This window comes from Lolium rigidum, chromosome 6 (assembly GCF_022539505.1).
Source record: "Lolium rigidum isolate FL_2022 chromosome 6, APGP_CSIRO_Lrig_0.1, whole genome shotgun sequence".
Classification (NCBI taxonomy): Eukaryota; Viridiplantae; Streptophyta; class Magnoliopsida; order Poales; family Poaceae; genus Lolium; species Lolium rigidum.
The window spans coordinates 108,705,987-108,778,075 of NC_061513.1; the positions used below are offsets into that span (position 1 = coordinate 108,705,987).

The 72,089-nt window shown below is 43.8% G+C and overlaps 4 protein-coding genes across 4 annotated transcripts; all 4 read right to left on the reverse strand.

Annotated features, from left to right (window-relative positions):
- Positions 1-20,802: 20,802 nt before the first annotated feature.
- On the reverse strand, positions 20,803-25,103 carry LOC124666993 (dynamin-related protein 5A). Its single transcript, XM_047204329.1, has 8 exons — positions 24,729-25,103; positions 24,398-24,589; positions 24,086-24,292; positions 23,532-23,960; positions 23,199-23,426; positions 22,927-23,122; positions 21,795-22,455; positions 20,803-21,267 (listed from the first exon to the last, which is right to left on the reverse strand). The coding sequence occupies exons 1-8, from the start codon at positions 25,101-25,103 to the stop codon at positions 21,081-21,083; spliced, it is 2,475 nt and encodes an 824-aa protein (XP_047060285.1). The 3' UTR covers positions 20,803-21,080.
- Positions 25,104-26,151: 1,048 nt separating this feature from the next.
- LOC124659911 (homeobox protein HAZ1-like) lies at positions 26,152-30,703 on the reverse strand. Its single transcript, XM_047197723.1, has 8 exons — positions 29,976-30,703; positions 29,485-29,650; positions 29,270-29,393; positions 29,072-29,184; positions 28,404-28,958; positions 27,390-27,641; positions 27,190-27,279; positions 26,152-27,063 (listed from the first exon to the last, which is right to left on the reverse strand). The coding sequence occupies exons 1-8, from the start codon at positions 30,536-30,538 to the stop codon at positions 26,431-26,433; spliced, it is 2,496 nt and encodes an 831-aa protein (XP_047053679.1). The 5' UTR covers positions 30,539-30,703; the 3' UTR covers positions 26,152-26,430.
- A 7,525-nt stretch (positions 30,704-38,228) lies between these two features.
- On the reverse strand, positions 38,229-38,945 carry LOC124660202 (early nodulin-like protein 1). The gene is made up of 2 exons (XM_047197996.1): positions 38,780-38,945; positions 38,229-38,659 (listed from the first exon to the last, which is right to left on the reverse strand). Exons 1-2 carry the CDS (start codon positions 38,943-38,945, stop codon positions 38,229-38,231), a joined length of 597 nt encoding a protein of 198 aa, XP_047053952.1.
- Positions 38,946-48,709: 9,764 nt separating this feature from the next.
- Positions 48,710-49,867, reverse strand: LOC124663090. The gene has a single exon (XM_047200837.1). The coding sequence runs from the start codon at positions 49,865-49,867 to the stop codon at positions 48,743-48,745; it is 1,125 nt and encodes a 374-aa protein (XP_047056793.1). The 3' UTR covers positions 48,710-48,742.
- Positions 49,868-72,089: the final 22,222 nt, after the last annotated feature.

Sequence of the window (72,089 nt, forward strand, 5' to 3'; positions counted from 1 at the left end):
AAATAACAATGATTTCCTATGCACACCTATTGCTCCACCTGCTACTACAGCAGAATTCTTTGAAATTAAACCTGCTTTACTTAATCTTGTCATGAGAGAGCAATTTTCTCGGTGTTAGTTCCGATGATGCTTGCTGCCCATCTCAATAATTTTGTTGAACTATGTGAAATGCAAAAATATAGAGATGTAGATGGTGACATTATAAAATTAAAATTGTTCCCTTTCTCATTAAGAGGAAGAGCTAAAGATTGGTTGCTATCTCTGCCTAAGAATAGTATTGATTCATGGACTAAATGCAAGGATGCTTTTATTGGTAGATATTATCCCCCTGCTAAAATTATATCTTTGAGGAGTAGCATAATGAATTTTAAACAATTGGATAATGAACATGTTGCTCAAGCTTGGGAAAGAATGAAATCTCTGGTTAAAAATTGCCCAACCCATGGATCGACTACTTGGATGATCATCCAAACCTTCTATGCGAGGACTAAATTTTTCTTCGCGGAATTTATTGGATTCAGCTGCTGGAGGTACCTTTATGTCCATCACTCTTGGTGAAGCAACAAAGCTTCTTGATAATATGATGGTTAATTACTCCGAATGGCACACGGAAAGAGCTCCACAAGGTAAGAAGGTAAATTCCGTTGAAGAATCCTCTTCCTTGAATGATAAAGTTGATGCTATTATGTCTATGCTTGCGAATGATAGGACTAATGTTGATCCTAATAATGTTCCATTAGCTTCATTGGTTGCCCAAGAAGAACATGTTGATGTAAACTTCATTAAAAATAATAATTTCAACAACAATGCTTATCGGAACAATTCTAGTAATAACTATAGGCCATATCCTTATAATAATGGTAACGGTTATGCTAATTCTTATGGGAATTCTTACAACAATAATAGGAATACACCCCCTGGACTTGAGGCTATGCTTAAAGAATTTATTAGTACACAAACTGCCTTTAACAAATCTGTTGAGGAAAAGCTCAATAAAATTGATATTCTTGTTTCTAGAGTTGATAGTCTTGCCTCTGATGTTGATCTTTTGAAATCGAAAGTTTTGCCTAATATGGATATTGAAAATAAAATTGTTACTACAGAAAATGCCATCCAAGTTAGAATTAATGAGAATATAAGATTAATGGCTGAACTACGTGCTAGGTGGGATAGAGAAGAAAATGAAAAACTGGCTAAAAAGGAAAATGTAGCTAAAGTTTGGACTATTACCACCACTAGCAATGCTAATGACTCATATGTTGCTGCACCTCCTACTATCAATGGTAAAATAATTGGTGTTAGCAATGCTTCTACTCCTAGTGCAAAGCGCGCAAAATTACCTGAAACTGCTAAAACTGCTGAAACTGCTTGTGATAAAACTGCTGAAATTTTTTCCAACCTTGGGGATGATAATCCCATTGCTTTAGATTGTAATGATTTAGATTTTGATGATTGCCACATCTCTGAAGTTATAAAGTTCTTGCAAAAACTTGCTAAGAGTCCCAATGCTAGTGCTATAAATTTGGCTTTCACAAAACATATTACAAATGCTCTCATAAAAGCTAGAGAAGAGAAACTAAAACTTGAAACTTCTATTCCTAGAAAGCTAGAGGATGGTTGGGAGCCCATCATTAAAATGAGAGTCAAAGATTTTGATTGTAATGCCTTATGTGATCTTGGTGCAAGTATTTCTGTTATGCCTAAAAAAGTCTATGATATGCTTGACTTGCCACCATTGAAAAGCTGTTATTTGGATGTTAATCTCGTCGATAATGCTAAAAAGAAACCTTTGGGGAGAGTTGATAATGTTCATATTATGGTTAACAATAACCTTATCCCCGTTGATTTTGTTGTCTTGGATATTGAATGCAATGCATCTTGCCCCATTATATTGGGAAGACCTTTTCTCCGAACCGTTGGTGCTACTATTGATATGAAGGAAGGTAATATTAAATATCAATGTCCTCTCAAGAAAGGTATGGAACACTTCCCTAGAAAGAGAATGAAGGTACCTTATGATTCTATCATTAGAACAAATTATGATGTTGATGCTTCGTCTCTTGATGTTACTTGATACACACTTTCGCGCCTAGCCGAAGGCGTTAAAGAAAAGCGCTTATGGGAGACAACCCATGTTTTTACTCCAGTATTTTTGTTTTATATTTGTGTCTTGGAAGTTTTTTACTACTGTAGCAACCTCTCCTTATCTTAGTTTTAAATTTTGTTGTGCCAAGTAAAGTCTTTGATAGAAAAGTAAGTACTAGATTTGGATTACTGCGCAGTTCCAGATTTCTTTGCTGTCACGAATCTGGGTCTATCTCCCTGTAGGTAGCTCAGAAAATTACGCCAATTTACGAGCATGATCCTCAGATATGTACGAAACTTTCATTCAATTTGAGCATTTTCGTTTGAGCAAGTCTGGTGGCCTAATAAAATCCATATTTACGGACTGTTCTGTTTTGACAGATTCTGTCTTTTATTTCGCATTGCCTCTTTTGCTATGTTGGATGAATTACTTTGATCCATTAATGTCCAGTAGCTTTATGCAATGTCCAGAAGTGTTAAGAATGATTGTGTCACCTCTGAACATGTGAATTTTTATTATGCACTAACCCTCTAATGAGTTGTTTCGAGTTTGGTGTGGAGGAAGTTTTCAAGGATCAAGAGAGGAGTATGATGCAATATGATCAAGGAGAGTGAAAGCTCTAAGCTTGGGGATGCCCCGGTGGTTCACCCCTGCATATTATAAGAAGACTCAAGCGTCTAAGCTTGGGGATGCCCAAGGCATCCCCTTCTTCATCGACAACATTATCGGGTTCCTCCCCGAAACTATATTTTTATTCCGTCACATCTTATGCACTTTGCTTGGAGCGTCGGTTTGTTTTTGCTTTTTGTTTTGTTTGAATAAAATGGATCCTAGCATTCACTTTGTGGGAGAGAGACACGCTCCGCTGTTGCATATGGACAAATATGTCCTTAGGCTCTACTCATAGTATTCATGGCGAAGTTTCATCTTCGTTAAATTGTTATATGGTTGGAACTGGAAAATGATACATGTAGTAACTCTAAAATGTCTTGGATAATTTGATACTTGGCAATTGTTGTGCTCATGTTTAAGCTCTTGCATCATATACTTTGCATCCATTAATGAAGAAATACTTAGAGCTTGTTAATTTGTTTGCATATTTGGTTTCTCTAGAGTCTAGATAACATCTAGTATTGAGTTTTGAACAAAAAGGAAGACGGTATGGAGTCTTATAATGTTTACCATATGACTTTTATGTGAGTTTTGCTGTACCGTTCATCCTTGTGTTTGTTTCAAATAACCTTGCTAGCCTAAACCTTGTATCGAGAGGGAATACTTCTCATGCATCCAAAATCCTTGAGCCAACCACTATGCCATTTGTGTCCACCATACCTACCTACTACATGGTATTTATCCGCCATTCCAAAGTAAATTGCTTGAGTGCTACCTTTAAAATTCCATCATTCACCTTTGCAATATATAGCTCATGGGACAAATAGCTTAAAAACTATTGTAGTATTGAATATGTACTTATGCACTTTATCTCTTATTAAGTTGCTTGTTGAGCGATAACCATGTTTCGGGGACGCCATCAACTATTCTTTGTTGGATATCATGTGAGTTGCTATGCATGTCCGTCTTGTCTCGAAGCAAGAGAGATCTACCACCTTTATGGTTGGAGCATGCATATTGTTAGAGAAGAACTTTGGGCCGCTAACTAAAGCCATGATTCATGGTGGAAGTTTCAGTTTGGACATATATCCTCAATCTCATATGAGAATAATAATTGTTGCCATATGCTTATGCATTAAAGAGGAGTCCATTATCTGTTGTCCATGTTGTCCCGGTATGGATGTCTAAGTTGAGAATAATCAAAAGCGAGAAATCCAAAATGCGAGCTTTCTCCTTAGACCTTTGTACGGGCGGCATGGAGGTACCCCATTGTGACACTTGGTCAAAACATGTGCATTGCAAAGATCCGGTAGTCCAAGTTAATTAGGACAAGGTGCGGGCACTATTAGTATACTATGCATGAGACTTGCAACTTGTAAGATATAACTTTCATAACTCATATGCTTTATTACTACCGTTGACAAAATTGTTTCATGTTTTCAAAATAAAAGCTCTAGCACAAATATAGCAATCGATGCTTTCCTCTTTGAAGGACCATTCTCTTTACCTTTATGTTGAGTCAGTTCACCTATTTCTCTCCACCTCAAGAAGCAAACACTTGTGTGAACTGTGCATTGATTCTTAAATACTTGCATATTGTACTTGTTATATTACTCTATGTTGACAATTATCCATGAGATATACATGTTACAAGTTGAAAGCAACCGCTGAAACTTAATCTTTCTTTGTGTTGCTTCAATACCTTTACTTTGATTTATTGCTTTATGAGTTAACTCTTATGCAAGACTTATTAATGCTTGTCTTGAAGTACTATTCAAGAAAAGTCTTTGCTTTATGATTCACTTGTTTACTCATGTCATTACCATTGTTTTGATCGCTGCATTCACTACATATGTTTACAAATAGTATGATCAAGGTTATGATGGCATATCACTTCAGAAATTATCTTTGTTATCGTTTTACCTGCTCGGGACGAGCAGAACTAAGCTTGGGGATGCTTGATACGTCTCCGACGTATCGATAATTTCTTATGTTCTATGCCATATTATTGATCATACCTACATGTTTTATGCACACTTTATGTCATATTCGTGCATTTTCTGGAACTAACCTATTAACAAGATGCCGAAGTGCCAGTTCCGTTTTCTCGCTGTTTTTGGTTTCGAAATCCTAGTAACGAAATATTCTCGGAATTGGACGAAACGAAGACCCAGGGGCCTATTTTTCCACGGAGCTTCCAGAAGACCGAAGAACACACGAAGTGGGGCCACGAGGTGGCGACACCACGTGGCGGCGCGGCCCAGGGGGGGCCCGCATCGCCCTATGGTGTGGCCCCCTCGTCTGGCCCCCGACTCTGCCCTTCCGCCTACTTAAAGCCTCCGTCGCGAAACCCCGATGCGAAAAACCACGATACGGAAAACCTTACCGAGACGCCGCCGCCGCCGATCCCATCTCGGGGATTCGGAGATCTCCTCCGGCACCCTGCCGGAGAGGGGATTCATCTCCCGGAGGACTCTACACCGCCATGGTCGCCTCCGGAGTGATGAGTGAGTAGTTCACCCCTGGACTATGGGTCCATAGCAGTAGCTAGATGGTTGTCTTCTCCTCATTGTGCTTCATTGTTGGATCTTGTGAGCTGCCTAACATGATCAAGATCATCTATCCGTAATTCTATATGTTGTGTTTGTCGGGATCCGATGGATAGAGAATACCATGTCATGTTAATTATCAAGTTATTACACATGTGTTGTTTATGATCTTGCATGCTCTCCGTTTCTAGTAGAGGCTCGGCCAAGTTTTTACTTTTAACTCCAAGAGGGAGTACTTATGCTCGATAGTGGGTTCATGCCCGCATTGACACCGGGGAGTGACGAAACCCCTAAGGTTGTGTTGTGTCTGTTGCCACTAGGGATAAAACATTGGCGCTATGTCCGAGGATGTAGTTGTTGATTACATTACGCACCATACTTAATGCAATTGTCCGTTGCTTTGCAACTTAATACTCGGAAGGGGTTCGGATGATAACCTCGAAGGTGGACTTTTTAGGCATAGATGCGGTTGGATGGCGGTCTATGTACTTTGTCGTAATGCCCAATTAAATCTCACTATACTTATCATGTCATGTATGTGCATTGTTATGCCCTCTCTATTTGTCAATTGCCCGACTGTAATTTGTTCACCCAACATGCTTTTATCTTATGGGAGAGACACCTCTAGTGAACTGTGGACCCCGGTCCATTCTTTTAATACTGAAATACAATTCTGCTGCAATACTTGTTTTTACTATTTTCTCTGCAAACAATCATCTTCCACACAATACGGTTAATCCTTTGTTACAGCAAGCCGGTGAGATTGACAACCTCACTGTTTCGTTGGGGCAAAGTACTTTGGTTGTGTTATGCAGGTTCCACGTTGGCGCCGGAATCTCCGGTGTTGCGCCGCACTACATCCCGCCGCCATCAACCTTCAACGTGCTTCTTGGCTCCTCCTGGTTCGATAAACCTTGGTTTCTTTCTGAGGGAAAACTTGCTGCTGTGCGCATCATACCTTCCTCTTGGGGTTGCCCAACGAACGTGTGAAATACACGCCATCAATCAGCATCCCCAAGCTTAGTTCTGCTCGTCCCGAGCAGGTAAACGATAACAAAGATAATTTCTGGAGTGACATGCCATCATAACCTTGATCATACTATTGTAAACATATGTAATGAATGCAACGATCAAAACAATGGTAATGACATGAGTAAACAAATGAATCATAAAGCAAAGAATTTTCATGAATAGTACTTCAAGACAAGCATCAATAAGTCTTGCATAAGAGTTAACTCATAAAGCAATAAATCAAAGTAAAGGTATTGAAGCAACACAAAAGAAGATTAAGTTTCAGCGGTTGCTTTCAACTTATAACATGTATATCCCATGGATAATTGTCAACATAGAGTAATATAACAAATGCAATATGCAAGTATGTAAGAATCAATGCACAGTTCACACAAGTGTTTGCTTCTTGAGGTGGAGAGAAATAGGTGAACTGACTCAACATAAAAGTAAAAGAAAGGTCCTTCGCAGAGGAAAAGCATCGATTGCTATATTTGTGCTTTTATTTTGAAAACAAGAAACAACTTTGTCAACGGTAGTAATAAAGCACATGTATTATGTAAATTATATCTTACCAAGTTGCAAGCCTCATGCATAGTATACTAATAGTGCCCGCACCTTGTCCTAATTAGCTTGGACTACCGGATCATCGCAATACACATGTTTTAACCAAGTGTCACAATGGGGCACCTCCATGCCGCCTGTACAAAGGTCTAAGGAGAAAGCTCGCATTTTGGATTTCTCGCTTTTGATTATTCTCAACTTAGACATCCATACCGGGACAACATGGACAACGAGATAATGGACTCCTCTTTAATGCATAAGCATGTGGCAACAATTAGTATTCTCATATGAGATTGAGGATATATGTCCAAAACTGAAACTTCCACCATGATTCATGGCTTTAGTTAGCGGCCCAATGTTCTTCTCTAACAATATGCATGCTCCAACCATTAAGGTGGTAGATCTCTCTTACTTCGGACAAGACGGACATGCATAGCAACTCACATGATATTCAACAAAGAGTAGTTGATGGCGTCCCCGGGAACATGGTTATCGCACAACAAACAACTTAATAAGAGATAAAGTGCATAAGTACATATTCAATACCACAATAGTTTTTAAGCTATTTGTCCCATGAGCTATATATTGCAAAGGTAAAGAATGGAAATTTTAAAGGTAGCACTCAAGCAATTTACTTTGGAATGGCGGAGAAATATCATGTAGTAGGTAGGTATGGTGGACACAAATGGCATAGTGGTTGGCTCAAGGATTTTGGATGCATGAGAAGTATTCCCTCTCGATACAAGGTTTAGGCTAGCAAGGTTATTTGAAACAAACACAAGGATGAACCGGTGCAGCAAAACTCACATAAAAGACATATTGTAAACATTATAAGACTCTACACCGTCTTCCTTGTTGTTCAAAACTCAATACTAGATATTATCTAGACTTTAGAGAGACCAAATATGCAAACCAAATTTAGCAAGCTCTAGGTGTTTCTTCATTAATGGGTGCAAAGTATATGATGCAAGAGCTTAAACATGAGCACAACAATTGCCAAGTATCACATTATCCAAGACATTTTACCAATTACTACATGTAGCATTTTCCGTTTCCAACCATATAACAATTAACGAAGCAGTTTCAACCTTCGCCATGAACATTAAAAGCTAAGAACACATGTGTTCATACGAACCAGCGGAGCGTGTCTCTCTCCCACACAAGCATTTATTCAAACAAAAACAAAAACAAAAACAAACCGATGCTCCAAGCAAAGCACATAAGATGTGACGGAATAAAAATATAGTTTCAGGGGAGGAACCTGATAATGTTGTCGATGAAGAAGGGGATGCCTTGGGCATCCCCAAGCTTAGACGCTTGAGTCTTCTTAAAATATGCAGGGGTGAACCACCGGGGCATCCCTAAACTTAGAGCTTTCACTCTCCTTGATCATATTGCATCATACTCCTCTCTTGATCCTTGAAAACTTCCTCCACACCAAACTCGAAACAACTCATTAGAGGGTTAGTGTACAATAAAAATTAACATGTTCAGAGGTGACACAATCATTTTTAACACTTCTGGACATTGCATAAAGCTACTGGACATTAATGGAACAAAGAAATTCATCCACCATAGCAAAAGAGGCAATGCGAAATAAAAGGCAGAATCTGTCAAAACAGAACAGTCCGTAAAGATGGATTTTATTGAGGCACCAGACTTGCTCAAATGAAAATGCCAAAATTGAATGAAAGTTGCGTACATATCTGAGGATCACGAACGTAAATTGGCTTAATTTTCTGAGCTACCTACAGGGAGGCAGGTCGAAATTCGTGACAAAGAAAGAAATCAGTAATCTGCGCAGTAATCCAAATCTAGTATGAACCTTACTATCAAAGACTTTACTTGGCACAACAATGCAATAAAACTAAGATAAGGAGAGGTTGATACAGTAGTAACAACTTCCAAGACTCAAATACAAAATAAAAGTACTGTAGCAAAATAAACACATGGGTTATCTCCCAAGAAGTTCTTTCTTTATAGCCGTTAAGATGGGCTCAGCAGTTTTAATGATGCACTCGCAAGAAATAGTATTTGAAGCAAAAGAGAGCATCAAGAGGCAAATTCAAAACACATTTAAGCCTAACATGCTTCCTATGAAAAGGAATCTTGTAAATAAACAAGTTCATGAAGAGCAAAGTAACAAGCATAGGAAGATAAAACAAGTGTAGCTTCGAAAATTTCAGCACATAGAGAGGCATTTTAGTAACATGAAAAGTTCTACAACCATATTTTCCTCTCTCATAATAACTTTCAGTACCATCATGAGCAAACTCAACAATATAACTATCACATAAAGCATTCTTATCGTGAGTCTCATGCATAAAATTATTACTCTCCACATAGGCATAATCAATTTTATTAGTTGTAGTGGGAGCAAATTCAACAAAGTAGCTATCATTATTATTCTCATCATCAAATATAGGAGGCATATTGTAATCATAATCAAATTTATACTCCATAATAGGCGGCACTAAAAGACCACTATCATTATAATCATCGTAAATAGGAGGCAAAGTATCATCAAAGAAGATTTTCTCCTCAATGCTTGGGGGACTAAAAATATCATGCTCATCAAAACCAGCTTCCCCAAGCTTAGAATTTTCCATATCATTAGCAACAATGGTATTCAAAGTATTCATGCTAATATGTTCCATGGGTTTTTTAATTTTCGCATCAAACCATCCATGTCTTAAATCAGGAAATAGAATAAGAAGCTCATTGGTGTCCATTATGCCAAATTAGTGTAAACAAGAAACAAAAAGATGCAATTGCAGGATCTAAAGGAAATAGCTTCGAGCACACACACAACGGCAACAGAAAAGTACTTTACCTGAGACCGGAGTATGAGAGCCTTTTACCTTTCCTCACCGGCAACGGCGCCAGAAAATAGCTTGATGTCTACGGGTGCTTCTATTCTTGTAGACAGTGTTGGGCCTCCAAGAGCGAGAGGTTTGTAGAACAACAGACAAGTTTCCCTTAAGTGGATCACCCAAGGTTTATCGAACTCAGGGAGGAAGAGGTCAAAGATATCCCTCTCATGCAACCCCGCAACCACAAAGCAAGAAGTCTCTTGTGTCCCCAACACACCTAATAGGTGCACTAGTTCGGCGAAGAGATAGTGAAATACAGGTGGTATAAATAAGTATGAGCAAGTGGCAACGGCACCAGTAAAAGTGCTTTGCCCGAGACAGTAAACAAGCAGTAGTAACGCAGCAGTAGTAACGCAGTAAAATAGTAAACAAGCAGCGATAGCAGTATTTAGGAACAAGGCCTAGGGATTAGACTTTCACTAGTGGACACTCTCAACTTTGATCACATAACAGAATAGATAAATGCATACTCTACATTCTCTTGTTGGATGATGGACACCACTAATTGCGTAGGATTACACGAACCCTCAATGCCGGAGTTAACAAGCTCCACAATATTCAATGTTCATATTTAAATAACCGTAGAGTGCATGATAGATCAACACAACTAAACCAAGTACTAACATAGCATGCACACTGTCACCTTCACACTATGTAGGAGGAATAGATCACATCAATACCATCATAGCAATAGCTAACTTCATAATCTACAAGAGATCATAATCATAGCCTACGCCAAGTACTAACACGGATGCACACACTGTCACCATTACACCGTGCAGGAGGAATAAACTACTTTAATAATATCACTAGAGTAGCACACAGATAAATTGTGATACAAAACACATTGCAATCATAAAGAGATATAAATAAGCACTTCACTATGCCATTCATAACAGTGAATAAGTATTCTCGTGAAATATAGCCTAAGAGACACACACGGTGCACACACTCGTCACCTTTACACACGTGGGACAAGGAGTCTCCTGGAGATCACATAAGTAAAACCCACTTGACTAGCATAATGACATCTAGATTACAAGCATCATCATATGAATCTCAATCATGTAAGGCAGCTCATGAGATTATTGTATTGAAGTACATAGGAGAGAGATGAACCAAATAGCTACCGGTACAGCCCCGAGCCTCGATGGAGAACTACTCCCTCCTCATGGGAGACAAGCAGCGTTGATGAAGATGGCGGTGGTGTCGATGGAGGAGCCTTCCGGGGCACTTCCCCGTCCCGGCGGCGTGTCGGAACGAGACTCCCGTCCCCCAGATCTTGGCTTCGCGATGGCGGCGGCTCTGGAAGGTTTCTCGTACCGTGGCTTTTTCGTATCGAGGTTTTAGGTCCAGGGGCTTTATATAGGCGAAGAGGCGGCGTCGGGAAGGCGACGAGGCGGTGACACACTAGGGGGGCGCGCCCCCCCTAGGCCGCGCCGCCCTATCATCTGGGGGCCCAGTGGCCCCCCTCTGGCGACTCTCGGGTGTTCTGGAAGCTTCGTGGAAAAATAGGATTCTGGGCCTTGATTTCGTCCGATTCCGAGAATATTTCCTTACTAGGATTTCTGGAACCAAAAACAGCAGAAAATAGGAACTGGCCCTTCGGCATCTCGTCAATAGGTTAGTTCCGGAAAACGCATAATAATGACATAAAGTATGCATAAAACATGTAGATATCATCAATAATGTGGCATGGAACATAAGAAATTATTGATACGTCGGATACGTATCAACGGGTCGTTGGCCCGATCTTTCACGATGCACCTCCTTGATCCATAGGATCCGATAAGTCTCCCAATCACGTGTGCGATACACGTAACCTGAAGATGGGGAACGCCAATCCGGCGAGCAACTCGACGAAGAACGCCGAACCTCTTGCGGGATAGACACGCCAAGCTCGATAACCCTCGACAGTTCGTGGACCTTCTCGCACGCACGATCACCCTTGATAGACTCAAGAACTATCACGCCTTTATTGATAGATAACTGGACGAACGTCCAAGACACCGTCACGCATGCCGATCCCATAGGAACGGTGATAGTATGAACTCAAAGTTCTACATATTCTGATTTAAATCTAGTCTCCCCCTAACCCTAGCCGCACCACCTCCTTATATGAGGGGGAAGGTGGCCGGCCAGCCCCTATTGGGCTGGGGCGCCCCACTATGGGCCTAACCTAGTTGGGTTGGACAAGCCCAAACCCAACAGACACAGTAATAACCCTAATTGGCCCACCACATGACCTGGCTACATTATTCCTTAATAATAATACTACGATACAATACTGGTACAACCTTAGACTTAATCATCGTATCAAGGGCTGTTCTAGTGTACCAGGCTGCCTGGATGTCCTCATCAGGTTTGGGAAAAGATAAGAATTACATGTTTCTGTTGCCAATGAGCGCATGAATCATTTAATTTTAGCAGGTCTCACCCTGAACTGACTACCCTCTCGAAAGGTTTGTGTGGGGCTTAGTTAAATGTGCATTAGAAGTTGACTCCTCACATGTGTCCTTACTTATGGTGGATAGCTAGTTGAAAATTTACATGGATGGGACTTAACGACAGCGAAAATTCTTTTAACAACTTTTTTTGACACATATAAATTGAGAAACTTCGTTTATGTTTATGTTAACAACCTTTTGAATGACCCCACACATAGGTGATTTTCCAAATTTTCTATTGATGCATTCTACTGTTATGTAAAAATGGACTGACATTTTGTTGAAAGCGGTTATATTTTTCTTTTATCCAAATATGTGTAAATAGTCTCTTTATTAATTAATACAACACTATGGGGTTTTTGTTCTGGACTTTGTAATAAAAATCAGTACATCTAGGCATTGACAAGATGAAAACTAGTGATCAATAATCTGTTCAACATAACAAAAGATTGGGTTCATGTTATATCAAAAGTTCCTCTTGAAAGATCGGGATACGACGACTAGAGGGGGTGTTTCTGTTGTGATCGGATACGTCAACCACCTAGAGCTTCAATCATATTCATGGAACTCTAACTCCTTGGAATCTTTTTTTAGGACAACTCCTTGGAATCAATTCTTCACCAGATGAGGCGCTAGATTCATTACATGTTCCATTCAGGCCGCAACCTTGCTTCAAACAACCACATGTTAAAGGTAGAATGTGAATCTTTTCTAGAAGACTAATTACTCAAGACACTTCCAATGATTTGTTCCGGAAAATATTTTGAGTAATATTGAGCAAACAACAAGTTTCATGTTTAGCTTTGAAGATCCAACCCCCGCTTGGTGGTTGTCCCTATTTGACTCGAAGATATAAAAACACAATTATTATCTTCAACCTTTTTCAGCTTATGAGTACTCAAGCATGTCGGTTCCAATCCGTGCTTCAAGCGAGCATGTGCATTTAGATCTTCAACCCGTACTTGTTTCAACTCTTTTTAAGGGGTCGTCATCACCGTGGATAAACAAATTTTGGAGACTATTGTTTTGTGTGTTAACTCGATAAACATACTAGTCTCTTAACGGTATTTTTTCTACCTCCAACCCAAAGAAGCCACACCTTTCTTATTATCAGATGTTATCTACCACGGTCAAAACTATTATGCAGAGAAATAATAAAGAACAAGCCAAGTAAAATCTCACTATGGTAAATTATTCATTAAATACTGAGCAAATCCTAATTTGTACCCTCTATTTGCCAAAATTTCACACTAGTATCAACAACAAAAATTAAGCAACCCTACCTAGTGCTTATTTCCACTCTCATTGGTTAGTTTGTGCCAAATCAGACAAATGGACCAAGTTAATAGGTTAATTTCATTTGGTTGTCCTATTCCTCTTCTCTACTAATGTACATACTTTCTCAAAAAAAAAAATATAAGGCCACAAAAAATTAATAAATAACACGATTAATTATATTGAAATTCTCTCATGTTCAGGGCTAATTAAACATATTGTGTGTGGTACCTCTTTCTCTATGGATGCATGCAGCTTTCGTATTAATGAGCACCATCCCACAAGGTAGATATTTAATAAAGTTTCTTATTTAGTTTCACTGGTCTTATATAGATGCAAAATATAATTTTTAATATTAATTTTATTATAGTACATGAATAGAGGGGGTACTATCCAGTAATTACAGATCCTAGCCCGATGAGTGAGCAACATCCGTTAGGGTTAACAGTTCAATACTTACTGGCAAAGAAGATCCCCGAACGAAAAGGCATCATTGGATAAGTATCGAGTGATAAAAAATGAAACTTTTTGGTACCAAATCAATTAATATAAAATAAGACTTCTAAATATCAAATACCACTTCTAGGGCCTTTTTGATTCATACGATTCGTATAGGAATTGTGTAGGATTTAGATCCTATGAGAATTTTCCTAAACTAGTTGTTTGGTTCATATGACATACGGGAACTGATCCTATAGAAATCTTGAAGTGCAATTCATATAGGAATAAAACATTAGGTCATACCTCATGGAAAATTTCCTTTGACACAATCAAACACAACTCATCTTCATATATGATTCAACTAGCCATGACATCTCAATACTATGCTTTTTATATTTCTATGATTTTCCTATCCTATGAATCAAAGGAGCCCCTATAGTTTGAACATGTTCGTCTTCTTGGTTCTACTAGTGGGTCACTGGATTTTTATATAAAGTGAATGTTGTATGGCACGATTTTATCGGCTTCACGTTGAGATAAAACTTTAAAACGGTGATCTCATAATTTGTAAAAAGAAAGAAGCAAATTCATGATATGCTTGTGTAGGGCCAAGGAAAATGGACCGCCCATCTTCTGATTTTTATGACTAGATTCTTTCTTTTTTTTTTGAAAAAATCCACCTATGTATTGATAATTGTCCATAGTAATAGAAAGAACTAAAAACTAATAAAAATTATAAATAGATCCTTACACCAAATCGTGATTACTACATACACCGGAGAGGCGAAGGTGCTCTGGCATCCTCGCCACATCATCACTGGAACCGGACAAGGCTTGTAGTAGTAGAACTTGTTACAGTAGATAAATGAGAAATAATCATGCTAAAACTCCAAAGGGCAAGCACACGAACACGAAAACCGGCTTGATCCGAGGAAATCCGCGAGACACATTACAGCAGCGGTATGAAAGTGGGGGCGACAACACAGGTGAAGTGCAGAGTCCTACCTTTCAGGATGAAAACCCAAGGTCTGGCCTTAATTGGTTGTGCCTGGCAATGTCCTTGGTGGAGGCATTTGTTTTGAGAGCGGGGACTAGTCCGTAATTCGGGTGTTGTCTTGGCGGTGGATGTATTGCTGTTGTTAGGCCCGAGATACTGTAGCGAGACTTTTATTTCTTAGTCTTCTTTTCTTGTTTTTGGCTGTGTGCATCCGTAGTGCCATTAGGGTGGTGCGTTGTTGCAGAGGCTGGGTGTATTTGGTATCTTCTTGATATTAATATATTCCCTTTATCGAAAAAAAATCCAAAGATGTCATCCGTTCTAATTAGGCAGAAACGGCTGCACCGATGAAAGCAAAACGGGAGGAGCGCAACTCCCGGTTGATCCTTCGTCTTGGTTCTCCTTCTAAGTTTCGAGAAGGTACCACCGTTGAGAGCTAAAACCTCAAGGCCTAGGCGAAACCCTAGGCGCGCTTTAGCGTTTTGGTACTCGGCCTTGTCCGTTTTTGCCCTGCACCACGTGCTCTTTCTGGAAGGGCCCAAACCTCCAAAGATGCTTTGGAGCTAGAACAAGGATGCGGACATTGACCTGGACAAGCCCCGCCCCTGTGACTTCACAACCTGGCGCTTGTCTCGTCGACGTACGTACCTCCAAAATTCGTCGCACCTGCCGTGCGCGCGCATGGACTGGAATTTGGAGTCATCAGTTCAGTTGAGGCAATTAGAAGAGGCTGGTTTCTATTTTCCATTTCGAGTTTTTATCCAGACTATTCAACGCCATCACGACGAACTGTACGTGGTCGGGGAATCGTATTCACCAGTTCACGCGACCTGGTTCGACGTCCACCATGGAAAGAGGAAGGGGGAGCATCGAATTCCCGTTTCTCAACGGCCAGGAGAGACGCCATTGACTATTCTGGAACCCCACCAGCTTCGTGCGTGCAGCGAGTGGGCGCCTGATTCGGCGCACATGTAACGGACGCGCGCAGGTTGCATGCCACATAGATCACCGCTCACCGGACTAGAGATGCTCATGCTAGTGTTGGCCACAAAAGCATGATCAAGGTTTCCTCTTGGAGAATGAGCATGGTCAAGCAGACTTGTGGTCAAGGTTTACACAAGCAGAATGCTCTCGAATTTGTTTGATGATCTCCAGTTAACGCGTGCTATGCACAAAATCTCGGCGCACTCGGCCGGCGACGTCGCGCTTCGAAACTGTCGACAAACAGGATACGAGAGCGTCACGTCGCTGCCGGCGGCAGCGCGTAGCCACGGGATGCTGTGGCGCTGCCAGCCCGCCCGCCCGGCAACCAGCACCGAGGAGAAATGCCTGGGCAGGGATCCTCTTATGTCCTCCTGCCGTGTTGCCGGCTAGGCACGGCGCGCGCGGTCGCCGCCAATGGCCTTTCGCAGTCGCCGAGTTGATCATTGCCCCCTCCGCCAACTCAAACGCCGGTCAAACACTCCATCAGTCGCGCGCGCACCCGTCTGTTATCATCAGGGCACTCTTCTTGGTCTTGGAGTTCACCTCAGCCCCAAATCCATCCATACATATATATATGTAGACTACGATTCATTCCAATCATGCAGCTCCTTCGTCTTGGTGTGCCAGCTCTGCATATTCCACGTATTCAATGGCATGGCCGACGTTCCATGCGTTATGAGGGGACCTGAAGGTGCAAGCTTGCCGAATTTAACAGCTATTTCTTTGGGGTGTGGCTGTTTCTCAGTCGTCGAGTTCTCGGTCACATAATGCCACTAAATCTCAGTTACAACTCACATTCATGAACTGACAACTAGCACGAATCACGAAGTAAAATCTAACGGTACAGAATTTAACTAAGCACGAACTTAGTTCTCAGCTAGCTAAGAACTAGCAAAACTCATTTCTTTGCTACTCCAGCGAAGGGGCAACGAATTTCCTTATTTAGGGCATCTTCAACAAACATATTGATTTAGTCTGTCGCCATGGATAATTAGGACAGCAAGAAGGATGTAAACGGATTAATCTGTCCACGGCGAACAATTTGCAGCCCGGATTTGGGCTGCAATTGTGTCGCTAAGTACATGTCGCGGACAACGCGCGTGTCCTCCCAATGCAGGCTTGGACCAGCCTGGCAGCGTTTGCACCCGCTTCGCCTTGTGTGCGCCAGTGCTGGTGGGCGATGAGGTTGTGGCCTTCTTCACCGAGTTAATGGATCCGCTTCACCTTGAGCCAGTGTTGGAGGAACGTGCTTGCCTGCTGCGTCATCATCAATGCCTCAATGGTAAGACCCGAAATTGATGGCGCAGTGTGTGCCCTTGCTTTATAAGGTGTGCGGTAGCGCCTGTCTTTGCCACATTATTGCCACATGCTCTGCATCAACACAACAAAGAACCATCGCACCATGGGGAAGTCCTGGTCGTTCAGCAAGTTCCGGAACAACCTTGGGGCATGGTCCTCGCCCCGTCGCCGTAGGGAGAAGGACCAGTTGTACGTCCCTGTCGATTTTGCTCCGTAGTTGTATGGGAGGGGGCGCCCGCAGGTTGGCTTCTAAAGTTTCTTCAGGTGTCGGTGCCACGGGAGGGGCAAGCACGACGCGCTGAGATGCGCGCAGAGGGTTCATCCTCCTGCCTGATCTGCGGGACGATCTGGCATTCACGTTCGAATCCTATGATTTCTGCCGACCCAGGTACTTGGGTGATGTCGAGTACTTGAGCCACAACTACGCCCGTGGCCACGACGACAGCGCCCCCCCCCCCCATCTTCTCATTGGAGCTGAGGGAGGAGGCCCTCGAGATGACCATCACCCAGAGCAAGCTCAAGGATCTCGCCAAGTGGGACGGCTTTGCTGTCCAGATGGGAATCCGCGCTAGCGTAGGGAAGGTGCCTATCACGCCGCCGGTCGCCCCAGTGTGAGATCTGATTCACGCGCCACATCCATCGCCAACGGCTAGAACTCCTCCAGCACCATACTGGCCATGGCAGCGGGAGCCGCCGGCTGTGATCAACCTCGGCAATGAGGAATAGGTGGCAATGACGTAAACCCTAGTTAGCTGCGGTTTTAATTTATATGTATTCAAGTTTTTACATTTTTTCACTTATGTAAATTTCTTTTTATTCATATAAAATCTCATCGAAAAATAATTTATGTTGGGCCAATAGGTTGCTCCCGGCCCAAACGCGAGAGGGTCTACTTTATGTCCGTAGCCTGACTCAAACGGACAAAACGAGTACTTTTTATGGCGGTTCATATCTGCTTGTTGCATCCTGTATTTTTATGATAGTTTCATGTGTGACAGCTTGTCATTTCAACTCCGATGAGCATGAGCCCTTGTTTGCCCCCCTTGATTACATATGTAAAACCGACCGCCAAAATCGTACTTCTAGTTTATTTTGATTTGTGATATCTAAATTGAACTTTGATGTCTAAATTTAAATTCGAAGTAGAATTTTGATGGCATCCGGCTTGACACCTGAACTTTTTTTTTGCGGGTCGCTTGACACCTTAACTTTGATTGTACTGTCCTTTGCTCCACAAGTTAGTATTGTGCACACAGCTCACAAGTGGACGATTAATTTTGTCCGATCGATGGTGGTTGCGGTGAAAGCGTCATTAGCTCTGCCATTTCGTGTTTGGACCCATTAACTCTTCTTTGACCAGCAAAACTAAGGCATGCTTAGCTCTCGACCAATTCCACATCTTCTACTGACCATGACACACGGCCCGTCGTTCCGCAGTCTAGACCGCGCTCGCTGTCACATTTAGATCGCCCTACACGCTTCCCATGTTCAATTGTACTCCTAATCTTTCAGATAGAGAGATCTACCACACGACTGTGAACTCATTCCCTCACAAGTCACAACAGCCACGCAAACCTGTAGCGTACAGTCGTTTTCGTTCTTGATGAAGACCGGTGTACAGTAGTAGACTAACGCGCACAGGTCGTTGTTCCTTGATGACCTAGCTAGTGTCCCCAACATCAAGATGCAATCCAGCAGCTGATCTACTCACTCCCCTGGTCCTTCGGTTCCACGAGACCATGATTCCAGCTTCGCACAGACGCACAGCATTGCATCTACCAATTCTCCATCCACGGACCACACAAGTGGATGACGAGATGCCCATCAGCTGGTGCCTCCCAAGTGTTGGAGCAACTCCCCTTGTCTTCTAGCTACGCCCACTCTCTTTCACTCGATCCACTCCACTCCACGGCTGGAGAGTCCAAGGTGCAAATCGCAGAATCTAATACGGACTATGAGATATTAGCATAAAGGGAAAATTTGCCACAGGACATCGTTATTTTTTGAGCGTTCGTTGAAAGCACCATGACACGATTATGTCTGCAGAGTACCATTACTGATTATGTGGCACATTTGCCAGAACACACCACCTGGCTAAAAAGGGAAAGCTTTGCACTTTGTCTTTAAAACCAGTCACCACAAGAAAAAGTGCAAAACTTTCCTTTTTTAGGCTGGTGGTGTGTTCTGCCAAATGTGTCACAAAATTGTAATGGTACCTGGCAAAGACACAATCGAGCGGTGTGTTTCGGCACCACGATCAAAATAAGAGCCGAGGCGGTGAGGCCTAGGGTAGAGCATGGGCGGGCACCTGAATTGTTGTGTCCATTGCCTGAATGTACGGTAGAGGCTACACGAGTTACATGACTCGCGGACGGTTGGGAGGAAGAAACAAAGAAAACACGATCTTTTTTTGTAGAGCCACGAAGAAGAAGCCATTTGTTTTGGTGATGGCACAGACCGATGTCGTGCGAGACATTCCCTTGGAAACGTTACGCAAGGATTGTTTGTTTGGTGCCTCATGTGCTTGTTGTTTGGCCGATCTGCAACTTCCTAGTCATTCCGCCCATGAATAGATATCTCAACTTTGTCTAAATTTGCATATTTTAATAAAGTTGAGACATCTATTTTGTGGACAAAGGTAGTATATATAAACTGATTCAAAGAGTATATTTGAAAATGATGATGAAGGAAAAATGACGGACATAGATACATCCACGCACAAGCCAAGTTATTCTTCCTCCGTTCCATACTAATTGACGCTGATTTTGTACAACTCTCTGCACTAAATCAGCGTCAATTATTATGTCATGGAGGGAGTATTAATTATAAATCAACCAAGCAGTTGCGTGCTTGAGATTCACAAGTTGCCGAGCCTTTTAACCGAGCCAACTAGGGATGTCATTGTTACCAAAGGGAACCAGAATACACTCTACATGTTTGGTGTTTGGCCGCTCTGCAACTTGCTACTACATGAATTGATTCAAACAGTTCATTTGAAAAAGGATGATGCGAGGAGAAATGACGGACGTAGAGTACATCCATGAACAAACCAAGTTATTAATTAGTATATAAATCAACAAAAAGCAGTCGCGTGCTTGAGACTCACAAATCACCGAACTTTTCAACCGAGGCAACTAGGCATTTCACTGTTACCAAAGGGAACTAGAACACACTCTACATGTTTGTCGAAAATGAACAGCTAGAAAGCAACAGCGCCTAACACTCAATTATTACTCGAGATAATACTGGAACTATGGCAGAAAACATGCTTAAGGAAATCCAGTTGTAAATAAAGAGGAAAATGGGAAGCATGTAAGATAACTGGGAAAGAAAGCAGAAGATATCGCCTGATCTCAGCCATCATGCAGGTGGCAGTTGAAACTCTGACCAGAAAGATACAGGGAGGGTGTCATCAAACTACAACCAACAACAGCCTACTGTATTTATTAGGTGCACATCTGACTCGTGACCAAATCTGTTGAATTGGTTCAGTACTGCATTCATACGCAACTATCTCATAGTTAAACCTTAAAAGACAAGCAGTCCAACCAGACCACATGCTGAGTAAGAAAAATGGATATACGAATTGTGATGTATCTTAAAATAATATGAATATATGTTATGCAGGAGTTGTGCACAACTGGTGAGATTCGAGACCATCAAATAATTCACATTCAAATCATCTCCAAGTTGCAACTTTGTAACCGAGTTTATAAGCCCCAATATCTGACAGGGATAATATCAATGTTGAACAAATGCTAAGTGGTACACAACTTGTCAATAAGTAACTTTGACATACAGACAACAGAAAGAATAGCTTGCGATAAGGTACAGAAGCATGAGGGTTAAGGAGGATGTGCAACGGTAATAAAACAACAACATTGTAGGGATACCCCTGAAGCTCATGGATACATGCCGGTGGAAGAAGTACCAGAAGGATCTCAATTACAGAGTCCGCGAGATGTTCTTGAACTCATTCAAACAGGACAGCAAAATCTTTTGACGCTTCAACAGAGACTGGCGCTCGTTCTGGATGGAATCAACTGCGCCAGGAGACACGAACATGTCCATGAACTTGTCGTCATTTACAGCAAACAGCTCAAATCCAAGCGCTAGAAACAACCTTTCACGGCTGCCATGAATCAATAGAGCAAAAGATTAGGAAATAGTGAAAACATCGCACATACTGAGGAAGACCTGTTTGATGCCAACTAGCAAATCTGTAATTCAACATGCACTGGCAGCCAATGTACACCAAGTCCATATCTATCACTGAATTCAGATGGTTATTCTTGAGATCAAACTTAGTTATTTAGACTGCTCAGTGAGTTTGTCCTAATCTAGTTACAAACATTAAGAGAACAGGCAAGTTTTCAGTCTCTGACTAAGTGGATGCCATTAGTTGGTTAAAGACATCAATTACAAATTTGCATGCAAAGTACATGTAAATTTAGACTGCTCACTGAGTTTGTGCTAATCTAGTTACAAACATTAAAAGAACAGAGAAGTTTTTAGCCCCCGACTACTCAGTGGATCTGTGGATGTGATCAGTTGGTTGAAGACATCAATTACAATTTACATGTAGTGGTACACTTTCAGATTATACTAGCAGGAAAAGGAATGCATGTGTTATGAGTATAGTATAGCTGTAGAGCTTACCATGGTGTTAAGAATCCAGAGTTCAACGCAGAGGGAACATTCCTTTCAATCAGGACTTCACGCATTTTGGAAAAATATTGAGCAGATATTGAGCATATACTGGAATACGATGACCCTGATTTTGAGACCAGATCATCGGCACCAACAGTCACATTGTTATGGTGATTCCTATTTGCATATGCTGCCATCCTTGCATGTCTTTTCCTTGCACCCCCATCATTCATGTTTCCGTTGTCTTTCTTCTTACCACCATGCATATCACCTGGCAGATCAGGAGAAGGCGTCTCGGGAACTGTCAGCTGGCTTTCTCTCAGAATGTCCCTCGACTCATTTGCTTTAGCAGGTGGTGTCATATGCTGCTGATCTTTTGGTGGTAGATTCTCCTGGCCTTCCTCTAGTGCAGATCCACTGTCTGATAGGTCAAACGATGCAACTCCATTGAACTGGTTAAACCTGTGAAGGGTGTTTGCTACAGACCCAGCACCACCAAGAAAGTCGCTCTCGTAACAAATATGGGAGTAGGGGCTCGTAACTGAATCAAGGTGGTGGCGTACTATCTGTTTGCATTGCTTGGACAAATCCTTGACGAACTTATAATAGGAGCACCGTAAAGCAGCAAGGAAGCCAACATATCCATCCATATTTTCAACATTTTGATCTGCTAGGCAAAAGTGTGAAAGTATGAGAACAGTTCAGCAAATTGATCATGTACTCCACAGACTTGTTAGAGTATGCAATGGCTCTAGCTGTAATTCCAGTGAAATAATGAAAATACTAAGAGGATAAGATAAACTGATGCTATGGTATCTTAAAATCTAAATTCCTAAGTTCTTCAGAAAGTAAGATACACATATACAGTACAAAGAGAAGGTCATCAGTAAATGCCACACGAATGATTGACTGTTTAAATTTTGAATGGAGACAGTGATCAACACTGATAGCAAAAAGCCAAATATGTAGTACATGTGTGTAAAATTAAGGAATGCAGACACTTAATGGCCCACATTTCATTTGGGCAATGCTACTAACAGTTCCCTTGTGTCTTCAAAAAAGCTAAGAAAATATTAACTGGATTGCGAAATATGGCCACAAGCAAGATGAAACCCAGCACACACAAAAATCCAATGCTTACATTTTGAATCATCATTGCGGCTGCGCTCCATTGCAAGGTCGAAGAGGCTTTGCAGGACAAATGCAAGCCGATCACACGCAGTTTCTGTGAGAGGAGCAAGCCACGATCGTGCAGCTGCACGTGCTATCTCAGCGGCTGCCTCAGTCACCCCACTGCTCCCACCTCTTCCAGCATGGGCAAGTAATATGTTTGCAACCTAATGAGATCAATGTCAAAATTTCAGCTAACTTCCTTACAATTTTGTACCTACAAAGTTCCAAACTTAATTGTACCTTCTCCCTTGACACTTGCGGGCACTCCATCGAGTATGTTGCACAACGGAATTCATGCATTACCCTCTCAAAAGCTGCACCGCCATACAGCTTAAGAGTGGAGTTGGGAGGTTTTACAGGAACGCTGATGCCAGGCCAGCTGCCAAGACCACTGTGCATTTGTTCCTCTTCGGTAGTTTTCCCCCATAGCTCTGGGGCTGGATCAGCTGCTCCATCAAGTAATGCACGCTTTCATACAGAAGTGTGGTTCACGTTAGTTCTAGCACTACTATATTTCTCAACAGAATTAGAAGGAAATGTTATGCAAAGATAGATTGCGTCTTGTCAGCATACCAAATGAGTGCAAATAGAAGCAGCATGCAGCATAGCTGATCTCCTCAGCTGAGAGACATCAGAGGTAGCTTGCAGCTTGGAGTCCAGTCTGGATAGGTCCATCGAGACATCACTGCATCTCTGCTCTAGCAATGCCAGGGTGGCTGGAGCAGCTTCTTTGTACCTCTTCTGAAGCTCAGATTCCAGGTACTTCCTGAGGCGACTGAACCCGATGTACGGGCCATATTTCTCTTCATTGAAACCCCCTTTCACGCCATCACGCAAGTGCTTCAACACATCGATATCTACCTGACATATTTGCCGCCGGAACTCCTCATTGGAGACCGTTCCTCGGTCCTTCGGAAGAGCCACAAAGAACGGGTGGATGTTGTCACCAAGGTAACCGCTGGCACTCAAGTAGCTATCGACCTCCCATTTTTCAGTAAATTCCTAGAAATGAGTAAAACCAGCGACAATATCATGAGATACGGTGCCAATTCAGCTTTTAGAATTCACAATGAAGATGGTACTGAGCCTAATAACAATGTGCTGATTGTGCTGCAGGCATATTATACCTTGAGTCGGTTGTCGAACTTGGAGATGACTATCATGGTGCGCCTAAAACTGGGATCGATCTCCCTGATTGCATCCAGCCAGAGCGAGGAGCACCACTCGACGCTGCTCTGCTGGAGGAACAGGATGAGGCGGTGGGGCGGGCTGGCTAGCGTCTTCACCATCGACAGGATCTCCTGAGGCGTCCTCTCCGGCTCGCCTTTCTTAGACTACAGCAGACAGCAGTCACACACACAATTCCGTCACACAGCTGACTAAACGACTGCTACTACTCTGTGCTGAGATGTAGGAGTGAGGAATTCGCATGTGCGTACCTTAAGCACGAAGCCTGGGGTGTCGATGATGGTGAGGTTGGGGCAGTGGGCGTACTCGGCCCTCATGACGATGGGCTTGGCCGAGACGGCGGCCTGGATGGCCCGGAGGTGCGACTCGGTGCGCTGCTTGATGAGGTCGGCGATGGCCGAGGACAGGACCATCGGGTGGCCGTACTCCTCCGAGTCCTCCTCCTGCGACGCGTCGCACAAATCCACACTAGATTCAGCCGCTCGCTCGCGAGTCGCGATTACTAGAGGCGCTAGAACCCGATCTGGGCGAGGATGAAGGGGGGGAAACCCTAGGAGGAGGAGGAGAAGCGGGAGCACGCACCTGGAAGCGGCAGCGGGGCTCGAGGGCGGCGGGGTCGTGGACCATCTGGAGGACGAGGGGGCGGCGGGTGCCCATCTCGACCTCCCGGACGTTGAAGCGGAAGCCGAGGAGGGCCTCGAGGAGCGAGCTCTTGCCGTCCGACTGGCCCCCGATGGCCACTATCTCCGGAATCGGGAGCTTCTCCCCGAACGCCACCGCCGCCGCCTGCAGCCGGTTGTAGGCCTCGAACCGCGCCTTGGTGTCCGAGGTCGCGGCGGCGGCGGCGGCCGTGGCCGCGTCCGGGGCGGGGCCGGCGCGGCGCGCGGACGGGGACGGCGTGGCCTTGGGGTTCGGCGTCCTGCCCGCCGCCGGAGACAGGAGCGCGTTGGTCGCCATGGGTGGGGGCGGAGCCAGTGTGGTGGATTCGAATTTGAAATGCGTCCGCCGGAGAGGGAGAGCGGTGTGGGAAAAGGGTTACAGGACAGGAGTGCGAGCCGTTTGGGATTTGGGGATCCTGGTATTTATGCAAGAGATGGGCCGATGTCGCTCTGAGTTCTCTATTCTGGATCGCGCTGAGATTTCGGCCCGGCCCACACATGCAGCTTGTCGATGAAGGAACCACAAACCAAAATATGCTTCATCTCAAACAAAACAAAAAACCAAAATATGCCAGCTCTGACAAGTTCTTTTCCAAGACGCAAACAAAATGGCGGCCAGCTAATTTTGACAAACTAATTTAGTAATACACGCTATATTTGGCGTACAGGCTATATTTGGACAGCGATTGGTTACGCATTTCATCTCCCACTTCCTCGCTCCTAGGCTCCAGATTCAATTTTTCAGTAAGAACTGTAAATATCACGATTATGAAGATCACAAATCCCGAACAGAATGTCATTGACATCGTTTCTCACTTCATCACAGTACAAGAGGCAATACATCAAAGAGACGGTTCGCATCAGCTTCATAACATGTCTACCGATCAGGGTGATACAAGAACATGGCAAACAACAGTTGTAATGCCCCACTACAGTCTACGGGTTACCCGACTATTGTTAGAGCATCTCCAGTCGCGTCCCCCAAACGGCGTTTGGGGGACGGCGGACAAGAAATGGGGAAAATCACGTCCCAGTCGCGTCCCCCAAAGCTAAATAGCGCCTCATTTTGTGTCCGGCGTCAAAATGAGCGCCCACATGCATGCATGCAGCCCCTTGTCCCCACATGCTAGTCTCTTTCCCCACACTTTCTCTCACCTACTTTTCCCACATGGGGTGGTCCCCTCTATTAAAATGCATGCATCCGGACGCTGTTTGAGGGACGCGGCTAGAAAGGGCCTCTTTTTTGTACAGATTTTTTGTCTCTTTTTGTCCGGCGCGGTCCCAAACGTCCCCCAAATCATTTGTGCCGGACGCTTTTTGAGGGACGCGACTGGAGATGCTCTTACACTCAAAAGCCATGGTTGTGGCTTTAAGCCTTTAAGTACTTCCCGTTCGAGGTGTGCCCCATCAGAAATTCAGCACCGAAGCTTAGCAAGGCTCTATAAGAAACCGACGAACGTGAAAATATGACCCTGCTTCTTCAAAACAACATGCCTGTCGGTTGTCTTGACCGGGTGCCTATCCCGTCCGATCAGAAGCATTCTAGAGTTCAAACTTGTTGAGCAGAATACAAAACTTGAATTCCACCAAAGGATCAGGAAATAGTTGAAATAATTCTGGGAGCTTCACCTGCCCGTCTTCATCTTCCTCAGCTCCCTCAGTATTGCCTTCCTCCTTGCCTCGTCTACATGTTCTAGCCCAGGAATGCTTTTCTCAGCAGACCTACCTCTTGGGCTTCCCACTTTCCTTGGCCTGCCACGTCGCTTCTTTCCTACAGACACACCAGGTGAGCCGACACTGCTTGTGTCAGGAGTGAATTTCTGGTTCACAGAAGGTGTGAGAGGCACCGTCTGATTCAAGCCAACATCTTGTCTGGACGGTGTATTTTCTGCATTTCTCGAGTTACCATTATACTGGTCTCCTCTAGGCACACGATTTGGCGAGCCAACTTCTCTTGAGTTGGTAGTGCGGTTTTGGCTAACAGTGGGAGTCACACCCATCTGCTCAAAGCTGATATCTTGTCTGAATGAAGCATCTTCTTTCTTACCTTCACGAAGATTATCTTGTACCATCCTGTCCTCAGAAACATTACCATTTCCATCTACAGTTGGATCTTTCAATACCCTGCCATTGGGTTCTACCTGTCGATCTTCAGCCATTCTATCGTTATTCTCAGCAGTATGGTTTTCTGGATGCTTCTCCTTTTTGGAAGCAACAACTCTAGAGTAATGACGAGTGCTGGCAAACCATTTAGTCACCTGTCAACAGAAATTCTAGTGAGGCAGGATAAATATAGTGGCAACCTCAAGAGGAATACACCTTGACATTCAAATTGAGTGCAGCAAAAAATGCATGTTGGGAGGAAGAAAAGCGGTGGTCTGAACCTGATGGAGTGTCAGGCCTAGCTCTTGTGCGAGACTTTCTTTTGTTGAGCGACTAGGATAAGGATCTTTCTCGATATGCGCCTTAAGCTTCTGCAAGAGGAATGGAGTGCCAATGAAACATATAATATGCTAACAATTCAACTGGTTTAAATCTTCAGAACTGGTTAAACTGCAGAGGTACATGTTCAGTTATTCTATACCTGACGAACAATAGGACCATGTCCTTTACGGCCCATGCTACTGCTACCATTAGAGTGAAGCACTTCAGTGCGCTCTTCACTCCTTGGAGTATGTTCAACATTCCGCTGTCTGCCTCGTGCTCTTTTAGAAGAGCATGTTTTGGCAGGCCGATGTGACCCATCAAGTGAATCTGAATCACTGTCTTCTAAATTCTCTTTTCCAGACCACTCTTCTTCATCACTTGGATCAGAGGTTTCTTTTCCATAAGCCTCCTTTAGATTCCAACATGAAATGAATGGAAAGAAACCGAGTAAGATCCATGCATGCCAGATAGAACAGTAATTTCTTTGCTAATGTGGCTTTTCACAAACAACACACTGATTGCTTGGCTGGAAGTATGTAATTATGTATAGTTTCAATATAAGGCACAGAAAACATAGCTGAGCCAAAATGACCAGTGCTGCCGTGCATCATTCAGAATAAGGCAACAATCAGAGTCAAGATGCAGTAGGGTAACAATATATACTATTATATGCTCCATCTGTTCCAAAATATAAGGTATATAAGTTTTGTCAAAAGCCAAAAGTCTACAACAGTAACAGCCTTTTGTCCGAAGCAAGTTGGGGTAAGCTATTGAATACTATGAAAACATAATTCATGGTCGGTCTATTGATATTGATTTGGTATTCTTGATGTTGACATTTCTATACACTCGGTCAAACTTAGGAAACTTTGACTTATGACAAAATTATATTTGGAACGAAGGGAAAATCAGCTTATGATATTGTGTGACTAGGTTATCTATGCTCACCTAGGAATAAGATTACAAGATATTTTGCGTCTAAAATTGTTTGATCTTGTTTAATGAATACACTTCTCATATAGAATGGTTGTGTTATTTCCTGAGTACACATGGTCATGATTCTTCTTGCCAACGGCATGACAAAAACAAACAGAAAAAAGACTTTAAAGTAGGAATTCGAGTATGAGAAACACACATTTATGACATGGAGAAATGCAAGGAGAAGACATACATCATAAAGCGTTTTGTAATCCAAACGTCCAACTTGTCGCCTACTTGAAGCCGGCAGCACCAAGTCTTGCTCTAGCTCTGCCTCCATAATTTCCACTCCATCAGTCTGATCTGAAAATGGGGGTGCCGGAACTTCATCCTTGCCACAAGATTTAGAAATTTCAGCACAGAAATCATCTGAATCAGATGTGAAGTCCGACTCCTCTGAGTTTGTTTTAGTCTTTTGGTCCTCGCTGGAATCTGGACCTTCTGGATCAAAGTCATCATCCTCCGAGTCCTCAGAAGGCAACCCAAGATCATCCACTGTAGTTTTCTTCTTTGATTTAGAGCTTTTCTTCGTCGAAGGTTCAGAATCATCAGACGATGTCATAAAATCCAAGTCATCAGAATCTGATCCTTCATCCCCATCCTCTGCAGAAGACTTGTTTTCATCTACCATGTTGCCTTCAGCTAAAGTAGGGTCATAATCATTGTCCTCTGAATCATCCGATGGAAGATCAGCTGAACCAATTTGCTTTGCACCATTCGCAAGCGAAGCTGACTCAGGGAAAACTTTCTGCAGAGAAAAAAATGTAGTCCCATTCAAGAATATAATTCAGTCTCGTTTATCTCGAGAGTGATACAAGACTGTCATTACTTGCTATAACAGGGTAGTTTGTAGGTTTTTACCTCCCATGAGTCATGAATATCAAGTGTGCTCCCTTGGAGTTCATTTAGTACATCTATACAATCTAACTTGCAATTACATGCAGGGCAAAGCCATCCTTCATCCTCCGGAGGAACTAGTAACAAATGCGACTAAATACATGAGCAAGGTAGGGAATAATGCTTTCTATATTAAGAATGTGAAAGGGAATAAAATATTACAGTCTTCTGCTAGTAAAGGAGGGTTTAAACACTTCTGGTGGAACCCTCTATCACAGGCTCCATCGCAAAGAATGATATCATTTTTCAATGTAACATGCTTCGAACCACATATAGCACAGAAAATCTGCAAGATGAAACAGAATATCTCAGCATTAAAGTGACAGCCATGAGAGTATAAAGATGAGACATGTCAAGATTAAAATAAGAAGGCCTACATCTTCACTAGATATTTCTCCCTCGGAATCAAATAAAGATTCATCGATCTTCCCCTCAGACAGTAGAGAATCCATATTACGAAAAGCTTCCCGAATTCGTAACTTGCATCGCAAGATTTCCGCCTTGGCTCGTTCAAGCTCCTTCTCAGGTCTTATTTTTTCCGAACTACATATGCATGTATTAGAAAACCCAGCATAAGAGGGTGTACATGTTAGAAATGCATAGAAAGAATCAAAGACATACATAAATACCAACTTCAATGCATAAATCAGAATGAACAACACATTACATGACTTTCTTATGCACACCGCATCCCCCTGTGATAAAAACCAAATTGAAATTTTTTTATTCACGCAGTATCCTGGCTAATGCTTTCAGAAATTTTCCCAATTAAATTGATCCTTCTAAGATGTACAACAACCAGGTTCCAACAAACAAAGAACTGAGTCTTCAAAAGGAGTGTGAAATATAGTGATTTGGAGAGACTGACCTTTGACCTTTCCATCCTTCACTAGCATAAGCTTGAATCAAACTTTGTTCATAGTTCATCCGATTCAAAACGTATCTAACTCGCTGACGAATTTTGATGCACTGATTCTCATTCTTGGGACTTTCTGCACTCGAGGGCCTGCCTCTTTTCCTTTTCTTGGCAGTTGGCTGAACAGCAGTATTATCATTTACTGGCTCATTGGGTGCCTTACTGTTCTTCTTTGAAGTAGAGCGAAGCGCCCTGGCACCACTACGTGCAGATTTCAGCGGCTTTACTGGCTTCTTAGGTGTTTTCCTCTTTTTTTCTGGGGTAGAACGAAGCACCCTGGCACTACTATGTGCAGATCTCAAGGGACTGACTGGCTCATTAGGTGTCTTACTCTCAGTTTTTGAGGTAGACCGAAGCACCCTGGCACTACTATGTGCAGATCTCAAGGGATAACTTTTACTTTCTGTACTTTGGGACCCTTTCCTTCCTCTTTTCCCCTTGCTAGGAGCAGAGGTTGAATCATTTGGAACTCTGCCATTGTCGTGAGGAAGACCAAGAACAGGTGTTTTATCCATATAAACGATAACCACAGATGGACCTCCGCTGTAAAAACTGCTAGGCCAGTCCTGGACTCCTGGGAGACTCGGGAAGTCTTGGACAACTGTTTTTTAGAGGGAGAGATAACCAAGTAAGCTTTTCCAGCCAACTGTGTCGGGGCCTGCAGCAATGAAAAAACACAAAAACTATTATTAACTGCACAAGAAAAATGTTAAAACCAATTGTTTCGCATGTATCTACTAAGCCTTGCTTCGGATGGACATGTTGTTCCTCTCATAGTTCACAGTAACTGTAGCTAATACTTATTTGGTCAAAAGAGGCAAGAAAGAGGGCAAGGGAATGCAGGAGCGAATAAAAAAGAGCATGCAATACACATTCTTATGTGTCATATCGTCAGGATTTGGAGAACGTGATTACAAAAAAGAGGAAACAGTTCTGGTTGTAATGTAAGACGGCATCTGAGAGACTATATAAAGCTATGAGGGTAGCCTGACACAAGCAATTGAAAGCATGGTGGAAGAAATTAGAGTCGCTTGATGGTCAGAAGCAAGGTTGATCTTTGGTACTCCCTCCGTCTATAAATAGATGTCTTAACTTTGTTAAAATTTAAATGTACCTAGACCCATTTTAGTATCTAGATACATTCAAACTTGTCCTAAGTTGAGACATCCATTTATAAACGGAGGTTAGTACTATACTAGTACTCTTGTATTACCGAAAGAGTCCAAGAGTCCTAATATGTGTGATGGGGGTTGTGTCAGAGACAAAATCTCTTGTACTTCTCAGGCCGCACGCACTCAACAAATCTGCGGCCTGCTTCGCCAAAATTGCTCCCTTGCCATGATTGGTTCGTCTCTATTCTTTTGCTTCTTTGGGTATGCTCGGTTCTAGCCCAAGCTTGCCCTACCAAAGTGGGCTACAAATTGGCAACTATCCAAACAAAGACCAAATTTGTTGTCATGAGCAAAATTTTTGGTAAGGTGAGTTTTGCCGACCATCCAAAACATACCAAGAACGCATACTTAATCTCTACTTCGTTCCTGGTACCGCGCAGCTTAGGTCATATATCTCACAATATCACGTCGGATTGAGGAGCTACCGTTCATAAGATGAGGTATCAGCGAGTATAATGCGGAAAATGTAATTTGAGATTGCAGGTAAACCAGTACATCCTAATGCGACTGCTCACAAAATTAGGCAGATCCCAAGCACCCCCCCCCCCCCCCACACACACACACAACAATCCAGATCTCAAGCTTTGTAGACCACCTCCTTTCACGCAAAGCATCTTAATAAAATTGTGTAGTGCAGTAACGGCAACTGTTATCAATTCGCATTGAAGAAAACTAGCTCGAAAGCAACCAGAATACTCTGTTTCGCCCTTAATAATCCCCGTGTTTCGCACATAATAATCGCATGTGCACAAACAGATAGCGGTGAAGTCAGCGGGGAGAGCACTTGCGGCGGGCCGCCGGGGGGCAGGAATGCGACCCGGCGGTGGAGGCGCGCGGCCGGGAGCGCCGGCCCCGCGGAGCAAATCGGTGCGCATCGAGCCATCGCGCGACGGGATTACGGAGGAATGATCCTCCCTAGCTCCCACGGGGACGGGACGGCAAGGAACGGTACGGCAGTCTTGGTTACCCAAGGCTGGTGACCGGATGCTGCCGGCCGGCGGTGGGAGGAGGGGGGCAACGCGCAGGTCGGACCCGGAGGAGAGCGAACGGGGCGGCGGAGATGGAGGAGGAGGAGAGGCAGCAGGTGGTGGTGGTGGGGGGACTGACCTCGCCGCGGCCGCGGCGCCGCGCGCCTTCCAGGAGATTTCGCAGCAGCCACGGACAATCCTCCCGCGAGCGTCGCCAGGTACCCGAAGGGCTGACGCCGCGTGCGCGTGTTAGGGCTTGTTTATGGACTCTCCGGGAAAGCGGTCGCTGGGCCGCGGTGGGCCGGGAGGCGATGGAACGCTCGAGGAATCCAGGGCCGTGGATCGCAATGAGGCTTAACTCTCATCTGCTAAAAAGTGGCCCACAAAAATCTGCTAAAAAGTGATGAAATTATCATCCGCTCAAAACAAAATGTGAAGTGTGTGAACCCATCTATGCGTGGAGTTTTTAATACTTCCTCCGATTGGTATTACTCAACTTTATCTTGATTTATATGTATCTAGTTAAGTTTGTAGATAAAGTGGTGTTGGAAGATGGATCGTATCTAGACAAAGTGGAGTCAATTAGTTTAGATCGGAATGAGTAGAAATAATATTTTACAGATTAGGTTAGGATTTAATAGCCATCTTATTCTTAGCCTTCGCCTCAATGGATATGTCATCGTTTACAATAGTGATCTTTAGCTCTTCCTTCGACAACATGATCTTCTTCCTGACGTTAATGGTGATGTTAAAAGATTACAATTCTCTAGGCATGGGTCTTCAAATCTTGTTTCGACAGATCAATTGTTGGATCTTTGTAATGCTACTGCTCATCAAAATAACTCGGTATAGAGATAACCAAGGTAGGTGGAGATGAAGATGTATTCTCGTGTTCCCTTACACGAAGTAAGGTACACCACATTGGATAGATGCGGGTTACCACAAAGACAAAGGTATCCCGAATGTTACAAAGGCTCACCCTCTTCTCCGAGCCAATTCCACGAAGGAAAAAAATGTCATTTTCTTATGGCTAGCGTTTCCTCCACTCCAAAGATGGCAAGCTCCATGACCTCCACGAAGGAGAAACCCGGGCCTCTTCACAATCTCCCACAAAGAGGCCACTCGAGCACCAACCGCCAAGCCAACTAGGAGGTCACCCTCCAAGAGTAACAAGCTCACGGTCTCTCACTCGAACTAACCGTAATGGAGAGCTTAACATTATGCAAGGATGCAAAGTAAGAACAACAAGAAAAGTGCTCAAATACTTCTCTCTCAAATCCCACCAAAGCAATAAATGCTATAAAGGAATTACAGAGGAAGAACAATGGTGGAGGTCAAACAATGACTAAAATCTAGATCCAAGGGGTTCCCCTCACTTAGAGGATGATTTGTTACATGGGGATTGTAGATCTGAATCTCCTCTTCAAAAGTCCTCAAAAGGATGCAAAAATCATAGGAAGGGACAACGAGGAAGCAAGCTTAAGAGGGTCAACAATGGAGGTCAGTTTCGTGCCTAAGAACCCTAAAAAACTGTTGGGGAAGATTCCATTTTTATAGGAAACCCAAATATGACCGTTTGGGGCAATCCCGACCAAATTCGTCGACAAGGCCGGTCAAACTGGCTCCCACGCTGGAATACCCATTGACACCCACCGGAGCCTGACCGAACCGCTCATAGAACACATTCTAGTACGGTCTAGTCCCATGGCCAGAAAACCAGATGGGAAAACCCAAATCTGGGAGCAGAGCCGGTGAGACCGGATTGCCCACTGACTGAAAAACTAGCAAAAGAAAACGGTGATAACTTTTGCGTCCAGACTCCAATTTTAGCAAACTTAGTATTTTTGAAAAGCTAAGAACAAGATATATCTAATAGAGACTATAAAAACCAAGTAGGAGGAAGAGGTTAGATGCCAAACTGGGGAGATGTGAAACTTCCCAAAACGAAGAACCGATAAAACCTCTAAATTCGAAAACGCAATATAGAAGATCCATGCAAATTCCATTTTTGATGAACTTGAGCTTATTGGAAAGCTAGCAACAAGCACAAGAACCTCACACATAGAAACATCAAGAAGCAACAAGAATAAGGGGATGCAAATTATGCAAAGGATTGAGCTCCCTAAGACGACGTGATCAAGTTACCAAACCGAAAGTCCCTCTTGATAGTCCGGCTATCTATCCTATAACCCGGTCTCTCAACAACCACCTTGAGACCGGTAAAGTAGAACCTATAAAAGCCATACCTTTTTCCTTGTGCATGTCACTTGATTTTTATGACAACACGTTAAGCTTCATTCAAGTTGGAATGCTTCACTTGATCATTGTTGCCTCGTGAAAACTCATAATTTGCTCCCCAATACACCACAATGGGATAGCTTCATTAAGGCACATCTTCACATGTCCATTATCACCAACTGGACGACAAGCTTCGAGCATATGATCCTCTCAAGATGCTTATCTTTAACTTGTCCTTCTCAACCTTGATGATGATCATCACTTGATATCATCCTCTCATTGACTATATGAAATATTTACTTTTGATGCATGCCCACTAAAATATGTATATTGTGTTAGTTCATGAAGAATAATTGACAAAGCTTTCCATACCACCAAATCCCAAGTGGTACATTATTTATGCTTTTCATGTGTTGACCAACTTGAATCCAATCTTCACTCTTTGTCTTGATCAACCTTTATCTCCGCATGCTCTATCATAATATATATCTTGAGGTACATAAAGAATCTTCATTTGATTGCATGCTCTAAACCTTGATCAACCATATCACATCAACTATGTTCTATAGTGTGTGGCTCCAGATGACCCTATCATAGATGTCTTTTCTTTTATTCACTATGGCATGTTTTGCTTTTTATTTTTTCTACCATCCTTCTTTGGCGTGTGCCATCCCACTCTTTCCCAACAACCCTAGATTGTGGTTACCAAACTTTATTCAACTTTTTTCCTCTCTTTTTTTCTCAAATTTTATAGCACATATTATATGTGCATGCCAATACTCTGTTTATTCTTGTGTTGCTAGCCTAAAGGCTGGTTGCATCATTAAGTCCATGGAAAGACCTACCATAACTACTTTCCCGTGAAATGTGAGCAATACAGAACATTTTATTTGAATATTTGGAGTGACAATGACAATTTACTTGGAATGGTATGGAAATACCATAAATAGGAAGACATAGTGACCATGTCCATTGATTAGGATTTGGATTTTGGTGCGGTTGGACTTGATCGACCATACATGTTGGGATCATAGTTGGAGTATACTAGTTGCATTTGAATCTGGAAATTTAGACATAGGTGCGTTATCACATCCACTTGCGTCCAAACTTGACCTATTGCCCTGATTAATGTGATATTTCAAATCATCTCCAAAACATACGCCTCCAAACTTGACCCTATTGCGATAAGCCCGAACCAAACGGCGTTTATCAAGGGCAGACTGCAATCTCTATCAATGGAGAGGTGGGGCCGTTTTTCGGAACAAGAGAGGGGTTTGACAGGGAGATCCTCTCTCTCCCCTCCTCTTCAACTTTATTGGCGAAGCGCTCTCTGGGATCCTTTCGGCCGCGGCGTCGGCAGGTCACATTCATGGGTTAGTGCCACACCTCCTGCCAGGAGGGATTACCCACCTCCAGTACGAGGATGATACACTCATCCTCATCCAGGGATCAGATGAGGATATTGTGAACCTTAAGTTTCTCCTTATGTGCTTTGAAGATATGTCAGGGCTCAAAATCAATTACCACAAAAGCGAGGTGTTTGTGCTCGGACAGCGAAACAGCGAACGAACTTCCATTGCCAACAAACTTAACTGCAAGCTCGGGAGTTTTCCTTTCACCTACCCGGGATTGCCTATATCTGATAGGAAGTTGACACTCGATCAATGGATGTTCTTGGTACGGAAACTTGCGGCCAAGATTGAATCGTGGTTGGGAAGATTGATGTCTTCACGGGGACGACTCATTCTTTCCAATGAATGTTTAGATAACTTGCCAATCTTTGCGATGGGACTGTTCCTCCTCCATGATGGGATTCATGCGAGGTTTGACTCTCATCGATCCAAGTTCTACTGGGAAGGTGCGTGACCAAAGAGGAAATACCACCTGGTTAATTGGCCAACGGTTTGTAGACCCAAAGAAGTTGGGGGTTTTGGGCTGCTGAATACAAAGAAAATGAACCTGGCCCTGCTTCTGAAATGGATCTGGAGACTTTACCAAGAGGAAGATACTACCTGGGCTCGCTCGTATTATTCGCGCAAAGTATGCGGACGCCTCAGACCTATTTTCGGGATCAGGTCAAGGGGGGTCCCCATTTTGGAAAAGCTTGCATAAGATCAAGCACTTATTTAAGGTGTGAGCCAAGCACGAGGTGCGAGATAGTGTTAGAACCAACTTCTGGATGGACTGGTGGTTTGGTAGGGGACCCCTCATGGATTCCTTCCCTATGTTGTTTGCGGCCATCTGCGACAATCAAGCTTTTTTTGTGGCTGATGCGTTACAACAACATTCCCTTCAAGTACGCTTTCGACGATCACTCGACCAGGAGGGCCTGCGTGAGTGGAGAGAGCTTGAGGAGACGATGGCTTAGGTGCTTCTCAGGACAGGGCAAGACAAGGTGTCTTGGCACCTGGAAATATCTGGAAGTTACTCAGTAAAATCAATGTATGCTAAAATTTCACATGGCATGACGGTGGCTCACAGTAAGGATATGTGAAAAGCCAAAGTCCCTCTGAAAATCAAGATTTTCTCTTGGCAGTTAGCTCTCCACAAATTGCCCTCGGGACAACAGATTTTGACTAGACATGGTCCTTTCAATGGCCTTTGTGTCCTGTGTGGTACCTCGGAGGATGCCAGCCACATTTTCTTATCATGCTCTTTGGCTATGTTTGCTTGGTCGTGACTCGCCAGCTGTTAGGGTGCAACTGGTGACCCGCTAACTTTGCACAATTCCATGCCATTCTGTCAAATTTCTCGGGGTATACGCGGCGGTTGTTGTGGGTGTTGTTCTTGGCACAATCCTTCACTCTTAAGCCTCCATTTAGTTATAAAAAGCGCCTTCTACTTGCACTCATGGGTGCTCAACTTGGGCGCGGTGGAACACGCGCAACAAGCTTGTTATTGAAAAGAAAACTATTTCTAACCCAGCTGACATTATTTACAAAACTATCATATTTTTGCAGCTGTGGAGCCTAAAGTTCAAGTCAAGAGAAAAGGAGGGGCTAAGTTGGATGGCACGCGAGCTAAGGGAGCTGCTGAAGCCGGCAGCAACGTGAAGAAGTAGCTGTCGTGACTTGGTGCCGGGTCTGAGTGCGCGGCGAAGCCGACAATCTATCTATGTGTTTCCTTGCGTTTTGGCTCTGTTATTACCTTGTTATGTTAAACTATGCTCTACTCCTAGTGTCTAGCAAAGCTGTATACCCAGCAGTGTGTAATCTAAATTCTATACCGTATAGCTTTATTAATTTAAAGTCAGGCAAAGTATTGGCTCTTATCTAAAAACATCCACTTGCGCTTTCTCTAGTAACAATCACTTGAAAAAAAAAGAACGATCACATCGATCCTTGATACTCCCTCCCGTTTTTTATTTACCTCGCATTCTGGAACTAGTCAAAGTCAATCTTTGTAAATTTTAACTAAATATTATGAAAAGATCAATATCTACAATATAAAATCTATGGCATTAAAATTGTTAGAAATTATATTTCGTAGTACTATATTTATTTGGTATTATAGTATAAATTATGTTGTCATAAATGGTTTAGCATTTCTGGTGTTATTGTAGCAAATCCAATCTCAAGAAAAGGATTCAGAAGTCCTGTTGTCAACTAAATAGTCATGAAAAAGGCTTCAGTATCCATTCATGTGTACTTGCTCCTAAGTATAACATCATCGTTTTATTCTGTGTACGAATCATAGCTCTCCGTACTGAAGTATACTGACTTGCACCGGCAGTCTATCACACAACACGAGTAATCGGTAGACCATATATCAGCACGGAATTACAACAACGGAACGACCTCTCCGGCCGATCCGATCCCTACGGCATCTCAGAGCATCAAAGCCCCTAAAACCCCCAAAACAGCGCCGGTGATGACTGCGTCCAGCCGTGCCGCGCCCGCCGTCGGCGGTGGCGCCTCCAGCGAGCTGCTGCGCGACAACGCCTCGTCGCCAACGCTCATGCCCGGAGCCTGCCCGTACTCTGGCGCCGATGCCCACAGCGGCGGCGGCGATCCGGGCGCCGGTGCCAGCGCCGGCCTCGTGGGTCGGGCCGCCATCACGATGATGTACAGCTTCTTGCCCTTCTGGCACCGGTCCTCGTCGCCGCTGATGAAGAAGAAGGCGCCGGACCGGTCGAACCGGAACTCCGAGCGGCCGCTGCCGTCTTCTAGCCGGCGGACCGGGTTGCCCGTGTTGCACGCGTCGAAGTCCGGCTCCGTCACCAGCAGCACAGGGTCCGCGCCCTCGCCGTTCGCGAACACTGCGAGTAAACAAGATGCAGCTTACACTTCAGTTGATTCATGGTATTTACGCGTACGAATATGGTAGAATGATTATTTGATTGTTGACGAAGACTCGAAGAGGGATGTGATGCGCGTACCGATGGTGTCGTTGATCTGGAACCGGTTGCGCTCGGCCCAGTGGTTGTAGCTCTCGGCGGGGTCGACGACCCAGCCGTCGTGGCCGCCGGCGTAGAAGACGTACGCCTCCAACGAAGAAACCATGGCCGCAAAGATCAGAACGAGCAGCTTCTTGGACTCCGCCATGGTGGTAAACGGTCGATCAGCTTAGCTTATAGTATGTGGTTGCGGCGCTGAGTGCTTCGGCCGTCAAAGAAGAACACTCGAAGATGATAGATATCGTAGGAGAAGCTGCACTAGACGTCTGCATATATAGGCGCGCTGGATATGGTTGCTGACCTATGGTGGAACAGGTGTAGGCTCCCAAGAAGCGCTCCTCTATGACTATGCATGAACCCAACGGAAGTGCACCGCTTCGTTGAATCAGTTGCTCTCACGATTGATCTTCTCGCGCGCTCGGTCCGCCGTAACCCTGGCCCTCGGGGAATCCAAGGAGATTAGCCGCGGACCCACTTTAGGCGCACAATCACCCGGTCAGATTCATGTTATTTTTAGCAGATTCTTCTGAGTGATACTAGTAATTAAGTTGAACTGAACTGAAATACCGAAATACCCAAGCCCAAAGCAGGGACACCAGGCGGCCTACCTGACAACCGGAGAACCAAGAACAGCCGTTTTAGCTTAGCAGCAAGAGTGCATAGTATTTGGTTTAAGATCTCCAAATGTCTGAGGACTCTAACTGCAGCCGTTACAAAGAAGAAGCAGAGGCGAAAGCGTGAAGCCTCGCCAGGGCAATTTTTTGAGTAATGTTATGCCACGAAAGTAGACTTTATTTGAAGTCCTAGGCTTTCCAAAGCAATTACTCTAAAACCTTCTTGATTGATGAAAATGTCAAATACTTTGCCTTGTTTCAAAAGGAAAAAACAAAAAGCAGAGGTGCAGGAGCTAGACCACTTGGGAGCAGTACCGCTTAAGACCCCTGCATTTAGCGTTGGAGATAAGACTAATCATAGTAGGGAGTAACATATAGTAGTGTCATGCATATAACATTACTCTATGTTACTACATTCATAATGCATAGTAACTTAGATGTACTATTATGCATGGGTGTATTAATTAACTTGTAGACTCATCCTATTTTGAAAAATGTGATGTTATAGTAACATAGCTAGTTACCACAACCATCTATTTCTTCATTTAATATCATGCCATGTCATCAATTTGTATAGTTAGCAATGCATGTAGCTCTATGTTACTACCTTAGAGCAAGTACAAGAAGGAACAATCAGCTGGCTATAAGAGATAAAATATTATAAGTTTGCTTAGTTGGAGTAGAGAGATTAGGAGAGAGAAGAGAAGTGATGTCTTATCTAATAGCCAGCACTAGCACGTGCTCCTAGGCACAATATGAGACTAAAAGGTGGGTCATGTATTGCAAAAGTACTACACTTTTATAGTTTACTATTGTACATGCTAGCTATAAGTTGACTATAGATGATGTGGCAAATTGTTGTAGCCGGCTGCCGCCTACACTATTGTTCTTGCTCTTAGTTACTTCCACTATGAGTAGTCTAAGGCCAACACTACAAACCGTATATGTGTAGATACGGGCTGGAAAAAACGTGGTCTGCGAGCCGAAAAACACTCCCGTAGACCAGACCCCTCAAAGTAAGATACTATTTTTCTTTTTGGGAATATTTCACTAAAAGGCCCACTTTATTTGTTTACCTTCTTTTTTCTCCTGAGAAGCCTTCCATCCGCCCCGCCGCCACCTGCCTGCCGCGCGCCGCCCGGCCTCTTGTCGTCAACCGCGTCACCAGCCACCCCTCAGCCGCATGGGTTCGCCGCCTGGTCCCTAAAACTTCTCGCCGCTCCGCAACTCTGCTCGTGCATGATACCCACAACGGCCAATTTCCGACGAGCTTTGTTCAATTTTGCCAATCTCCACGGGAAATGTGTAGGCGTTTTGCTCAAATTTGGCCGGACTCCGACGAGTTTATTGGGAAAATGTGTTGCCACGAGGTGTTGCGAGCGCGTTGACCGTATACAGGTTAGCCTGCAAAATCGAATACGAAACTCCAACTATACAGATCACGGGCTCGTATATATGTTGGCCTGCAAAAAAAATGAGGGTTCGACTATTTTAAAGTGTGTGATCTGGACAAAAAAAATACCCCAAGCCCTTAAATCTGCTTGCAAATTTAAAGGTTTAACCAATTTAGGGGTCTAGAGTTGCTCTAACAAGTTACCTCTTTGGTGTCTGCACTGCTCGATCTGCTTATAATATGGCGAGAACTGTTAAATTTTTCTCGGATCGTAGCAAACAAGGTGGAGGCTCCAACTCATGTACTGAAGCTGATGGTCGTTTGTGGAAGAAACTCTGGGATATAAAGGCACCCGGTAAAATGCTAATCAACCTGTGGAGGTTTGCACATGAGTGCCTACCTACAGGAGTGCAATTGTGCCGAAGACATATTCCAGCTTCAAGTGCTTGTGTGTACTGTAACAGGGACGAAACTGCTGGCCATGTGTTCCTATCTTGCGAATATGCAAAAGAAGTATGGAGAGATCAAACCTCTGTATGGCTTACATCTACGCAGAAAGTTTTTCACTAGCCCAAAAACCTGGATTTTTGACTTTCTATCGCGATCAACAGAGAGGGATCTAATAGTTTTGGCTGTCAGTGTTTGGCATCTATGGGTTTCTAGAAATGGAGTTCGAAATGGTGAACTGATGAAACATCCCCGTATGGTTGCCGAACAGATCAAGGCTTATGTCGAGATGATTGAGTTGCATTCTTTCCCTCCGGACCCTTCTACTAGGCGTGAAACCATGACTTCCACACCCCGCTGGTCTCCGCCGCCTGAAGGTACGGTTTATATCAATGTCGATGCAGCTCTTTTTCCTCCTACTCGCCAAATGGGAATTGGGGTCGTGATCAGGAACCACAGTGGTGATTGCTTGACTGCTTGCAGCGAGCTTCAAGACGAGGTCACGATGCCAGAACTTGCTGAAGCATTAGCTCTGCGTCGCGCTATTTCCCTTGCTGGTGAGAAAGGTTTCGACAAAGTAATGGTAGTCTCGGACTGCCTGTCTTTGATTCAGCGTTTTCAATCGCTGGAGTTGGATCGAAGTCTAATTGGAGTGGTTGTTGAGGACATCAAATCCCTGACCAACGGCTTCACTTCCTTTTCGATCGGCCATGTTCGTCGTCAGTGTAATGAATCGGCACATATTCTAGCTCGTTCTGCTAAGCTTTTTATATCTACTGTTTTTAGTAACTTTGCTCCGGATTGTATCCGGCAGACTCTATGTAATGATTTGTTATGATCAATAAAGTGCCGTATTCTCTCTCAAAAAAAAAACAAGTTACCTCTTCACTGGTCAGCTCCTCTATCCAGCCCGTGAGACGGGAATATGTAGCAAAGTCCGCATCCAGAGCTGCCGCGTTCACAGTTCCGCTTAATTAGCAGAGAAGCACTCACGCTGATGCTCCAAAATTCCAGGCTGACTGGTTTGAGTCCAACCGACCCGGACTTCATTTTGGCCAAAATTAGCACATCTGGAATCCTGGTGATGGAAACGTACCTGAAAGATTACAGTACACTGACGGTGTGGCGATCACAAGCTGCAAACATAAAGCTAGGTGCGCTTTTTTCACCTCAGTGCACGGCGTGCATGGGAACCGAAGACAGGCAGGACTGGCATACACCATGCTTTCTCAGTTTTCTTTCTATTTTCACTACTCTCACTTCAGAGCTGCAAAAAACCTTGTAACTTTTAATATCCTTTTCCAGTGGGGCGTTCATAGGTAGTTTTGAAATGTCTTCAGGCTGAAAATGAGCAACTAGTTACTCCACACTTTATTACAGCTTGGAGTATATCCTCACTCGAAATTAACAAAACCATCTACGAAGAGGTCCAACATTTCAGAAGGTACATATCTTGTCCTATTTTCCACCAAATGAAAAATGAAGGACGGAATAGGTGAGCGATACAAGTGGATTACTCCCTCTGTTCGAAAACTTGTCGCGGCTGCATTTTTGCAAAATCCCTTTTTCACCTGAAGCCGCTCGTGCCCGACACATCCCCCTCTCTTCATTGCGTTCATCCCGACTCCTACCTCCTTCTCATGTCCTCGCGTCAGCGTCACCATCGTCCCCTTCTCCTCCTTGCCTTCTCTCCAAGCCTTGCCGCCGCAGCGCTCCGCTTCCCTCAATCCCCTCATTTGTGCTCCACCTCCCTCCACTACCCATAATATGAGCTCCATTTCGACGACGTGGGCTTAGCCTAGTGGTTGGGGTCGCAGTGGCGCACCCCAACGACCGGAGTTCGATTCCTGTCAGGGACGAATTTCGGAATTGTCACGTCAAGTCCCGCTTCTACTATATCAAAAAGTGTCTAGTTCCTCCTAGACACGGTTTCATTTTAATATGAGCTCCATTTCCGGGACCGCCTCGGACAAATCCGTGAAAAGGGTGGATTTTTTCGACATTTTCTACGGATCTGGCGAGGGTTGATTCATTTAAAAATATCCCTCGCCGGCGTCGTCGTCTCCGCGGCAACTACCCAAAGAGGTCGCCACCACCGTCGCCACATGTGGCATCCAGTTAGCACAGCTTCCTGGAACCCTAGTCCTTGTGTGTGAGGGGCCATTCGCCGCCGATTCCGCCTTCGGTGCGGATGTACGCCCCGAGACCTCCTCCGCCGCAGCCTCCCGGGACTATCCCGCCATGCCCAATCATCATCCGACTCGATCCTGCTACCGTGCAACACATGGACGTGTCCCGGAACGTCTCTCTTATCAAGCTAAGTCACCGAAGCATTGAGCTTGCACGCTTGCCATATGGCCATATCATGTGATTTCATGGCTAATTTTGGGGAAACTTGTTTTGTAAGGTTCAGTTCCTTAAGGGTGTGAGGTTGTGCCCTTGGAGGAGGAGGGACGGAGGAGGGAAAGGGTGGTAAACGAGCTCGAGGAGGTAAGGACGACCATATTTTCGGCCTTGAGTTTCTTTCTGTGCAAGTTCCTGTCGAGATGTGAGACCGCAATTGTGCTATGTTATATTAGAGTTCGCATATAGTGGGGTTTTTCTATATCTTTGACCATATTATCATGACTATGGTAGTATCTAGGCAGCATAATATGGTGACTGGCTGAATGATGCTCTGGTTGACGCTATTGAACAATTATTGAACATTTTTTATACCGGTAGAACAATTACATGTGAAACAGTCAAAATGTATGAATGTGGGTTTAAGTATAAGAAGGGGCTGACCAACTGCTAACATGTAAAGGTTTGACATGCTTTATGAGCATAGATGATGTATTTTTAGTTGAGGGGATATGAGAGTTAGTATGGCGTTTGTTGATGTGGCATAAATAATTTGATCTCGGGATGTTAAGGGGATATGAGAGTAATAACTTTTGGCGTATATAAAGGCCTGAGAACTAAAAAGCTTGCTAAATATGATCTCTAATGTTTATCATATGCAGTTTTTGATTTATAAACATATACTTATATATATAATGTTTTTTCTCTTGGTCCTTTGAGATTATTATTAACAAGCTATATCTATTGTTGTAACTAGACTTTCCCTCGTACCCGACACATTTCCCCCTTAAATATTTGTGGTTTATCTTTTGGTACCAATCATTGGCTAAGTATTGTCCTCTTTTGAATGTATATGAACCCGAATCTAATATTGATGCAGTTTTGTATTGGTCCTTGCATTGCATCAGTACAAGTGAGTATATGTTTTTATTTTCTATTTATCTAACTTTTTAAGCAATACCCATATATGAAACAAATGCAAAAGAACACTGCAGTGTGTGAAAATATGCTCGATAGATGACTCACTCCATCCACATTAGATGAAAAAGGATGTGATAACATGACAATGATCCTAGTGCAGTAACACTTCTTGTTCTTTCTAAAAATAAAGTAAGATTGTGGAAGCAAGTTTCCATGTAATTAACCAAGCATCTTAATTTGTGAAACTTCTAGTTAGGACCTAAAACAATTTTATTTTTTATCGTATGCAAAGCTGATGTTGGAATCCCAAAAGGAATTACTTGCTAGTGATTGCAAAAGTTGTCTTAGATCCAAACTAGAAGTCCACAAAGATGTTTGGTCAATTATTTGGAAACTTCCTTCCACAATCTCGCTCTATTTATAGAAAGAACTAGAAGTGCTACAGATCATTGTCATGTTTTCACATCCTTGTCCACCTATTTTTGATGGAGCTAGGCATCTATCAAGCACCTTTTCACACACTGCAGAAAGGCTGCTCTCCTGCATTTGTTCCATCCATAACTACTGCTAAAAAGTTAGATAAATGGAAAATAGAAACATATACTCAGTTGTACTGATGCGATGACCAATACAAACAGCATCAATGTAAGATTCATGTCACTGAAAAAAAAACATGAAGATAAACCGCAAATTTTATAGAGGAAACGCGTCGGGTACAAGGGAAATATTGTCAATAAGGAAATTCCCTTTACAACGAGAGATATAAATTGTTAATAATAATCTCAAAATACCAAGCAAAAGCATTATATATGTAAGTATACCATCTATACATGAAAAACCGCATATGATAAAATTTAGAGATAGTGTTTGGTAAGATTTTTAGTTCTCTGACCTTTAATTATCTATGCTAAACTTTATTAATCTCATATCCATCTTCCAAGATCAAATTATCTATGCCACATCAACAAACACCATATCAACTCTGATATCTTCCTGAACTAAGAACACATCATCTCTCCGCTCATAAAGCATATATCAAACCTATACATGTGATCAACTAATCAACACCTTCTTACACTCAAACCCACAATCATACATTTTGACTACTTCACCAGTAGTTGTGCAATAGCACTGCAATCAAATAGAGCATCATTCGAACAATCGCATATCATGCTACCCATTTCCATAGTCTAGGTACTACCATAGTCATGATAATATGGTAAATATATATATATATAACCGCCCAATATATATATGTGGACTCTAACATAACATAGCATAGATGCAGTTTCACATCTCAACATGAAGTTGCACATAAAGAAAGTTAAGGCCAAAAAATAGGAAACATGCTTACCTTCTCGAACTCGCTTACCACCCATCCCTCGTTTGTAGCTCCTCCTCCGAGGGCAGAACCCCTGCATCCAAAAGGAACTGAACCATGCAGAACAAGCTTTCCCCAAAATTAGCCACAAAATCACATGATACGACCATACAACAAGAGTGCAAGCTCAACGCTTTGGCGACTCACCTTGATAAGAGAAACGTTCCGGGACACGTCCATGTGCTTCACGATGGAGGGATTGAGCCGGATGATGATCGAGTCCAGCGGGGTGGTCCCGAGGGCGGGAGCGTTGGAGGCCTCGGGAGGTACATCCGTGGCGAGGGAGGAATTGGTGGGGGAGGCGGATGGCCCTTGGTAGGCACGAGGACTAGGATTCCGGGGACTCTATGCTAACGACCGATGATGCTCACCACATTGGTGGTGGCGGCGTCGTTGGCTAGCCACCATGGAGATGTCAACGAGGGCCTCGTGTTTAAATGAATCAACCCTCGCCGGATCCGTGGAAAAGGTCAAGAAAATCACCTCTTTTCATGGATCTGGATGATGCAGCGCATGAAACAGATCTCATATTACAGATCTCATATTAAGGGGAGTGGAGGGAGGTGGGACAAAGGTGAGGGGATTGGAGGGAGGCGGAGCACTGCGGCGGCGAAGCTTGTGGACAAGGTGGCGGCAAGGACGACGGAGAGGAGGAGAAGGGGACGGGACGGATGGGACAATGTCGACACGAGGAAGAGAGGAGGAGGTGGGAGATGGGAGACGAGACAAACACAAGGAAGAAAGGAGGATGTGCCGGGGACAAGCGGCTTCAGTTGAAGGGGGTTGGAGTTGCAGAAATACCGCCATGACATTTTTTTAGAACAGAGGAAGTAAAAGAGAGTAAGCATCATGTCTGAAAAATAGATCCTGTACTGACATTATGTATTGATTCTACCTCTTTCGATGAAAATTTATTGCATTCACTAGCAAGTAATTACTTTTGGGGACCACTATAGAACTCACCATTGTGTGGTTACAAAGAGAATCATCTGCGTCAATACAACACAGTATTAGTCCTACATATATGGTTCCCCATGGGACTTCAAGCTGGTACTAACCTACTTTATAAAGAAGATATCATGCCGTCCTGAAGAGTCATGATATTCCCCTTTTTTGAGCATTGGACCATCTATAGTCATATCAACTTTATCAAGTTTCTGATCTATTTGTTAGAGGTGTCGTTTTGTGTAGCCAAACTATTGGTGTTTTTTATGGATTTCATTTCAAGTATTGGTCATATTGGTCTTCTTATGGTAGGAAATAGTTCAAGTACCAAATATTTTTTCCATTAATTACGAAATACCCTTAATCTTATGTGTTCAAGCAATATCTCTGTGTGATTTTTTAAAATAGGATATTTTTCATCTAAACCCCATTATTTCTTCCCTTATTTGGGTGGAAAAGTTAAACTAGATAGCTACATGAGTGAAACATGTTAATTATTGAAAGAGAAACAAATAATTCCCTTGTATTGACTAGAGGCCCAAGGACATATATATGTCACAAGAGGTGGAATACCACAACTATCCTAACACACACAAATCTAATTAGGTACTACCCTTATATTTTCGGGTACCTACCTTTACACACATGTATATAGTACAAGTTGTGGAATACCACAATTTTCCTAACACACACACACATGCTAATTGGGTAGTACCCCATACTTTCGAGGTACCTGCCCCTTACACTGTACAACAGGTGGAATACCACAACTATCCTAATACACACATGCTAATTTAGCACTAACAATACTACCCTCGTGCTTTCGGGTACCTACCCTTACACTTGAGTGTTGGAACAACTCTAGCAGATCCCGGATATCCCGAATATTCCAATACCGGATATCTGGGATCAGGCAAATCCGATACCAATTTAGGGTTTTGAAAATTCACGGCAAGACCAAATACCTAAATCGATCTTAGATATTGCAAAAAAAAAAAAAAAAAAATCACACATTTTGACACGGATAGTTCCTCATTCCATAGCAAACAGTAAGATAGCTCATCATTACAAACACAAATTACTAGATTATCATACCTAAAAACTCTAAACCTAAAGCAGGGGCGTCGTCCCATTCACGCTCACCGGAAGGCATAGAAGCCGTTTTCGGATATCCTAGATAAATTTATGTAGGGTGGGCTGTTTTTGGGATCTGCTAGAATTGCTCCCCTCACACAAACACACAAGCACATTCGAGTATCACCCTGGTACACTCCAGATGCTATCCTCACTGCCTCTAACAAAACAAAACAAAACAAACAGCTTATTCGAGTACATTCGAGTATCACCCTGGTACACTCCAGGTGCTAGCCTCACTGCCTCTAACAAAACAAAACAAACAGCTTATCAATTTGCAGTAAGAAATGGCCAGGCTAATGTAGGATGTCAACCCAACTAAAACTTACGACCCAACTCCAGATTGCAAGGTTCAGAGAAACAACCAACGGTATTCATCCAATGTTGGCTACTTAAAAACACAATAATCAACTATCCGTGCACACATTTACCTAGATAAACCAGAACCTACGTTATACATCACAGCAAAACCTACTTAGCTACCTTTGTTATGCTTCTTGCTTTTCCTCCAGTTGCACAAGAGCCAATTGAAGGAAATATGCATGATCACATCAAGTCAATTCCTTTCTTTGAACTGTGTGTGTCTCCTCTGTACTTGGGTGTCGATTCTTGTTACAGTACAATAATTTGCAGAGCTGCACTCCACAGCTTTCTCTCCAATGCACCAATCAGTATATTAGTTTCCTCCGGGCGATGCTACACAGAACCATCAGCATTTCAATCTAAGTCCGTAAGCCGGGCAGTTAATCAAGTATCAGCCATAAAGCTCAGGTCAGGTGCTCCTCAATCCAATTGAACATCTCGTCGGCTTGCAAGCTAGTCATCTCATGGTATCCATAAGCAAGATTCAGCTCCTCCTGGATGTGCTCAGCCCACCGGGAAACCTCCTCCCAGAACCCCCTCTTCGCCACTGCATCCTTCCATGGCGTTGCTCGGCCATCCTTCCTCATGTACCCTCTCTCATCAATGAACCCTTTCTCGCTGAAAACCTTCCAAATCCTTTCCGACAACCCATGGTCGAGCCCTGGTATTCTATCGGAGAGTAGAGTCGGCGTCAGAGGAAGCTCCAGGCTCCGGAGCTCCCTCACCTCAACGCCACTGCTCCTCAGCATCTTCATATTCCTCTCCAGCAATGCGACTCTCCTACGGTCCTTGGGCATGTGAAGGAACATGGCCGGCGGATAACCCGTTGGCGCTCCCGCCGGCCCAAACGCGCCCTCGGAGATCATAATCACGACGGCGGCGAAGCTCATCTCGGCCGCGAGCCGGGAGACGAAGTACCCACCGGAAGACGCGCCGAGAGCGGCCACCGGCAGGTCTCCGAGGCCGTTCTTGGCGGTCCAGGACTGGATCGCCCGCTTGGCGCTGCCCACCTCCCGCCCCAGCGACCAGCACTCCCCGGCGCTCGCCACGGCCAGCACCGCGAACCCCCTCCGCAGCGCGCCGGCCGTGATGGCGACGTCCTCCGGCAGCCCGACGCACCCGGGGCAGCGCGGGGACGGCGGCCAGAAGTTCTCCGGGCGGCAGCGGCAGCCGTGCGCGACGAAGAGGACCGCCCTGGCCGGCGCCGCGGGGAGCTCCCAGATGGCGCGCGCGCCGCCTATGGCCTCCACCGTCGGGGAGGAGAGCGCCGGCGACGCGGTGGTGCCAGATTCGTTGGAGCGGGTGACGAGTTGGGATGCCGGGGTGGTTTTGGAGTAGAGGAGCACGCCGGCGGCGGCGAATAGGAGGAGGGCCAGGGACGCGAGGGGGGTGGCCAGGCGCAGAGATAGTCGCCTCGCGGCGTGCGGTGGCTGCGCCGGCTTGCTCGTCCGGTGAGTAGCGCCGGCCATCTGCTTCGCCGAGCGCCTGCTTCTTTGGAGCGGATACGACTGGCATGGGGGAGATCGCATCTCACCGCCGGGGATTGTTTGCCCATCTTCTGGTTGGAGGAGAACAGCAGAGTGGTTTTTTTTTTCAGGACGAGAATAGCAGAGTGATGGGCTAAAAATCTGAAGACCATGTCCATGTGCGGGCCATCCAGGCCTTGATCAATCCCAATTTCTGTTCCGTGCCGGGGCACTCTGTAGTCTTCGGGAGTGCTCCCTCCTCGGAGACGTCGGATCGAAATCGTGCGGCTTGCGCTCTTTTCCACTAGCGTCCAAAATGTGGCCCGCATTGATATCGTCGAGTTAATTAGTCTAGCCCTGTTATCACCGTTTTCATCTCAATCCCCCACCTCGCGCACTTAACTCGCCTTGTCCGCAGCGATTCCTCCGGCGATTCCGTTTCCTTCGTCGCGCCCGTCGATCAGAGCCTCGCCGAATCCTGTCGCCGGCGACGAGAGGTACTACCGAGAACTTCGTTGTGGTGTGTGTTCGTATTCTTCTCGAACTGGGCGGCGTTCGTTGTTTCCCGGAGGCGTGTCGCCGTGTTTTTGGTGAGCGGGAGTTGATTTCTGTGTCGATCTCGCTCGAATCGGCTCGTCTTAGTCCGGCGACGGTGTGTAGTAGTCGTTGAATACCGTCGGTAGGGTGAGGCGCGTCGAATCGTGGTGTTTTATCGTTGCTGGAGTTGGTTTTGCCGTCGGTGAGTAGCGTGCCGATTTCACGCGATTCGCCTCGTCCTAGTCCGGCGACTGTGTGGAGTAGTCGTTGAAGTTCGTCGGGAAGGTCATGCGCGGCGAATCGTGGTGTCATGCGGGCGAATCGTGGTGTTGTCGTTACTGGAGGGGACTGGAGGTGGGTCGCCGTTTGTTCTCGGTGCCTATTTCACGCGATTCTGCTCGTCCTATACCTGCGACTATCTGGAGTAGCCTGGGAGTAGTCGTTTAATATGTTTTTGAGGGTCAGGCGCTGGGAATTGTGGTAGTTCTCCCTCATTCGAGGATGTGTGTTCTGCTCATAGCATTTTTTGTGCTCGTTTTTGAGGATGTGAATCTTCATGCAGTTTCCCTCTAATGTTACATGTACTATATCCCATAATCATCATATGTAATGTATTTTTCTGATCATAGTTTGTTCCCTTTTGCTCATCCTGCACATAGTGTGTTCTATTTTTTGTAGTTTCTGTGTTTTTTTTACATCTCAAATATACAGTTATGTGGTTTTTTTACATCTCAAATACAGACCTGTGGGTTTTTTACATCTGAAATATGCAGGCCTGTGGTTTTTTTACATATCATCTGCAGACTTACATGTGTGATATGCAGACCTGTTGTTTTTTTACATATCATCTGCCGACCTGAGGGTTTTTTACATGTGTGATATGCAGACTTGTGGTTTTTTTACATATCATCTGTAGACCTGAGGTTTTTTTACATGTGTGATATGCAGACCTGTGGTTTTTTACATATCATCTGCAGACCTGATGGGTGCCTCCCACTGTTATTTCCACCCCAGAAATTTCATGTTATTTGTCAACTACATCTTAGAAGTTTTTATTTTACATCTGTAATATGTGGACCTGCATTTTCACATGTAATTTTATTTTTTGTCTGTAATATGAAGTATTCCCAGTACTTACACCTGTACTATGCAGTTTTTTTTACACATGTAACACTGCTCACTATATATGTAATTTTATTCCTAGTACTTACATGTTCTTCTTCAAAGACATCATGTGCAGTTTTTTTTTCAGACCTGTAGTATGCAGTCTTGATTACCCCAAGATATAATTTCAGTTGAATGAATTTTTACATTTCAGTTAAATGAATTTTTACTCCAGACATCATGTGCATTCCCTGCTTCAGTTGTTGTCTAGCCCTGGGGGTGTGCTGGAAGCGATGTTACTGTTTTTTCTCATGTATAATACTTTTTTCGCAGGTACTTTTTCTGGGTATCATTGATGTCATATCTGAATTTTTTCTCAAAATGATCCCAACATCATCTTTGGTAAGAACATTTTTCTGAGTGTCATATGATCGCACTATCATATCTGAAATTTAAAAGTTGTAACATCATGTGTAATGTAATATTCTGTTTGAGCCCTAATACCTTTTTGTTTTCTTCTTTGTTTTGCAGACGAAGTCAAAGACTCCGAAGAGTAAAAAGAAGAACAGCTATTCAAAACTCAGGAAGTTAAAAGAGAGGCTACAGTTTAAATCAGTTCCTACAGAGGAAGAAGTTTTAAATGAGAAACCATTGCGTAGTGTGCCTCCACTGGAAGGTGTGGTGCCACTTGCAACTGTGGTACCACCAAAAGATGACGGAGATGAAGGTGACACTGCACGGTGTGCCTCCACTGGAAATGTAAATAATGATGCTGAGAAGAAATTCAAGAAGGGGTGTGCTGAGAAGAAACCCAAGAAGGAGTATGCTGAGAAGAAACCCAAGAAGGAGTATGCTGAGAAGAAACCCAAGAAGGAGTATGCTGAGAAGAAACCCAAGGATTGTGCCGAGAAGCAACCCAAGAAGGAGCGTGCTGAGAAGAAAGAGAAGGTATTATTGATTTCACACAATTTTTTTTGATTTTTTGTGTATCCCTTTTTGTGTGTGTTTTGGTAAATATGATTAGAGACATGATTTTAATTGTTCTTTTGTTACTGCAGGCCAACTTATTCAACCGGGTTTCACCTATGAAAGTTGTCCGGGTTTGCAAGGGGATGACTAATGATCAGCGGTATTTGATCACTCAAGCTGATTTTGGCAGTGTCTTAGGCATGAAGTGCTCGAAGCTGATTCCAGAGCTATGTAGATTCTTAATGGCATCTTTTGATCAAGATGAATGTGTGCTTGATTTTGGTGAAAGGGGGAAAATACCCATCACTCTTGATTCAGTTGTCAGAATCATGGATGTACCAATGGGTAGTCATCCTGTACCTTATCAGGGAAACATTGCAGCAACAAATTTAGTTTTCCAGATGTTGGGTATTCATGATGGCAAGCAACCAACTATAACTTATTTGGAGACACAATTAGGTAAAGAATATCCAGCAGACGATGATTACCTGCGGAAGTTCATTATCTATTTGATGTCCTCTGTGTTTGCTCCAACAACTAGAACACTAGTCAGTCCAAAGTGTTATCCTGCAGTTCTCAACACGAAAGCTATTGCAAGTTTGAACTGGGCTCGTTTCATCATTGATACTCTCATCCAGACAGCAAATGCAAAAGGAAGTAAGAATTGGTTCAAAGCTTGCATGCCATACCTCATGGTGGGTTTTTTGAACAACTATTTTTTTTGTAGCATGTACTTTTTTATTGGAATGTACTCATGCTTTTTGCAGTTATATCCATCTGTAAATTATGCAAGTATTCTTTTACCATAGCATTTAACTTGTCTATTTTTCTGCTATGTAGGTTCTGTATGTAGATTCACTGGAAACTGATGCATTAGACGTACCAGAAGAAGGACCTCGTATATGTGTCTGGACAAACATGATGATCAGGCTTGTTGTTGATCTTGATACAAAGGCGGATGGTTCTTTTGGCAATTTACCGGTACAATGGACTATCTCGTAAAACACAAAAAATAGTTTACACATATATTGACTTGGCTATATTTTTGTTCTTCTGTTATCATAGCTAATGTCTTTTTTCTTTTTCTTTTTGTTGCATCCGACTTAAGCCTTGTTTCGGGAACAAGCCATCTATATTCTGTTATCAACCTTCTGTGGTTGACATGTTCATCAAGCACCACCTATTAGTGAATGTTGATGATAAGGTAAGATGTATTAATTTGAAGTACTTATCATTTAAGATGTAGGACTTTCTCTGTAATTACATGTAGTGGGTACAGAAATAATCTGATTCACACTTTTGTAACAGTACAGAAGAACTTACATCTCTTTTTTCACTTGTCTTATTTTTTCAGACATTGGGTCAGTACAGAACTGCTGTGACAAATATGTGTACTTCTTTCGAAGATGGTGTTGCTGAGTTCATCACATCTATACCAAGAAGCAAGGGGCAAAACTACTCGGTAAAGCAAAATGAAGAAGAAGGAAAATTCAGCAGGAATAAGCGCAAGCGCAGGAAAGTACCTAATGTTCAGCAGCAAACTGATGATTCTGAGGAGTTGAAAGGGAAAAATCCAGATGAAGTAAAGGTGGATGCTGGTTGCAAGTTGCCAAAAGCCACCAAGAGGAAAACTACGGATAATTACTTGGTTGGAGTGGTAGCTACCAACAAGAAATTAAAGGTTACTTCAAACTTGGTTGGAGTGGTAGCTTCAAATAAAACCAGTGTACAAGATGATCAACCAGATGCTAATTCCAAGGATCAAGATGTAGAAGATGAGAAGGATCAACCAGATGCTAATTCTAAGGATCAAGATGTAGAAGATGAGAAGGATCAACCAGATGTTAATTCCAAGGATCAAGATGTAGAAGATGAGAAGGAAACTCAACAAGTTGGTTCCGATGATACCTTTTTGGAAGAAGTCAGTGATGTTAATGACCAAAATCTTGAAGTTCCTTCCAATGCAGAAGTCAGTCATGACTGTGCCCCAAACATGATGTCTCCGGGGAAACTCCATGCTTTGAAACACCTGTAGCTCTATGGTTCAGGTTCCCAATCAAGCACTGATACCCCTCCTGCACATAATGTGGAAGTTAATGATGGAATCACCATTTCAGCTCAGATTCCAAGCAAGAACAAGAAGTCAGTATCGTTTTCAATGGAGGTTAAAGATAATAGCAAAACATCATACTCGGTTCCAGTTTCGAGCGACAAATCTCAAGAAAAGTGAACCAAGGTAGCCCATTGGTAAGGAGACCTGTGACAAGATCAATGTCACCAATGAAAACAAATCCGGCTACATCCGCTACCCCTAGTCCAAGGAGGCTAACAAGACTTGCGATTGCAAGCAATTAAGGCAAGCCGGAACAAGGATGACGATGTTTTACATCGCGCAACTCCTAATGAAAGAATTGAAGTAACACCATCCGAACCGATTGAGTCTAGCATGAACAGAAAGTTGGAGCTTGACTTTACGAGCACGAGAACTCGTTGCTTGAAACCGAGATGCAAAGGAAGATTCGTGAGCTCCGGGATGATCTGCCCTTCTTTTGATCTTGGTCTTGACAACCCGGGCTCTCGACAAACTGAAGCGAAGGTCAAGTTCAGCAACCAGATGCTACAATGGAAGAACCTATAATCATTTCCAGCAACGAAGAGAGCGGAGACTCACTTGATAAGATATTTGCATCCATTGAAATGCCCAACACAACACCAGCAACTGTGAAAGGCAAGGTGGTACACGAGGTTCATGACTCGCCAAACAACCCAAGTAGCTGCACACCAGTGCCACAACCCAGAAGAATTGTCAAACCTGGACCTACGTTGCAATCACCTTACGGAAATCTTGTTAACAAGCCCACTGTCCTGAAGTCTGATGCTGAATTATACAACAAGGTATGCTCGTATGGTGGCAAAACCAAGCATCCTCTGAATGGAGAGAGGATAATTGATTACGGAGATTACTACATCCTGTTGAGTGACTTGGCAAACTCAGTCAAACCAGAGGGGTTGATAAGCAATACCACATGTGAGATTGCTTTGCGAGTTCTTGCTTCTGAAATGGTGAATCAGAAAAAATATGTCATGCCACTTTGCATTGCTGTAAGTAAAATAATTTCTCTTTCGTACTTCTACGCTGGAATGTTTCTTTTTGGAGATGTCTTAACAATATTTGTCAGCAACTTACTTCTTTTTTCTTTTATGCATTTTTTGAAATGCAGACAAAACTCAGGAGTGCCACATGTAACTTGGACAGGACTGTCAGGAAAGTGTTTCAATGCACGCCGTCACATCGCCTAGACCACAAGGACTTTGTAAGTCCACGATCTACCACTAAAAGGCTTTTGGTTGTTTTTCATCAATCTAGTTGTGACATGTTTCTCCTTGAAGGTTTACCTAATTTTCATCTTACATTCCTACATTTTTCTGTGTGAATGCAGATAATGTTTTCCGTCCTACAAGATCTGACACCTGAAATTAAAGATGTGATGACTGGGCATTATTATCTAATTGTGCTCAACCTCAAGTCAGGGAGGTTTGAGGTCATGGATTCTCTAAGGAATGAAGGGAACAAGGGTCTTATGGCAGATGCTCGCAATATCATAGGAAGCATCAAACATTTTTGGCAGGTCAACTACAGTGAGTCCAAGATTGACATCTCCACATATAAGACTGTCTTCATTCAAACCACAAAACAAGATACAACGTAAATTTCCTCTCTGTCAACTCTATTTTCTTCAACACATTTTTTCTTACATATCTTGTTATAAATGTTTTCTCAGCAATGGATTTTGTTTCTATTTCCTAGGTACGACTGTGGTTACTTCATGCTAAAGTTTATTGAATCATGGGATGGCAAAAGGATGCTACCAATCAAAGCATCTGACATGCCAACATATAGGAAGCTGTTTCTGAAAAAATGGATGGACCGTCAGGAGAACTTGATCAACTGGGAAGAACTACTGTTCAACAGTTGATAGCCAAGGTCTTTCCGCTGGTATGGCAATGGATAGCTTTGCCGATTTACTTTCACAATGTAAAAAATTACTGTTGATGATGTTACTTTTATTTTTTCAATGCCTATATGCAAATCATATCTATCGTCCTTGACCACTATTGTACATTTATATACCCACAGAATAAGATGTTTCCTTGTGTATTGCTTTCCAAGTGCATTCAATAGATATTGCACTGATAAATCATCATGTAGCAACAACCTAAATTGCAGATCCAAGTGCATTCAAATCGTGATGTTTCAACACAATGATTTTTAATATTTTTTACATCCACCACAAACTTTTGCATTATATTATAATGCACCAACTACCAAAACATAAAACAGTTTATACATCTAGACCATGTTACGGAAGAAGTCTATTTCTGTTTGCTCCGGTGCTGGGGTTATCTTGTCTTTGCATGAAGCTGCAGTGTGCTGATTAGACCCATGACGAGTGCATTTCACGGGTTTAGAAGCCTTCAAATGCAACCCTGATTGTTTCCGTTTTCTGCTGGTCGACCTTGTTTTGATACATACTCTGGATCTTCAACATGATCAAATTTTGTAGAGCTACCTTGCCCAGAATGACCAACATTGCCTACATCTGGTGCATCATCTTGAGTTGCATTACTTTTCTTTTTATTTTTCCGCTTTGCAGACTCTGCAGCTTTCATTGCTAACAAATCTTTCTCCAAAGCTAGCATGTACTTGTCTGCTAATGCCTTCCCTTTATCAGAAGTTGATGCAATTTTAGCGACTCTAGTGTAGTCATTACATAGAGTTCCATAACGTATAAGCTGTCTCTCTTTGTTAGTTGGCTTCCTTTCTGATGGGACTTTGGGCAATTCCATCTTCTCCTCCACTATTGTATCTTCAAGCATTCTCCACCTTCGTAGTATGTATTTTTCTGGAATATACTCAGTAGCACCCAACTGTACCATAACTCTAAAAATATGGCAACATAGCAAACCATCCCTGCTAAACTTGCAACACTCGCAGTTGTAAGTTTCAGTCTCCATATTAGCCTCAACCCTGTATCTGTTCTTACCATATCCGTAAACATAAGGTTTAATTGGTGTAACATCATAATTTTGGCCATCAACATGCTGTACATTGTAGGACGTAACTTTCCGCAGTTCTGCTCGGAAACGCAGGTAGATGGGGTGCGTATACACATCCAAAGCTTGCTGTTCTAATGGATAATCACCCCATAGCCTGAAAATCTTGTCTTCACCCTTAAATTCAACTGAATCCTATCCAACATCAATTTTCTCTTGCAACTTCAAGTATTGTTCGAAAAAATGGTGTAGGCTGTTGTGTGGGCTAACATATCTTTTCAAAACTGCATTGAACCCCTCACTCCTAGCAGTAGTTTGTAGGAAAGGGAAGAAGCGTTCCTTGAAATATGCTCGGGACAAATGTGGCTCTAAGATGATATAGATCACTCAGATGTGTGTTGTCAGATACATTGTGTTTCATAATCATCTCTGCCCATCTCATTTCAAACTCTTCAATTGACATGCTGTAGTCTATTACTTCATTCAGTTCCTGCCTTAGGTCCTCATGTTTAGACAAGAAATTACCCAACACAGCCTGTGCATTTTGCATGATGTGCCACCTACAGTTTCTGTGTGTGCAATCTGGAAAACATTGAAGAATTGCAGTTCTCATAGCAGCGTCTTGGTCGGTTATGAAATTATTTGGTTGTAGTCCACCCATAGCTTCAAGAAATTCCTCAAACAACCAAACAAAACTTTCCACGTTTTCATTCTTCAGAAAACCACATCCTAGCTGTATAGTTTGGCCGTACCGGTTGATAGCTATGAAAGGAGCAAACGGCATGTTGTACTCATTTGTCATGTAGGTACTGTCAAATGAGAGGCAGTCACTGTAGTTTTTGTAAGCCGCTATTGCAGCACCATCAACCCAGAAGATGCGGTCAACCTTGTCAGCATGGTCTGTATGTAGATTGAAGTAGAAGTCTCGGATCTTCCTTCTTCATTTTCGCAAAATGAGCAAGCAAAATTGACATGTCCTTGTGCTTATGTTCTTCATCTATGGTAGCCATGAAGTTGCTTACATCTTTGCTGTCATACGGTACATTAGCTAGCCCGCCATACACTTCTCCCATTATCCTCAGAATCCTACCAGCTGACAGGTTTACCTTGTGCAACATCCTAACAAAATCCTTTTCTTCCTTGGGAATTCCTTTATGAGACCTTAAGTACTTCTTCAGGGAGAACTTCCGAACCAATTTGTGATTGTGCTCTTCTATGAAGTATGTCACATGCCACTTCTGCCCTTTCCTCTTTACTCTCAACCTAGCCTTGCAATCTGTTTTCTTAGTGATGGTACGGTTCCCCTGACGAACTGGAGGAGCTTCTAGCTGATTAATGTCCTCATTTTTCCCATTCTTGTTACAAACAAACAGTTGCTTGTCCTTCTGGCCATCACGAGTCGAGTTCTTCGATGTACTACATTTGATGGAAAATCCAATCTTATGGGCGTATTTGTTGTAGTGCACCTTTGCCTCCTCCCATGTATCAAATTTCATCCCTGGGAAAGGTGTTTGGATTTCAGTTTGACTGCACGGTGTCGACTGAACTTCTTCATCATCATCACCTGCTGAATCATCACTAGACAGTGTCTGACCGGTTGTAGCTTCCGTGTCAGCAGAAGCACCTATATTGCTCTGCTCTGGATTCACATGCTTGCTATGTTCTGGATTTGAATTGTCTCCTGTTTTGCATTGCTCTGTACTTGCATTTGCTGTGGTATTGCGTTGCTCTGAATTTTTCGATCCTTCTGCTCTGTATGTTGGTTTACTGCTGCTGCATGGTTGTTCATCCAAATCATCAAGCATTGAAACATCTTCCATGAATGGTTCATTAAGATCTAGTCCAACAACGTAACTTCTTCCAGACCATATCCGAAATAGAGAGTAAGATGTAATTCAACTTATCGGTTCCTTAAGCAAACCAAACTAGCACTTGTAAAAACTAGCCGGATGCTACAATACAAATGTAGAAACATTTACATACATATGAGTTTGTTTTGTTTTTCAGTGTGCTTTTGTACTAGTAACACATGTACAAAACTAATGTTTTGTTTTTTAAATCTTATGATTTTAAATTTCTTATGTATACTAGTTTGCACAGGAAACTACTTGAGAACTAACAGTAACTTTCATTTTTTCTGCACAGCTTACACCAACTGATGTTTTGGATGTCCACCCAACTGATGTCATTCTCCAACAACTACTAGCTGGAAAGAACAAGGCTTAAAGTCCTTCTTTTAGGTTTGTCTTTTAGGTTCTAGACAATGAAGTTCCATGGATTTTGGATGCACTCAGAACCAACAATGTTTGGTATCTACTCTAGGTGTGTTTTTAGCTACCATGTTCTGGTATTAATGCACATGTATCCATGCAAAAACTTTATCAGTGACATGTCGATGTCCTTCCAGTGACAATGAAGTTGGAATTCTACATGCATGTTGAAATTTACATCAGTTGTGCATGTATATTTTCCAGTTATGATTCGTTTCTACAAGTTTGTGCAAAATTACATCAATTATTTGGCAGTTATGATGCTTTCTACATGCAAAATAGCATATCGCTTATTCAGTTCTACATGCACATGTAATCGGACCATGCATGTGCATCTTCCGTAGGGAAACACCATGTTTTGGTCCCTGCATATTGGAACCCGTTTGAAATACTGCAAAGACAGCATTTTTCCAGAAACAAATGTTAACATTTATGCATGTACAGGTTCAAAATACTTTTTGTGTTTTGCAAAATCCTGTTTTTTTACATGCCCCAAATCCATACTTTTCCCCCATAACATCTGTTTTTTTATACATCTGTGTTCTTTCATATTTTTGTACAAAACTACTACTCTAGATCTACCAGTTCATGACAGCATAACAAATTGCAGCCATAAAAATTTTCTGGCTGAAGTTTTGAGCTAGAAAAGCATGAGTTAGATGTACAAAGGTGTACAGAAGCAGCTCTGGGATTGAGAGTTTGAGTAGAAATCCATCAGAGAAGAGAAATAGCAGGAACTGGTAATAGGATTTTGTAGATGTAAAAAGATGAGAGCTTCAGGAGCTTGAACAGAGAATAGGAACTTGCAGATTTAATGGCCAACAGATGGTGTACCTGGATGATGATTCCCATGTCGGATGCTTTTGTCTCCTGGTACGTTGCTGAACTTCAGATGTAATTTTTATGCTGGATTGTGTATGCTGGAGCTGTTTGGCGGCTGGAGGAGGAAGAACATCACAGGTAGGGTTTGGGGGACAGGATGTATAAGCGATGGGATTGGGCCTGGGCAACAGGGCGATTTTTGTTGGCTGCAAGCCAGCCAACGGGCAGCTGTCCTTTTTTTGGAGCCTAGCGGTTTGTCCTGGCCCGCCGGTCCGAAGTGGAAAAGCTGGCGGGACCACGGGCGGGACCACTTTCTATTTTCGGCAAGAAAACGGTTCGGACAGGGGGCACTCCGGTAGACTATATAGTGCTATAGCACTGTGTAGCAGGGTCCTTGATCAATTGGGTTGGTATGGTGACACAGCTAACACACCTTGAGCGTGGATCCAAGGCTCGAACATCAATTGGGATTTGTTGGCTTGTTGCATGCATCAATTGAGATTTGTTGGTGCATACAACAGCAGAGAGATTTTTTTGGATATCATTAGCTAGAGAGGGAAACTTCGCTCCGCACAACGTATGTACGGTTGATACGTGTCAGCCCACGTGAAGTGTTCGCGCGAGTAGAACAGCTCTAGTATTTACATCCACGCGCATACAACATACATCTGGCTGCGCGCGTACAACTTCGTATATCCGGCCACACGCGTACAGCTACATGCAGAGCACGAGTACAACGGATGACCAGTACAACTTTATGAGCACCCGAGTACAGTTACATAGACGAGTGAGTACAGTCACACACACGAACGAGTACAGGTATAATCGCGCACACGAGTAAGCACAGTCGCGCACATGAGTAAGTACAGTCACACACACACAAACGAGTATAGGTACAACCGCGTACACGAGTAAGTACAGTCGCGCACACGAACGAGTTCACACACACGAGTAAAGGGGAAAATGCACCAAATACATTCAAAACAAAAGTACGTATTAGTTCATGCACGAGTACAGTTAGATACACACCACGAGTACAATCATAGTAGTATAGGAAGTATAAAAAAAATATCTCGAAACCTATCAACATGAGATCTAGTTTTGAAGATCTCGACGAGAGGGTCACAAAAGTGGAAACGGTTTGTAATTTGAACTTACGGTTCTCAAGATATTTCATTAAAAAAAACGAATCTAGGAAAAAAGGAAAAACCCGGTGTCTTATCTCTCCTCCCTCATCCACGCCTTGCTTCTACTTTCGACACGTGGCGAGTAGGAAGATCACTTTTCAGGGATTTTCTGACACCACATCGCGTCACTTGTCGCATGCGGAGCGAGTTGTCTTCGCTTCGTGAGGCTAACGATTTTGTTTTTTAGGACAAGAATAGCAAAGTGATGGGCTGAAAATCTAAAGACCATGTGCGGGCCATCCAGGCTTTGATCAATTGGCCTTGCATAGTAACTCAACTAACACACCTTCAGCATGCATCCGAGGCTCCGGGCCGGCCATCCAGCCGGCCAGCAAGCTTTTCATGGAGCCATGCATCAGACTTGTTGCATACATCGAGTGGGACTTGTTGCACACAAGAACAAAATGTTTGATTGGGTGTTTGTGTGTGTTTAAAACACTGCAATGTTCCATGGGTTTGAATGCCACTAGAAAAATGCAACAATTCTATTGCAAATGTATAAAAAAACATACTGGGGGCTCATGTTGCAATGGCTGGTTGATCGCTTGTTTAAAAACTTGTCTTCCAAAAGAGTTGTTTTGTTAGCTTCTCTAGTGTTAAAATTGTGTTGTTCTGATTTTAGTAGCAGCAAGACTTTGGGATGCTTTAGTCTATACTTCGTGTGTAGACTATTATGTAGTACTTCATCCTGAAAAGCTGTTTTATTTTGGTTTTTTGTTTTTAGTTTATTTGCGCCCCCCCCTTCCCACACACACACCCCAACCTGGAGCATGTGATGTAGGGATGCAGGCGGATGCCTGCCAAACCATTGATTCTTGTGTGCCTCATAACTTCATTCTCTTAATCACCTAATCATAATCACTAGTCTTTAGCCAATTTGCACCACACACCTAATCCAGGGGTTGTCCGCCACGTCCGCCGGACGGTCCACTTGCCTGCCTGATGTGATGCTTCATATGGACAAATTTTTTTTTTGCTGAGGATGGATCACCAATCTAAGTGAATTTGAACAGTGTGGGAGGCAGCTGATCAAGGGCCGCAAAAGCCTCACTTCTCAAAGATGATATTTCCTACCTTCTTTGACACAGAAGTGACCCATGCGGCCACCTCACTCTTGATCTTCAAAACGATGATCGTTATAAAGGTCAATCTTCCAAAAAAAATACCCTCGCATTTCCTCATTCTGAATTTGCTAGTTAACATGCATTGCGAGGATGCCCGTCGCATTTCTTTGATTTAAAATGCTAATTAGCTTTGCACCATTCATTAACCGAGTTGTTCATTGCCCACTATGCCATGTCAAGGCCATAAAACCCGAGCCAGTTCAGTCGGTGTAATGACATTAGAAATTGGAAGACAAGGTGAGCCGCCACCTGGTTATTAGTACACTGTTAAGCTAGCGTATGGAAATTAAGTTGTTTGATGCAAACTAATTGTTCTGCTTAGGAGATTTGAGGTGTACGTACCTTGAAGCAGCCGTGCGTCTCAGCTGCAAATGTGCCGAACTAAGCAAAAGCAAGATAACCCAAAAGACTAGAAGAAGGCAAGAATATACTTTCTAGCTTTTGGTTTTGCCAAACGTCGTACTCGTTCATTAATCTTTCTATCTACACTTAGACGAACATTACATCGATCCCCTCAATATGGGCAGCCAAAAAGACTACTAGAAACAGATAAGAAGGCGTTTCTATCCAAGTAGTAGCTCGATTGGGACGTCGTAATTACAACGTCTCACTCAGATGTGTTAAAAAAAAGTATACTCCGTATACAACTATTTTCTACCAATTGGAAACTGGAGATCAGAACGAACAGAACAATGTCAGCAAACGCCCGAAATGATCCTCCGAAGTTCAAGTATCCCGTCACGCCGCGGCGCGCCGCCGCCCCTAGCGGCATCATCCAGCAACTTTGGCTGGTATGTCGATGGGAGAAGACGCCGACGCCGGCATCCATCCCTCGAACCTAGCGGCGGGGCCAGGCCTCCCGCGCCGGCCGGCCCGTGGAAACCACCCGCCCACGCGCGGCTCGTCGGCGGCTGTCCGCACCGTGTCCGGCCACAGCACGTCCGCCTCCAGCCACTCCTCCTCGTCCACCGCAGAGCTCGCGCCGGCAGCCGTGCAGGTGGACGGCGCCCCACCGGAGAGGAAGCCCTGGTCGGAGCTGCACCGCGAAGAAGTGCCGCAACCCGAGGACGAGGTCTCCGAGGGCGCGAGCAGGGCCTCTCCCGGCTGCGACGACGACGACGGCGCCGTGTCGGGCCAGAGGATGTCCGCTTCGTGGAACTCGTCCATGGCGGCGCTGGCTTCCATGTTTGTATCGTGTCCCGCGACGTCCGAGCGCGGCTTGCTTGCTCGCTTATATTCGTTCGTGGGAGAGCACCGCCGCGTCCCGCGGGCTGCTCCATTGCTTGGGGAGCGAAGTGACGTAGGGGGCACTCTTCCTCCGGTGCTGATTTTGGAATCTCGTCGAGACAGCAACTCCTCATGCCAGTAGAGGTAGTACGTTACCGTTACGTTTGCTGGTTTTTAATGTGAGTGTGAGGCTGGGCTCGCCTAAATTACAGCTGCGTGCCAGTTTGAATGTGCCATTGCTGCCTGTGACAGGCTGACAGCAAGCCGGCCCGGCATGTAGCTCATCAGGAATCAAATAGTTTGACAATAGGAATCAAATAGTTATAAACTCCAAGACGAGGGACAAGGAGGGTCTGTGTTGGATGATCAATGAGCTGAGGGAGCTGTACTCCGCAATGCGGCCAAGCACCGGATCCCGAGGACTTCTCCTGCGACACGAGGGGGTCGTGTCTCCGGAGTGGATGCATCGGAGGGTGCTGACGATTGACTGCTGCGAGGCTTGGGGTGCCTGTCTTCGTTGTGTCGATGTTCTATCTTAGGCGTTTATTTATGTGCGTTGGCTAAGTTGTATGCCGCAGCGGTTGTAATAACTATGTTGAACTCCTATGGCTTTATTAATTTAAAGTTGGGGGCTGATAAGCCATTTATCTAAAAAAAAAAATTATTGGCCGCGCTAGGCGTCACCTGGCTGCAGCTGTAGGGAAACCGGCCGCCTCCCGTCGGTTATATTTTAAGTGGTGAACTTATGATTAACATCAAATTCTCAAATACAATATTTTCTACACGCCTGCTGTGGCATTTGCAATGTTCTCCTAAAACATCAGAGGATGCATTGTAGCATTCCAAACGCGTCCATATACAAAAAAATCCTATATACCTAATAAATCCCTATTCTTTGCAACAAAAAATGTTGAAAATGTTTCAAATACTCGACATGGAAAAAACAAATGAAATAGGTGTGAACAATAACACAACAACAAAGGAACACATTTACAACAAGAGAAAAAAAATCCTCTTGAAGCACACACCAAGAATCATTGTAACAAAATGTCAATGTGTACATAACAAAAACCGCGCACATGTGACCTGTCAAAACACCCTTTGAGACATCAACACTCAATAAAATCTCACCCCAATAATGGAGGTGCTCACCCGTGTTCCGGACTCATCGGGCATAATTCTGGCTTGTCAAAGTCGGGTCAGCCGATCCAACACCCATCCACCTATGGGGCATCTTCCTTAGGGGTGGCATGCAGAGAAATCCTTTATTCATACCCCAACTCGCGCTCTACCATGACTCATATGGTCATCCATGGCAGCGAGCTTGGCAGCCCCGATATCGATAGAGAGAAGTAGTGGGGGAGGAATTGAGGTGGCTGATGACAAATATGGCATGCATATGAGCAAGAAAGTCGTAGATGAGGAAGAGTCTACCCTTTCAGATGTAGCAAACGCTCTTGGTTTATAACAATAGAAACTTGAAGGGAGACCCACTTTCACCCAAAAAAAAAGAATGTGAAGGATTACGTGTGGAGGAGATGGAGATCTTGTTGTGTAGGAAGAAGCAACGAAGCAAGAAGAGAAGTTTTGCAGAACAACACTAGCAAAGGAGGATACATGGAGGAACATGGGAAAGGAAACGACTTGTATGGGAGAACCTGCACAATAGGTCGGCTCCATCAGTCGGTTGATGGAAATCATCTACCATCTTAGAAGAGCTCTAAGCTCCCAGGGTTTTCACGCGCTGTGGTTGCTCGGGAGGTGTCATTGTACGCTTGGTCATATGATGTGATACCAACTTTGTGTGTGGTGTCGTGGCTTGTTGTGACGTCCGGTATACCGCCTTGCGGCCGTTCTCCGCTTTCTTCGACTGAGTAGTGGCAGTTCGTTGGTGCTGGTGGGTTTGGGTTTTCCTCGCTTGTCTCGGCGTTAGACGCTTCTCCGGCGGCGTGATACGTCTCAAACGTATCTATAATTTCTTATGGTCCATGCTAGTTTTATTACAATACTTGAATGTTTTATACATACTTTACAGCATTATTATACATTTTCCGGCACTAACCTATTAACAAGATGCCGAAGTGCCAGTTGCTGTTTTCTGCTGTTTTTGGTTTCGTAAATCCTAGTAAGGAAATATTCTCGGAATTGGACGAAATCAACGCCCAGGGGCCTATTTTTACACGAAGCTTCCAGAAGACCGAAAGGGAGACGAAGTGGGGCCACGAGGTGGCGCCACACCAGGGCGGCGCGGCCCAGGCCCTGGCCGCGCCGGCCTGTTGTGTGGGCCCCTCGTGAGCCCCCCTGACCTACCCTTCCGCCTACAAATAGCCTTCGTTGCGAAACCCCCTGTACCGAGAGCCACGATACGGAAAACCTTCCAGAGACGCCGCCGTCGCGAATCCCATCTCGGGGGATTCAGGAGATCGCCTCCGGCACCCCGCCGGAGAGGGGAATCATCACCGGAGGGGCTCTACATCATCATGCCCGCCTCCGGATTGATGCGTGAGTAGTTCATCCTTGGACTATGGGTCCATAGCAGTAGCTAGATGGTTGTCTTCTCCGCTTGTGCTATCATTGTTTAGATCTTGTGAGCTGCCTAACATGATCAAGATCATCTATTTGTAATGCTACATGTTGTGTTTGGCGGGATCCGATGAATATAGAATATTATGTTAAGTTGATGGGATTTCTATTTTCGTGCCCTCAGGTCCTTAGTTCTACTCAGTTTTCCCCAGCTCCTTAGTTTTTCCTCAGTTTTCCCCAAGCCCTTGTTTGAAACCCGCAGAAGCAGCTCAGACGGCAGGATTCCCGTTTAGTTGACCGTTCGTCACGTGTGGGGCCGCGTTTGTGGGGCCGCGTCGTGTGGGCCCGCGTCGCGTGGGGCTGGTAGAAAGGGACCGCGTGGGACAGACGAGAAGCGTTTGGTTGCACGTGAGCAGGAGCTGGGTTCCGTCTCTCTCGGCCCCAAATTGGCATTATTAAGTGCACCTTTTTCCCCTCTTTCTCTCTGTCCTTTTCACCAAATTAGTATAAAATCTAGAGAAGCTTGCATTTCTGACTTTCTTCAATTATTTGTGACTTTTGGCCCTCGTTGTTTGCCCAATATGGCAACAAATCTAGTACTCCCTCTGGTCCATATGTATGTAGTTAAATCTAGAAGCAAATCTCCAGGATAATGTACGATAAATTCACAGTCATAGTAAATCAAGAAAACTAAGTACGGCCAACAAAATATAGTAGACTAGGGATAGATAATCCCTAGATAATATGGATAGATAATAGGCTGCATACACAGCAGCCAACATAGTAACAGATTCTTCACAGCACCATCATACTAACATAACAACAAGGGATCCCTAGCTAACAACAAAGGGATCCCAACAACAAACTAGGAGGCAGCAGCAGCAGCAGCACACGTCCAGGACTCCGCCTACCCCATCTAGCTCTTCCTCCACTTGTTGCTCTTGCTCCCCTTGGGAGCCTTGGGCTTGAGCGGAGGCATGCGCCCGGCGGAGATCTCCACCCGCTGCAAGCTGCGGAGGTGCATGCCGAGCGCCCTGTGCTTGGCGCGGAAGGAGTGGACGTTCACCGTCGTGCCGACTTTGGGGAAGGTGTTGCCGATGTTCTCAGCATGCGTGACGAGGCGAGTTGAAGTCCGTGGCGCCGAGTCTCCTGGTGCAGAAGGGGCACCTGTACACCTCCTTGGCGAAGTAGGAGATGTACTGGCCGACCTGCAGCCTCCGCAGGACCTGGCGAGTCTTGACGTCCTCCTCCTCTTCGTCGCTGCCGACGTCGCTGCCGAACATCTGATCCATATCAAACAGAAACTAGTGAATGAGTTGCAACGATGACTAACGTACATGATAACAAAGTTAAGAAAAACAGAGTCAGCCTCGGTTAGAGTGGACATGATTATATATCTACAGGGAAGGTGTTAGCGAACTAAAGCTCATGCACAACAGATTTGTACACAGCAATGGTTCGCTGAACCCTCCCTGAAAAATTTGTGCCCAACCATTCATCATAGGCAAAGAAACAGATTCTAGATCTGAACTAGATCTAAACTTGAACACATTCGAGATTATTTGCAAAATTAAACGGTTGATATCTTTTGATTAGTACATAAAATAACTGATTGAGATCCCATGATTACTTGCATAAATTAACTGATTGAGATCCAATATTACTTGCATAAATTAACCGAACGAGCCAAACCCCAAATCTTAAACGAAATCAAGAAGTGATCAAAACAAAATGGAATAAAATCGGCGCAAATATTAGCCCAATACTCATCCATCTACAGATCCATCTACACCAGCAAAAATAGGGTTCAAAAAGGAATGGGGAACAAAAAAGGAAGCAAACCGTAGTTAACTCGTTCCATGGGTCCTCCAGGGAGGTGTCGTAGGGGTTCGGGGGCGGGACGTACGGCGCGGGGTCGTAGGGGTCCCATCCCGCCGGGATCTGACTGCCACCGGCGGCAGCAGCCTCCGATGCACCGACGACGGCGGCGGCGGCGTCATCGTCCGTAGAGGGGACGGCGCCGAAGATGGAGGCGTCGCGCTTTGAGCCAACCTCGACGATGGGATTGGCATTCTCCTTGTCCATCTCTCCGGCGGAGGAAGAGGAAGAGGGAGAGGGAGAGGGTTTTTTGCTTTGGAGAAGATGATGGGACGTGAGAGAGTTGGCGATGCGTGAGCGAGTGAGAGTGACGAGAGAGAGTGCGAGGAGGCGTCTATAAAGGCGAGGGGTGGTTAATGCGACCCGCGTCCTACGCGTGCACAGGTGCACGTCTCGCATGTCTTGGACTTACGCAACGCGACACGCGTCCACGATTGCACGTCTCGACTTCTCCACCGCGACCCGCGTCTACGCGTCAACAATTGCACGTGTCCTCGAGTCTAACCCTGGAAATTTAGATATACTCAGGTATACCCTCGAGTCTTATACTAGCATTTTTTGTGTGCTCAATTTTCCCCTCGAGTGCTAATATCGGCTAGTGCAATATACTCAGTTTTACCCTCAAGTGGCTGGTCAACAGAGAGTCAACAAATGGGATTAACTAGTTAAATGAGTCATTTAATGTGCAAAAAATCCTAAAAAGAGTGGCACTTACTCATGGAGTCTTTACCACAAATTGCCACTTCTCAAATCATAGATAAATCATAGAAAAATCAAGTTTTACCACAAATTGCCACTTCTCAAATCACCCAGTAGCTATGAAGGTGCATGGTTTTCCACAATAAGCCCTTCCCAAAACAGCTTCCCCCAAATCATACTTTGTCTAAATGAGGCCACAATTCTCACACTGATGTATATTGGTATTGCAAATAGTTTGAGGTAGGCCAAGATGGGTTTCATTGTACAAAACAAGCATTTTCCATTTTTTAAATCTCATATTTGAATCCCTTAGTCTATTTACTACTCGAGTGCCCTTGGTTTCTTGATAGTACTCGGTTTTGCCCTCTCTCTTCACAAATTCTCGCAGACGTGCATCATCGCCCTGATTGGTCTAGCCCATGTCACGCGGATCGTGCCCGCCGACCGTTGATCGTATGATATAGGGAACGGGCAGGATAACCCCTCTCTGTCTCTCTCGTTGGCGTTATTTTTCACGCAAAAAATGATAAACCATCACCGATTTGTTGTTACCATTACTTTTCACGCAAAAAAAATGATAAACCATCACCGATTTGTTGTTGCCATTACTTTTCACGCAAAAAAATGATAAACCATCAACAATTTGTTGTAGCCATTACTTTTCACGCAAAAAATGATAAACCATCAACAATTTGTTGTACCATTACTTTTGACGCAAAAAAAATGATACAGTAAACCATCACCGATTTGTTGTTGCCGTTACTTTTCACGCAAAAAATGATAAACCATCACCGATTTGTTGTTGCCATTACTTTTCACGCAAAAAATTATAAACCATCAACAATTTGTTGTAGCCATTACTTTTCACGCAAAAAATGATAAACCATCAACAATTTGTTGTTGCCATTACTTTTCACGCAAAAATATGATAAACCATGCATCACCGATTTGTTGTTGCCATTACTTTTCACGCAAAAAAATGATAAACCATCAACAATTTGTTGTAGCCATTACTTTTCATGCAAAAAATGATAAACCATCTATCTTTGTATAGAATGATAAACCTATCACGTATGATTTTTGAGGTCATTTAGAGAAGGCGAAAAAAACCTAATTTGTTACAAAAGCTGGTTTCGAGTGAGACCTAACCAAGTTTGGCATACATGATGGCATACCTATAACAACAAGGAATATCTAAAAGTGAAAGTTTCAGAAAATTTGAAATTTAGGGTGAAAATGATGCCATACATGATGCTTGTTTTTCGAGGTTTTGACCCGAAAATCAATTGGGTATTATAAAGGGAAATAAAATGTTCGAAAAATGTAAAAACGAAACAATCTATCTATCTATGTATAGAAGATCAGCTGTATGAAATTTGAGGTTATTTAGAGAAGGTAGAAAAAATCACCTTGTTAGAAAAGCTGGTTTCAGCGAGACGAAACGGCATGCGCTTAAGCAAAGTGATTTTTTCGAACATCTCCAAATGACCCCAAATTTTCCATTCATGATGCCATACGTGTAACAACAAGGAACCCTATCTAAAAAGTGTCAAAAAGTTTGCCCAACCGTATAGCTCTATCAAAAAGAACCTCACCATGGCGCTAGTATAATTTTGGGATAGTTACAAACTTTCGTTACCTAACCTTCAACATGAAACTTGTTTCAAATTCATTTTGGCCTACAAGAAACAAATCCCAACTTGATTCGAGCACCACAGCCTCCAAACGATGCCGATGCCGATATCGGCATGGTCAGAACGGCTATGCTCGCCGCCACTGCTAGGTCAACGTCGGGATGCACCCTCAATCCCGTCCCCTCATTCGATCACTGACACACCGGAGATACCGCCGAGGCCAATGCCGAACGTACATGCCGATGCCAATGCCGAACATGCATGCACGCCGCCGTGCGCACGGCCACGCCGACCCGCTATGCCTGGACGCCACGTGACCGCCGCGAGGTCTTTCCCTTTGCCACCACACTCTCCTAGCACCCACCTATACACGCCGGAAAGGAGAGACACTAGTTTTCTCTACATTGCTCGCGTTCGTGTCCGACACGGTCAGTCAAAGTTTTGAGGTGGTCGTCGATGTCGTCGACCATTTCTTCTCTTCTTTGCATGGTTAAACGCGTCTAGTTCATATCTATCTAATGCGTCCGGTCTCGCCTCATGCGGTTCTTTGTGGACGTCGATCTCATCTCGGCACCCCGCATGCCACCTCCTCCGTGCCATCGCTGTAGAGCTCCGTTTAAAAATCTAATCCTACCCGTGTATTGCCCCTTGTATCGGCGTCATGGCCCCACTTGTCATTTGATATACCGAAGCCCCACACGTTCGCGTTTTGGTCGGGGATACAGCGATGCTTACGGTCAAACAAATATGCATGGTCTCGACGTGTCTTTGCAGGGCTCTACATGGCCCCACTAGTCAGAAGATAACGGTCAACCGTCGGGCAACCGGCCGTTACATCACGTGTGATGGTTTCAGACAAACGTTTGGGTAAAACTGAGGAAAAACTAAGGAGCTGGGGAAAACTGAGCACAACTAAGGACCCGAGGGCACGAAAATAGAAATCCCTAAGTTGATTATCAATCTATCATATATGTGTTGTTTATGTTCTTGCATGCTCTCCGTTGCTAGTAGAGGCTCTGGCCAAGTTGATACTTGTAACTCCAAGAGGGAGTAATTATGCTCGATAGTGGGTTCATGCCTCCATTTAATCTGGGACAGTGACAGAAAGTTCTAAGGTTGTGGATGTGCTGTTGCTACTAGGGATAAAACATTGATGCTTTATCTAAGGATATTTGTGTTGATTACATTACGCACCATACTTAATGCAATTATCTGTTGTTTACAACTTAATACCGGAAGGGGTTCTGATGATAACT

Bases quoted from the DNA above. Each gene is read 5' to 3' on its own strand.
- LOC124666993 (XM_047204329.1), bottom strand. From the start codon at position 25,103: ATGGCGACCAACGCGCTCCTGTCTCCGGCGGCGGGCAGGACGCCGAAC. The intron at 24,293-24,397 runs GTACGCACATGC...TGTCTGCTGTAG, and splicing joins CCCCAGGCTTCGTGCTTAAG to TCTAAGAAAGGCGAGCCGGA. The intron at 23,123-23,198 runs GTACAATTAAGT...TGATCTCATTAG, and splicing joins CGCAAGTGTCAAGGGAGAAG to GTTGCAAACATATTACTTGC.
- LOC124659911 (XM_047197723.1), bottom strand. From the start codon at position 30,538: ATGGATAAAACACCTGTTCTTGGTCTTCCTCACGACAATGGCAGAGTT. The intron at 29,394-29,484 runs GTAGGCCTTCTT...TTCATCTTGCAG, and splicing joins GAGAAATATCTAGTGAAGAT to ATTTTCTGTGCTATATGTGG. The intron at 27,642-28,403 runs GTATGTCTTCTC...TGGAATCTAAAG, and splicing joins ATTACAAAACGCTTTATGAT to GAGGCTTATGGAAAAGAAAC.
- LOC124660202 (XM_047197996.1), bottom strand. From the start codon at position 38,945: ATGGCGGAGTCCAAGAAGCTGCTCGTTCTGATCTTTGCGGCCATGGTT. The intron at 38,660-38,779 runs GTACGCGCATCA...GTTTACTCGCAG, and splicing joins CCAGATCAACGACACCATCG to TGTTCGCGAACGGCGAGGGC.
- LOC124663090 (XM_047200837.1), bottom strand. From the start codon at position 49,867: ATGCGATCTCCCCCATGCCAGTCGTATCCGCTCCAAAGAAGCAGGCGC.